This window comes from Phaethon aethereus (assembly GCF_964289735.1).
Source record: "Phaethon aethereus genome assembly, chromosome: 16".
Lineage (NCBI taxonomy): Eukaryota > Metazoa > Chordata > Aves > Phaethontiformes > Phaethontidae > Phaethon > Phaethon aethereus.
In genome coordinates, this window is record NC_138592.1 from 7,136,854 (window position 1) to 7,208,942 (window position 72,089).

The following is a 72,089-nucleotide window of genomic DNA, read 5'->3' on the forward strand; positions in this document are numbered from 1 at the left end:
TCTAATATAGGCTGGAGAACAAAAAATAAGATTGCCTCCATTTTTGTATGATTACGACTACAATTTTGTGCAAAGTAGGCATTTCGTATTTGCAAATTTCCAGCAGGAGTCGCACGTACAACCAGCCAACCTCACACACGAAATACTACCGTTACAGACGCATCACGTCCGGTGCACTGGCTTTCCGTTTTAACGCTTCGCACGCGAGTTCTGGTGTCTTTTGTTAGTAGACAGAAACATGTGGCTAAGCACAGACCTGCAGTTCCGAGCCCTTTGCCTGGGCGCGCTGTGAGGAGCGCGGCCGGCAGCGAGGCACCGCGGCCGCAGCCAGCCGCCCTCGGCGCAGCCGGAGCAGCCAGCGCCCTCGGCACTTCCTGGGGTGCCGGAGCTGCTGCGGACCAAGAGGAGCTGCTAGCTCCACGGGATTGACACGGCTCCTTCTCCCGGCTTTTGGACACAGATATAAATGTAGTGGTACGATCAGAAACCGAGCGAAAGCTGTTTTGGGGGAGGAACAGGCATGCTCTTGGTCTCTAGTTGCAGAAAGCAACTAAGACTTAAAAATTACCTACAGTTGTACAAGGAAACAAGCTCTGTTGCTACTTGCCACAGCTTCCTCTCGCTGAAGGAATCACAAAGTGTTTGTGCAGAGATTGACAGGGCTTTTAAGTTGAGGAAAATGTCTTTTAGAGCCCACATAGACATGTCAGCTGGCATCTTTCATCATGTAAATAAAAATCTTTATACCGTTAGGTCAATTGCTCTCAAAATAGGTGTTTATTACAATTGTGGACAGGCCTTCGCACATCACCAATTTATCTTTTTCTACCATAAAGACCAAAATAAAAGTTTTCTGCAATTGCTTGCAAATTAAAAAAATAACTTCAGAAACTATTAACTTATGCTTCTTTAGCTGTCACAAGCAAAGACCTCAAACAAGATCTCCCACAAGAAGAAATGAGAAAAAATACTTAATTTCTAAAAGTAATAGCAACCGGTAATTCCAATCACTGAGAAGATCTAATAACACAGCTTGGAGTATAAAAATTATAACCTCAAATTGCTGTTTAATCAAAGGAAACTTCTGTGTGTTATGATCTTGCAGTTGTGTATTAATAAGCCTTTGTATTGTATAGGCTGTGAGAAGTGAGGATTTCCATGGAAGATTGTAGCTTTTTAACATAGAAAGAGGTTTGTGTGGGGTTTTTTGTTGGTTGTGGTTTTTTTGGTTTGGTGTGGTTTTTTTTCCCCCCCATTAACAGACTTCTCACTGTCTCTGTGTTATGGGGCAGGACACAGAACAGGAGTAAATCTGCACCTTGAACCATGTGATGTGCCCACAAGCCCAAAGCTTTCAAAGTTTTAGAGTGTATTTTGTAGCAGAAATGCTCAGACGAAGCCAAGAAGTTCAGTTATGGACAAAATAGCCCATAAGCAGATAGGAAAGAGGCAAATTATTTCATTAAACAATTTTCAGAAATATTAGCCTAAAGAGTTCCATTTTGATAGTTAATAGAGTAGAATAAATAGAAAGCTTTTATCAATACATATTAAGAGAACCAGACACTTTCTGGAAAACGAATATGTTGTTTCATTTATTCATGTGTGCTCTACATATTTACAGTCTCTGCACAAAATACTGAAGACTGAAAATATTTCTGCAAGATACATGTGCTCTCTCTATCTCTCTCTATATAAAAGAGATTTCATGCCAACAGTCTTCAGATAAACACCTAATTGACTGACAGTTAGTAGGTGTCACCTTCTAATTTAAAAACCAATTTAAATTTAACCGTCATATTGTTGAAGAAAAGTGTTACCTTTCGTTCAATAATTACACTTAATTGGCTTGAAGATTTAAATGCTACATTGGCTACAAACATTTCAAGCTGTGCATAACGTGGAAGTCTCCTCAGAAGACTGCAGTTACTGTAGAGTTTGAGCCTCCTCCGAGCCTTATTATAGAAGAAAAAAAAAAAAAAAACACAACAGCCTTTTTTCTCCCCTTTGCCTTACTAGTTGATGCAAATAAATGGCTAGATCCCCAGGCTGGTGGGGGACACATACGACTAATTCAGCTTATTTTAATGAAATCATACCATTTCATATCTGCCAGAACAGTGAGAAGCTTGAAATTTTTAGCTAAATTTTGGTCTTGTGCAAGGTGGAGACCACATGCCAATCCACACCACATTAAAGAGGCTGCTCTGCAGAAGAAAACTGTGAATACACACCAGAAATAAAGTGCCTAAGGCAGGATATACTGATACACAATGTCACAGGGTATTTGGTAGGTCAAACAAAACCAACTGAATAGTACATATTTTCCAGAATTCGTGTCTTTGATGGTGATGATGGTATGTGTACACAAACCGAGGGTCCCATTCTCCTTTCACACCAAAATTCTGCTTTCACCAACAGTCTTTTAGCGTTTAATACTGCACGTTCTCTTCCCAGAACTGCAGTCTATCAAACCACCAGCCTACATTTACTTTAGGAGACCAAGGACATCCAGTATTTTGCAGTAGCTATTCAAAGCTTTCCAGGCTTGAGTTCTCAAAGGATAGTAACCCAAATGTTAACATCAACCCCCTGCTGTAAGAAAGGGAGAGACCACTACGGTTAGCTGGGCAGCAAAGTGCCTTCCAGTCCTTGTTCACTACACCCTGGGAATCCTCTACCAGAGCACTCGGATTTGCCTTTCAAAAAAGCATCCACTCCCTTCGCCTCTTGCTAGGGCAGAGTTTGCGACCAGAAGGACTATTATTCCTGCTTAGTTTTAGATGAGCTTCAGTCATCAGTTGAGCTAACCATAGTTGTTCTAAGCTTTTGAAGTCAGGGGCTATTTATATTATAGCTAATCCTTTGGCTTTGTTCTTTCCTATTCCAAGCCCCGCTTTGAACCCTTTTTACTTGTATGATTTGGGTTCACAAATTATTCCTTCAAAAGCTCTTTTATGTTATGATTTTCTTCATTCTAGGTTTGGAAAGGACCTTGCAGAATTCAGCCTCCATCATATAAACAAACAGAGATTTATTGCTCAAGAATTCTCTACAACCCAGTGATTTTATAGCAATTTTACAAACCTCTGGCTTTTTATGGGGTCTGCCCATCACGAGCACCGATTATGTCTTCCATCTAGCAGCCAGGTGAAGAGGAAACTTCCCAGAGATTTACCAGCGGTCTGCAAAATAATGCTACCTCACCGGGCATCAAATACTGCTACTGTGATTTGTGACTGTGGGCTTCAGTCAGTTTGCTCTGAACTACTGAAAAGGATTACTCCTGAAGTTCCGCAAAAATGCCTTCTGCTTCTAGGATACAATGCTACAGTTTGTCTTCAGTATGCTGCAGGAAAACAGGCAGCGTGAGGTTGAATATTTCCAGAACATGCTAACCTACAGACATCAGGTGCCCCAAAACTATGCTGGCTTCTCCAGGCTTGACAGTACTTCCAAACATGTAACAGATGAATTTAACAGCCATATAAATCCACTGTCAACAGCTACTTATGACAAAATGTTTATGATGCCCAACACAATAAAATTTCACTTTTCTGCTTCATATAACAACAAATGAACAAGGAATCCTTCTCCTGCTCTGCAGAAGTAGGAGTGATCCACCAATGCAAACTTACTGCTTGTGAAAGTCAGAGAGATCAGACTGATGCTGATTCTGAAGTTCCTTCTACAAAGCAGTCTCCCAATAACGATTAGGCAAGGCACCGAGACCCAGAGGTCTTAGCTGGGTAAAACCTGGTGGAAAAGGCTGAGTCCTACGTGCATGGGGAAAGGAAAATAAACGCCACGAAACAACCCCACTCAACGCTCCACATTTTATTTTTATATTTGCAGCAACCCAGTGAGTTTTGTAGATCATAACATTCCAGAAGTGAGTTATTTATGCCTGCTGTTAGTGTCAGATTACCAGATTTGGTGTTAGTGCTCAACATCCATTTGAGATTTTTAGATTATCAGCTTTCCAGCTCCTTTTGCCTGTTTTCTATACGGAAGATGAGGAATTAACTTGAAGATCGCTTTTGATTTGCTCAGGATAGAGACGGGTTCATACAAGAACAGAAAACAATTGCCTGTTTTTTCCTCTACAGTAGCGAACATTGTAGTTACTCAGCAATTTTACGACACCCACTACTTTCACTGCAACATTTCTGTGCACTGAGCTCTCTCATTGCCCAGCAAAGATAATGAAGTGGTCCCGGCTACCGACCAAAGGTCACGCAAAGATACAGCTTAACGCACACTTACTGTCTGCTGTTTTAGGGCCATTTTACAAAATTCTTATGGCTGGTAGTTAGTACCTTTCCCGGCAACTCTGCTTGAGTTGGAGGGAGATCTGAGGATTAAGAACTGTTCCTGCACGGTGTGCGTCTCGCACAAAAGAATGGATAAAACCTCAGGAAATAAATGGCTGCAAAAATCAATAGAGACAGATGTTCCACCAAAATGAAGTATTTTTCATTAAAATCAGAGCAGGCACATCAGGCCAGAGTAAAGACTTGAGCTGAAGTTAACAGAACCAATACAAGTCTGGGTCTGCCTGACAGTTACTATCAGAGTGCCAGAGAAAACAAAGGCGGCAGCAATACAAAAGAAAAACGCAGAACGTAGACAAAAATAGATACTGCTATAGAAGAGGGTAAAGTCTGTGCTATTAAAAAAAAAAAATGTTGAGACTAACAGGAAACCTTCTTCAGAAGGAGATTAAAACCTAATGTTTTACCTATACATTTGTAGTTGAGGGGGTGTTCCCCATCCAAAACATTTCTAATCAGGGCTAACAACCTCCTTCAGAGGAAGGTCAGCAAATGGGGGTTAACAGAGAAGTGACTCCAAAACACCCATGGATCTCTTCTTTATAGACAAAGAGCAAATGCCCTTTTCTTGCAGCAGGTTGCAACAGAAGTAAGGGACAAAGCTGAACGTAAAGCAGCTGCTCGAAGGCTGTGGTTGCACAGGTAGTGAAACCACACGGGTAGCTCCTCAGCGCCGGATGAAAGAGGTCTTGCTCCCCTTTTCTTTCTTCCTCACCTTTCTCCATAAAAACCCGCCCTCCCAGCCAAGGGCTGCTGCCTCTCCCACCTGCTGCTTGCCTCCCCTTCCCTGGGCTGACTCAGCTCAGCAATATTTCAAATAAAACCCACAAAGATTTATTGTAGGACCAGCAGAATGAGTTGGTGAGAAGGATGCTGGATTTCAGAGGGAACGGGGGGCAGAGGGAGGAGGATGGAAAGAAGCGCTGCCTCCGTCTTGGACAGCCGAGCTGGGCTGCCGCACACCGGCTTGTGCCACCAAAGCTGGAGAAGTAGGTCAGCGTCTGCCCTCACTGCAGAGGGGAAACGTGAAACGAAATTTGGTTCACGACAGGTTTTTTCCAGCCTGGAAACTCTAGCAGGAGCAATGAGATCAGGAAAAGTTGAACATCCTTAATTTCTCCTAAAATATTGGGATTCCCACCCCCCCCACCCCACCCCCTGCCACTCTACCCAGAAGGATCAAATTGGTCACTTGCTAATTAGGAGTGTGCTAACAGCTTATACTGTTCAAGATGAACAGAGGTTTTTCATTAATAAATCTTTCACTGTCAAGCATCATCTTCCTGCTTCCTTTTGTCATGGGAGGGAGGAAGTCTTTTGTAGCAGTGGAGAACCACTTTGTGAAAGCCTGGATTCAATGCATTTGAAGTTATGTCCCTGATTTCATTACAGTTAGATTTTATCCAGAGGCTAAATATCAAATATAACTCAAATCTTCTGAAAACCTTCTGAGGTAAAAGGAACACAGCTTTTGACTAGAAAGGAGAATTTTCATACCACTTCAGAATATTATTTTTTTATTTTAATGCATCAGGTGCACAGATATCACATTAAATTGCTCTTGGAGAGGTAAGAGGGGTAACAGGTGAAAATTGGTAATCCCATCAATTCACTAAACCCCAAAGTTGCCCTATTTTATGGCACTCATTAGCTATCAGCCACTCCAGAATGGCTTTACTTTGAGCAGGGTGATGAAATAATTAGCCACGCAGTTGATCATCTGCCCCTGGTGTTTCTTAAAGTGATAACCAAGGAACACAGAGATGCCAAGCAAAACTGTTTAAATTTTTGAAGAGAAGCCCAATTTTGAAGGAAAGCCTATTTTGTTTAATAGACTAAAAATAATATTGTTCATCTATATGAAAAAAGGAGACACTAAATATTTCCAAGGGCAGTGAGTCCTTGAGTGGCTGGTGCTTTTACAGACTGTGCAAGCTAATGTAGCTAGGAAATGGAATACCAGACTACATCTAGACAGAGACCAACCATGAACTGAATTTTGTGCATATAAAAGATTGTGCTGACCTGAAACAAAGCAAAACGCAAAAACATCACTAACCAGATAATGCAATCTTAATTTTTCAGACTTGGTTTTGACATGGATAAGCAACTAGAATATCATTTAGCCATGTCTTAAGAGATAAAAATTTACTTTTGCTTTGTGGTAACTTAGATGAGAATTTTCTTCCTTTTCTATGAGTCTAAGATTTTGTTTAGAACGCTTAAGAAACACAATTTCATGCTTAAGTCAGTCAGATCAACATGTTTCATTTAGGTTTCCTGCAAAACCATCAAGCTGTTCCAGTTTCACTTAAAAGGTTTAAGACCTGAGCCAGTAAGAAAATATGAAACCAGTTAAATTACCTTTTTTTCTTCAGCTCAGGGAAACTGACATTCCAGATTTGGCTCAAACTCTGTTTACATGAAAAAGGTAAAAGTTTTCGTTACAAATTTTCCAGGGGTACAGGAGGTCACATTCACTCCTCACTTTCACAGGAGCTCTAACCCTCCAGTCACCCTTTAGGCTGTCACTAGCACTGACACAGCTGCTTGAAAAAAAAAGTAAAAAATCACAGAATTTCCAAAAAATAATTTTGCTTAAGGTATTGTATTTCCATTGAAGTGGATGTTTCAAGGAGATCTTCAGTCTCAAAAAAAATTTCACACCTACAACCACCACAACTCTAACCATTTGTGCACCAAGTCAGGTGGGTATCAGAACTGCATGTTGTCCAAATTCCATGTTTTAAAACTGTCACCCCCGTCTCTGCTCTCTGAAGATCCACCAGACAGGCGTAACCTACAGTATTCCTAATGTAGGTTTCCAGTCAGGTGCTCTTCGTCAAAACTAATAGCTAATATTTAGTTATCGTCCTCTATTTTTCCCCTCCCATACTTAACATATACATCAGTACATAGCTACAAGTAGCTTCTGCTGAAGGCACAGGGCTGCTTTGCTTGTCCTCTGAGCAGAAAACCAAAATAAACTGCTGTTTTCAGGCAATTCTGCCCAAGGTCTGTCGGTGCTTTTTATGGGTTCAGGATTTGATTTGTGTAAGGAAGAACTTGTCCTTTTATTAGTCAACATGGCTTGCTTGACAAATTTGTCTAATGTGGCCATATTATATATTTTAACTTGCTGACATCTAACGATTGAGCAGAGGTCAACTTGGAAGCTCAAGGATTAACCAGCACTTGTTTCATATTTCATCTTTCAAAACCAATAGAAAATGGCATGCTCTTCCCAGCTGTCTGTCAGCAAAAGAAAGGATGCCTCATAAATAATAAGCAGTGTTTTCAGTTAAATGAAACTTCTCATAGAGGAAAATCTATGAAGGAAAACACATTAAATGGTGCTAATTTAAAACAAACTCAATCAAAATAAGAGAAATATTTATTCTTTCCGTGATCTGTGTTTATGGTAATTATATTTTAAATTAATTTAATTGCTCAAAACCAGGGAAGAAGAAAGTATGTGGAAGACTAAAATAATACCATAGGGTGATTACACTAGTTTATACACAGGGCAACCACAAGTAAAGACATACTTCTCAAACTGATTAATTCAGTTCAGTAATATTCTCTTTCCCATGCCTGCTCACTCACAAAACATACCTTTACTAAATTACTGAGAGACCACTGTGACAAATTTTGAAGACTCCATGCTGTGAGCTTATTTTGATATCAAAGTGGCTTCCTCATGCTGCACTCCTTCAAAGCGGTTCACCAGCACACTAAATAATGCCAGCATGGCAGAATTAAAACGGATGAAGTCCCCATAAAGGGAAGATGAAGGTACAGACAGAAAGAGTTCTCATTTTTCCTGTTTCCCATCGGCAAGAGACTAATTCTCTTTCATTTGCAGCAGAGTTAGTTTTCTTTCCTAGTTAAGGTGATTCTCAAAGTTTGGCAACAGCTCCCTATGTTTCCTGTTTTGACCCTACACCAAGATAATGGTAGGGTCTTCTCGAGAAGTACTATTTCTAGATATCCCCAGAATGACAGAAAGCTCTGGGACAGTGCAGGAGGACTACTAATCATACCACCAACTATTTCTTCACTGAAGTTGCCTGGGATCTGCTTTCACCTGACTCAGTGCTCAGCTTGAGTCACATCTCAAGCAAAATTCAGAGATTACAACAGGACAAAAAAAGCCTTTTTCCGTGTAGACCATTATTCTATAAAAAGCTGATAAGGACCACATATTGCTTAGTCTAGTGAAACACCTTCTTTTTTTGATGTATGGATAATGTATCCTAGCATATTGGGATAGAGCAAATCCTTTGCTTCTCCCTTAAATACCAACATGGTTGCCATCCTTCCTGTCTCTACCTTAAGTGTTCTCTGATTCCATTCAAAATTAAGGATTTGTTCTTGCTAGGACCACACTGGTCTGGAAACAGTATCTTATCTAGAAATTGTACTTTTACAGCACATTCTGTAGATTTTTTTTTTTCTTTAAATATCTCCTATCTTTATAAGCTAGCAAATGATGAGTCCTTCATTGCATCCATCTGGCAGCTAAATCAAAATGCTTTCTTTACTTTACAAGTTTTTGATGAAATGAATGTTACTTGCCTAAAATGCTTTGTTACTATATGAGGAACATGTTGTTTCTTTCAGATTAAACTGATTTCAAGCAGTTTTTCAAGCAGTTTCTATTCTTTATATGAAAATGAATTGTGCAATTACTGCTATTATCTCAGTCAGTACAGGAAGGGTAAATAATGTTGTATTGTCAGGTCCACCTTTCTGACCAACTGTCCGATAATTTATTCAGGAATATTTCCCTTCCACAGTGGGGTGGGTTTTTTGTTGTTGGTTTCCACACACCACACCCCCCGATAAGCATTTCAACCTCTATCATTTTTCCTAATTACGTTCAAGCTGCAATTAGCTAATTAGAAACAGTGCAGCCATTTCAAAATAATTGAATTTACAATTATTCCCTTATTCCTCTGATACTTTTAGAATGTTTTCACAATGTGTTCTCTATTAATACAGTAATAACCCATTTTACATGCAAGAAGCGGTGGTGGAACCATTATGAAATTAATTTATTTGATCAATGATCAGTCTGAGTTCATAAAGATTAAGATAACACAAGCTTGAGAAGGCAAAGGGCTTGGCTAGAATCAGAGATAGCCTCCAGGAGCAGACCTCATATTAGGGCTCTAGAGACTAGAGGAAAAACCGAACTGCGGGAGAGTAAGGGAAAAGGCGTCAAACACTGCAACAATTGCACTTAGATAATGTCTTGTATTTCTGTAGTGCTTCGCTCCCACAATCAGCTAAATGGTTTGGAAACTAAATTGAATGAATCCATAAAGTTTCCTAGGAATAAAGAGAGTTGCTATTCCACACATGGTGAAACCAGGGAACAAGAGGCCAATAATGGGATTCCAGTTCTCTGGCACCAACGGCCTCCCTAAGCCAAAGGGGATCCAGCTACCCCACAGGCTTCCAGCGCAGCCTCGATTCTCGTCTGATAGACCCCGTATCCACACAAGTGCCCTCTCACCTGTGCAGAGCAGTCCGAGCCGCACAAACAGCTCGTCTTCACCACTGCCATGGTGCCCGTGCGCCTCTGGGGCTGACCGACGATCGCACCAGACGCCAGTGAGAGGAGCAGGAATCCTCGGTCACCTTCTGGTCTCTTATCTGGCAGAGGACAGAGGCAGGCAGACACAAACCCGTGGAGCAGAATCAGAAAGGCAAGACCTCAGCAGATAACTGCAGCAGATCTTGAAAAATCACACCTATTTCTTAAAAGACTGTAACTTTCATCAGTCAATCTCAATATTTCTAACAACTGCTCAGATTCGCTGTTACAGCTACGATACTGCTGTCGAACTCCAGAAACAGAACTCTGAACACATTACTGCAATATCCATATGTTCTCCTGCATTTGCTTTCATGTTTTAAACATTAATGCCTGTATGGCATTCTATTGAATGAAGGAGAAGATCAAATATGAATCAGAATAAATCCTTTTTAATCTTTTCATGATTCTGCTATTGCATTTTAAAAAAATAACCACTGTGCTTTAATTGCCAATAAACAGTATCATCACAAAGATTAGAGGGCTTGATTACAGTCATCGATTAAATTAAATCATCTCATGTGTTATAATGGGGAAAACCTGCAATAACAGTTACAATAATGAAGTAAATCACATTTATTGAATTCAATCAAGCTACTGTGAATCTACATAGATTTAAATATGAGCATGAACCACAGTCAGTTTCAGGCATGTCTGTCTGCACTCAAGCCTTACAAACAGGTGTACTGGGAGATAATATTTCCCAAAGTTATCTGAAACATAGTCTGGATTTTATTGCATACTTTATCCCTGTTCTAAATTCTTATAATAAATGTCTATAAATTACAATGAACATTAAAAGTCTATTCTGAGCATCTACACTATCCTATTATTACACTAGCAGAGCATCTTACAGCCTTCTCTGTATTTATTCATGTAGATCCTAACAGGGAAGAACTCTTATCCCTTCACTTCACAGATGAAGGAATGCATGGTCCCAACAGCACCATGCTGGGACACACTCAGCTAAGAGTCCAGAAATAGGCTAGATGTTATCTGAGCACTTTGCTTTGATTCAGCCCAGATGAGATGATTTTAATCTGGACATAACACAGTCCTGAAATGACTACATGTCTCCAAAATCTGAACTAGTTTGCTTAGCACTAGCCTGGATTTATACCTAGAGAGTTCAGAGAATTCAACATTAGATAAAAGTTACATAGTGAAGGAAAATCACCTCGACATCCTAAGCTGACTTACTCCTCTGTTTGTACAAACAAAGCACGTTATGTTTATTGTTTTCTAAATTAAATCTAAGACACTTCACCCTAAGTGCCAAATTACACTACTAATGGAAATTTGACAAGTAAAAGCAACCCTGTCTTTTTCCAAAGCATCACAGGGCATTCAAGTGGATTATCATGTTCTCATTCTCACATATGATAACCCCTCCACCTGTTTCCTTTCCCCTTTGGTCTGAGATTGCTAACTTAAATAAAACTTTGATGTGTATTTTAGAAAAGATTTTATAAGACTTAATATTTCAACTCAGTACGCTATCTAGTAACAGGGTATTTAGTCATACTCCTTTGTTCCCAGTAATGCTGAGAAGAAAAGCTTGGAAGAGCTTCTTGTAAATGCTCATCCAGAGGTTACAATGAGTTTCAGGCAAGCAAAGATGAATCTATATTTACTCTGCTCTTGGCACTTGTCCATTAGCATAAAGTAGGAATCGCTGGTAACCTAAATGTGAGTAGACCATCAGACACATTACTTGCATACAGTGAAGAGGAAAAGCTGGTTATCTACCCATTAGATACGGACATCACATCCTTCAGCTACGTTATGCAAATTAGAGTCATTCTCCCCGTACAGACAGGGAGATTACGGAGACATTGTTTAAAATCCATGTAAATATGCAGTACTTCAGTTGCCGATTTTTTTCAGAGTTCCTGTATTGCATTTGGTTCAAAAGAAAAAAAAAATCCCAGGGGAAAAATTCAGAATAAATAAAATATTTATTTGGCTTTCTAGACAAACTAAAGCAAACATGAGCAAGAGGTGTTCGATAGCAGTGGATGAAAGCTGAAAGAAAGGGTGAGGTGAGAACAGCTCCCTTTCAAAGAGTGAGGTGGATGAGGGGGAAGAGGAGTTGAATAGAAAAAGATGGTGCACCAGAAGTGGTAAATACATTTATGCAGTATAAAATACTGAACAAAGCTATCATGTGACGTCAAGAAGTCATGATGTATAAGACCAAGAAACAGACACGACAAGAAAGCCATATCTCAGAGAAGCCTAGATCCAGTGGCCAGGAAAACACCTCTGAAGTCTGCTTCTGACATTAAACTTTGGAGTCTGGAAACAAACTTCATCAGCACTTGCGTGCCCGTGGCCTGTCGAAGCGGGGCCACACCACACTGCAAGGCATCGGTGTTCGTGCACGGGGAGCCAAGCTGCCTGCGAACACCGGACACCCCAAGGCTCTACACAAGGCATTTCGCCTACATACACGTGGTTTGATCAGAGTTCTGCAACCGGACATGTGGCACACACAGACAGCAGGGAGAAGTTACAGAACGTACTCACAACTTGATTTACATGACAATTCCTAAAATTTATACTGACCATAAGGGACAAATTGTACTTCTTCTAGTACAGTCCATAGCAGAGTTTTATTAGAGGTGCAGGGACTTGTGGGTATGTGCTTTGTTTGGAGTTTTTGAAGAATAAGTTTGACCCCAGCAGAGTCCCTCGGGCACTGAGACAACATGCGAGGCACCAGAGAAACGTTGTCCAGCAAGATTATAGGAAGCAGTTCCATGTTGAGGTATGCATTCATCTGTTCTCCAGCAGAAAGATATTATTTAAACATCATTGCCATCTCTATCTCAGCATGACATAAGCAATAAAAGGACTGAAGGACTGGGAAACCCATCGGTGGCATTCTTTAGATCAACTAATTCTTTCAGTATCAACATCTGCTAGCTTCTTTATTAGTCAACACAACAGTCAGCGACAGTGCTTTGGTCGGACACAGAATGCGATCGGCATGTCACCTGCTCAGGGAGAGTTTCAACCAATGCAAAAAAACCCCAAACATTGCAACGCTATGAAATGTTAAGTTCCATAAGTCCCATTTTAAAGGTTTAGGTGATTATCATCTTTAACGGTTGCTCTATGCACTAAATGGACATTTGCCTGGAATTAGAGATTTGAATCAGATCTGGCTTCTTTTGGGGATTAGACTGGGATATTTCTTAATACATTTTAGATAATAACACTTTGCATGTGCATGTGAACAAATATGATACATATATCTGTGAAAAGAGAATGCAAACAATGCTGTCTTATTCTAAAGCAAGAGAGAAATATGCGCAAAAGTATTTGCGCTAGTATAACTTGACATAGTTTCCCCAGCAGTAGTTAAGATTTTTTTTCCACTGCAATACTTTTTATAATGTAATCCCAGACACATACAGGTAAAAATAGCTCCCTTTGCAATAAAAAAAGCAAATAATAAACACATTAATCATTTTAACCATAATTAGAGACTCCACAGATCAAATCTGTAAGGATCGCATCCAAATGAAGATGTACAAAATAGTACAGTCATCTAATTGCTCCTGCTCTAGAAAAAAATGTAAAACCAGGAAAAACCACAAAAATAGTCTACCTCAAACAATCATGAGTCAGAGTTTACAGCAAAACATTGACAGCAGCAGGCACAATTGTGGAACTTACATAGAGAAAACAACAATATTCACAAAAAGATGATTTGTTGCAACTGTATCTTGAAGAAAAAGTCATTTGTTGTTTAAATCTAACCCCAAAGGAGTCTGCTTTTAGGTATTATGGTGTTTTGAAGAACCATCCTCAATGCTTAAAGACGACTATGTCTTTGTTGCTCGAAAGGGAAACTTTTGATATACAATATACACTGAAACTGCTGGCACAGAGCAGGAGAAAGCAGCATCTCACACTGACATATAAAGCTGGCCTATGCTACCTGTCAACCAAAGCATGGGCATATTTTCCATATTCTATCCCAGCAGCTTCCAAACGGATATTAGCAGCAAAACAGAAAAAAGTCTGAACTAAGCTCCTGAGCTATTAGTTTCAACAAGAACGAAACAACCATTAAAAAATTAACTGCTCTTTCTCTCACTAAAAATAAATGCTACAGGTAACAATAATCATAATTAATATAAAACATTCAGTTATGCAAATGTAACGAATTGCCTTAATTGTCTCTGTACCACTTACAGTTTCTGTATTTGTATCAATTGATCATACTTTTCACTCAATAATTGCCACTCTGGATCATTGCGCTGTGTACACATAACAGACAAAACCTGTTTTGATTGAAGATGCGAGCCTTGTAATCTGTGCTCGACCATACTGTCAGAATCTATTTCCTTTTTAAATAACCTGGAAAAAAAGTCTTGCTACCTGAAGGTGGCAAATCGATTATGTAAAAAAATTTCTGTGAAACTTTTATTTCAGCCTTTAGGCTGGGCACCTATAACATTTTGTTCTTCCCTTCCAAGGCTTTGAATATCCACCAATTTTAACATTTTATTTAAAAATCTAGAGGAGCAAAAAGAAAGGAAACATTCAGGGATACTATTAGCACACACAGAGCCACATGAAGCCCAGAATACTTTCTCCAACCGTTCCTAGCCAAGTTCTGTAATTTTTAGGATTGTACTCACAGTCATCTTACAGAAACCATTTTGTGAAATTACCTGTCCTAAGGAAAACAAGTCAGGGAAATCAAAAGGATGGCTGAAGCTGGGTGGTGGAGAACAGGGAAGGGGAACGAGCGCACTCGGCTTGGCAGGGAGCCGATACTGGAGGTGTAGTCTAGGCTTTTTTCCCCAGTTGAAAATGCCACGCAGCCAGTGAGGACAAACAAACCTCCAAGCTGGGAGGTTCATAAAGCAGAAAACTTAACGTATCTCCATCGCAGCGAGGTTAAGGACAGAAGAGCAAAAGGGTGCAGTATATGGATGTAGCTCTACTGAAGTCAGCGGCTGAGAAAGCAGCCAGCATATTCATTTTACATTATATTCTTGTATCTGAAACTCATCAAGTTGGGACAAAAGGACTAAAAATGTTACTTCACTCATTTCCCTTAGAGACCCAGGCCAGAAATCACAGCATAGAAAGCCTATGGAAAAACACACCTGCTTGATTACAGACTCAAATTTGCTGCTTTAGACACAGTTACACACGTGCTAAAGCTGAAAATGCATGCACAGCATCAGGGACTTCTTTGATATATAGAAGTAGAAACTATATGTTGTATAAACAAAATGCAGACTGAAGAGACTTGCACCTGGGCTTTAGTCTTGTTTAGGGGAGAGCTAAAACCGAAGAACCTAAAAATTAAATATCAATACCAATACAGCATTTAAATAAATCCAGTATCAAATCAATCTATGCGACTTCAGTTCTTACACAAACTATTTTTAAACAAATGAACACAAGAGCATAGGAGAATGAAAAATCCTCCATTATTCATTGAAGACTTTTAGTGCTTCATTAGTTTTGTTGCTGTAATCCGCTTCTGATTAGCCAGGTTGTTAAACAGCCATTGTCAAGTGCTGCTAAAGTACATGAATTTCTTTTCAAACTACAGCAGTGTCATTTGAATCTAGTTAGCAACATCTCATCAGGTGTTATGGCCATGCCTGCAGAGTATAAATTAACTGATTTCTTTAGCTTTTCCTTTTTTAATCATGTTTTCATGTGAATTTTCATTCTGACATAACATAGTAAAAAAAGCTGTTAGCATTTTAGATTGCTTAGCGAAACTACCTTGTCAGGTCAGGATGATAACGTAGGCCCCGGTGGATAACATGACAGCGAGTGAGAAGAAAGTGGAGGGGAGGGAAAGACACACATTCTGACCCAGCACCGTCTGCTGATGACCCGAAAGGACAAGCAGTAATGAAGCATTTACATGCAAAACTCCAGGTCCTAAAATTTAAATTCCACGAGCTTCCTCAGGTATAATATCTCCCTGCGGGACAGAAACCTTCAGCAACACAACAGAGACTGCTAATACTAGAAGCCAGCTCCACTAACCTTGAAGAGACATTAGCTTGCAATTTACCTTATCATTTATTCTTCTTGAATGTCCTGACTCCCCTAGAGTTCTTGCCCTCTCACTAAGAGCTGTGACTTTGAAAAGTTAAAACCTCACGTTTTAGACAAGTTTTGTTTGTCAAATAAGTCCAATTTTTCTAAAATACTGAAAATTTACAACTTAATCCCAAAGCCATCAGAATCTTTCTTCAACTTCAGTAAGGTTGCCAGTGTGAGGTGTGTCTGTAGCTGGAGCTGGGAGAGAAGATGTGGAATATATGGCTGATACTGTCAGCATGCAGCACCCAAAACAGTCCAGGGAAAGTTTGGAAGACAAACCTCCTCACTGAACTGCAATTAGGTAAATTGTCGGGTCTAAGCCTCGCTGGTAAAAGATCGCAGGGGTTACGGTGGGGAAGGGAGCTTAGCAGGCAACATCTCTATTAGAAACAGACTTTCTTCCAAGTTCATTACTAGACTATGCATTAACCCTTAGGAAACGGGTTAAAGCCTGTCTGTTCTGCGCTCTGAAAAAGCTGAGCTGCACCCCAGGAATTAAGGAAAGGGTCTGGTTTTGTTCGGTCATTTTGCTTTACCGTGGAAGAGACTTTAACGTTTTGAAAGAGAGACCATCCTTTCGTTTTCTGTGTGTTCAGCTATGAAAATTGAAAGGGACTGTTCCGGCCTGGTGCTTCAGGTGCTGTTGCAATACAAATAGTTAAAGTACATTCAATTTATTTTTTAAAAAATGTCAGTGTGCTACAAAGGTTAGATACAAAACTTCTGAATACTGACATAAAGGCCGTTCTCAATAGCTAAACATTTTAATATCACAAGGTTAAAAATGTAACTTCTTTTTTGACAAACAAAAATTTAGGCCAACTCCGTATACATTATTCAAATTAATGAAGAAATGCTCATCCACCTCAGAGGAGCTGGGTCCGTCCCACAGCGATCCTAAAGGGGTAATTTTGGCAGCTAGTCCCATAATCTGCCTGCTACACAAAGCACTCTTTTTCCCCCCCCACTTAATCTTGGTATCACCTTAACAACTGAACATTTATAATCTTTGGGAAACTCTGTCATGAGCCTTTTATAAAGATCTCTAAGAAGAATAATATAAAGTTCCCAAGATAAGGCTTTCTATGGCAAACTGTAAGCTTGATCTATTTTTAACCACAGAAAGAACCTCCTCATCCTCCATCTTTCATTTCAGACCTAGGGCTTTATGTGAGAATCTACCAGAGAATTTACAGAAAATTCCATAGGGAAAATAAAAAAGTTAAGTAGTCTCCTCTAAAAAGAAAAGAATAGTAGCCATCATTTCCTCAGCTGTAGGAGATCTGCAGAACTACATGATCATGAACATCCACCCATTTAATGACGAAGTGTCTACTCAACTAGTCTTTGGGGTATAAAATCATTGCAAGTAGGGACTTGTTATAATAAAGTATAAAATCAGGCATAACTTAAATGTGTTTTAGATATGCAATTACTTGTATTTTAAGATCTAAGTAGAAGTATTTTTAGTATTCAAGTGATTTTAAGAAATTAAAAAATAACTACTACAATGGGTGTGTAGGAAAAAAAAAAATCTACTTTCCTGGACTTTGTTTCTTTAAATCAAGGCTGACATTCTGCATACACTACTAACAAGTAAGAAATCTATGTTGACTGCAAAGAAGCTAATGGAAGTCTACAATGCCCTTTAATAATTTAAATTATATTCATATAATCTCAATTTCAATAGATTTTAATTGAAATACTCCTGATCTGTTAATCTGGCTGCCCTGTTTTCAACTTCTGTTTCAAAATTGGTCTCTATGATAAAGTCTTCAAAATGATTTTCCACAGAAAAGCAACTGAGGACAATTTATCAGAAATTGCATCTACCTATACAGGGCAACAGACGCCACAGGATTTTGTGAGACAAGCTTTCTGCCCTGCCTCCGAATCAGGTGATTTTTTTATTACGATGATTCTTCAAGAGCTGATTTTACACGATGCAGTCATCAGTGTTAATATATGCAGTTACAAAAGAGAGGTGATCATTTCAGGAAGTCTTTGGGTGAAAAAATTACCTTTGGAACAGCATCCTGGAATCTATTACCCAGAAAGTCTCACAATTAGGGTTGCAGATACATAACACTAGCTTTGATACAAAAGGAAAAATTTGAACTGAAAACGTATACATTATGTCAACTGTTTTTTAGCTTGTTCCGTGGAGGCTTCATTTTGGAACCAGTATAATTTAATAGATGAACAAAAGTAGTATAAACCATTTCATGAATTATTGAGACACATACTATAAACATGGCAGGCTTTGATTCTTCTGATATTACTTCTTTAACCCCCTTTAAAGAAAAGGCATGCATGTTTAAAAGATGCCACTGACAAGAAAAAAGGTAGACAGAAGCTTCATATATATGTCAGTCTTAAGAAAGCACAGAAAGTGGTTGATTCAGTGTGGAGGAAGGTTTTACTTCTTAAAGAAATGAACTGATAATAGAAACAAGTTCACAAGTTTACATTTTCTTTTACAGTTTCTCGGACAACAAAAATTTTTTTTTTTTTTTAACCAGCCTGTAGATCTGTCCATCCTAGAGCAAAGGTCAGGCACGTACATCCTGTGGACAAGGGCTAGCATCTATTTGCCTTTTTCTGCCCAATATCTCACCACAGACATTGCTGTTGTGTCATAAGAGAGGTGACCAGGGAAAGCAAACACATGGTTTCATGTTATGAGATCATAGGAAATATTCTGTACCATCTATTATGCACAATGGCACACCTGATCCCAGAGCCAACCTGTACATCTTCAAGCTTGGTTGATTTCAACACAGTCTTGCTAGAAAGAAAAAATGAAAGATTTTTGTTTTCTTATTGATCATTTTGAGATTTTTCATATACGTATGTTCAAGGCAGTGTCAATTAAACACATCACACTATAACCTGCCAGTTATTCTATCCTGCAAAAGACGTCTATTTATGGAACACTTTGATTTCATAACATGTTCAAATTGCATGGGACATGCTTTCAGAATCACTTGTGCGTAATCTAAAGCTTTGGAAATAAAAATATTGCCCTATCGTATTTTACTTAATACTGAAAATCCCATGATCCCATTTTCTCTGTCACCATAGCAAGATAAAAGAATTCTCATTGTGAAACACTCTTTCCTGAGGTACCCATTAAAGTGCAAGTCGCTGTATTTCATCAAACAAGTTCTGCATTCATCTCCCCAGAGCGGATCACAACTTCTTTGTGTCACTTTGAGTTTCAGGAAACAGAACTTGCAGGGAAAATGTTCATAAAGGCTCTTTTTAGCATTCCCTGACTAACAGCAGCATTAAGGCTGAGGGAAGATCAATGCTATTTTAGCACAATTTGCTAATTGGGGATGAGTAACAAGAATGAACAAAGGGAGATGAAGTGCTATCGTAGAAGATTTAGAGTAGATTTAGGCCTTTGTTAAAATATTGGATAGTTTAGAGGGAGTTTGGAAAATTAATCTGAGGAACCAAAGCAAATATTTAGCTGAAAAAAATCTGCAGCTTAGTGTTGTATGTCACATAATTTTCTGAATAGACACACCCAAGGCACGCTTCAAAGTCAGGTGCCTAAAATTAGATGGCGACCGATCGTATTAAGATATCTAACACTGCACTATCTCCACGGTTCAAAGTAGGATTCTCAATGTTATATTAAGAAGGACTACTAATTCTTGAAAATTTGGTTGAAATTCTTGGAGTGGGGGAACAGGATGAGAAGAGGACCAACATGCAAAATCTTTCAACTTCAACATCTCTAAAGCATTTATATGGTTGTGCAGCATCCATACGTGAACAGACTGCAAAGTTTGGTGGACAGGGAATGTTACATGTGGAAAGTGATGGTGCTGTAGCAGTTACCTCCCATCAGTTTGGCCACACCTACTAAACTCAAATTTCAAGTCCATCCTAGATTCAAAGCATTGTTTTTAAGTTGGTGAATTTTACTTTGTAGTTGGGGCAGGTCTATTAGATCTGTATTAGGGATATCCAAGAGCATGAGCTCCAAAAATACAGATTCAACTGCCTGCAAAATCTGAAAAAAAAAATTGTATTAACAGCTAAACTATTCTGGAGAATGGATAAAATAGCATACTAGGCTTTAGTATTTTCCTTGGAAGGCATAAGAAAAAAGTGTTCATTGAATTCATGTGACTACACATGGAGATTTAAAATAATAAAGGCAACTTTCCTACACCAGTGCAACTTATTGAAGCCTTCTTAATGGTCTGCACTGCAAGCACAAAGCATCAAACTACAGTAGATACCTCTAACAAGATTTGCAGTCATGTGTGATTGTCTATTGAAGTCTGTGCAACCTACTTGAGGTGTACAGAGATTAATTCATTCACTTTGTTTCGACCACTTCAGAGAGGCATATAGTAAAAGGGAAGACACTCTATAGTCAATGGAGAGAGAAAACATTTCAAGGGTGATTTGTCCAGATTCTTTTAGGATGAAAGTAATTGCCTTCTGGAGATGCCTCTGTCTCTTCACATACCAAAGAACTGACAACTAGTTTAAGGAAGACACACAACTTACAAGCATATGAAGTCTCCTTCATATTGCTTCAGAATCTGTCTATGGGTAGACTATATTTCCCAGCTTCCAGAGATGCAGAAAATTCGGATAAAGACTTTACTGTCCTCGAAACAAAATGTAACAGCATTACAGTCCAAAATTTTGGACCGATTTAACTGTTTAAGAGTAAGGAATTATACTTTTTCCATTAAACTGCATTTCCAAGCAGAATGTAAGACTACTAGTAACTGAACCTGCAATCTCTTCTACACCCTGCTTTCCCCTTCAGCCAGACAAAATGCTTACTGCCAGGACAGCATAGGCACCACTCTTAATTCTGGCAAAAGGAAAAAAAAAAGACTAGTCAGATGACTAAAGGCCACCTGAAGGTCTGTTTGCATATGCATGTTCATTACTAGAAACTCTGATCAATGGCTCATCCCTACTTTGAGGAGGAAGAGAATGTGTCCTAGTTTTTCCACTTAGGGACAGGGAATTCTTCACTAGAAGACACCTGCTATAACTGCATAGTTAAAACTATGATCCTCTATACAACCACCATTTACATTGTAATTTTCAATTTTTACGTCACCTCCCTTCTTAACAGCACCAGTTGACACTTCAGTTTTGCACCTGCAACCTACCTATGCTTCAGGATGTTTGTGCCCAACAGCTACCTGGTTTCACCTATAATCAAAGCAGTAAGAAGGACAAGAAATATATATTTGTGGGTAATTAAACAACAGGTACCACGATGGTGGCACAAAAATTATTAAAAAAAAAGTTGTGAGGCCTTTGTTAAAGAAGCACTTGTTATCTAGGTCAGGAAATATCTATTAAGTAAGAAAAAATAAGCTTGTCATTAAAAGCTGAAAGAGGTAATAACCGGAACTTCAAAGACTTATTGTTCAATTATGAAAGCAATATAGTTTCAGCTTAACATTTCCTTTTTGTATTTCTGTTGTCTGATGAAAATAGTTATGGAGAGAACAAACGTTTCAACTAAACCTTTTAATGTTACAATAGCATGAAGAAGGCCACCGCTTCAGAAGTCCTGCCCCTTTTTCCAGTAACACTGCTATAGGTCTTAAAACATACTGGTTACATTAAATACACAACCCAAAACTTCACCCACACAGGCCAAGATGATCAAAAGGCATCCTGCCTAGAAAACAGATAAAAATAGCCTGGAAGATATTACCCAGGAGTGCATTTAATGCACTCCAGCCACCGATGGATGTCTAGGGCTAGTCCGAAGTAAGCCCTCCCATATGTGCACCGTCACCCCCCCCCCAGCACTCACGGCCCTTCGCTCCCCTTTGGGAAGAAGTAAATGTGATTTTCTTCCACTGCTGTGCATTGCTTACCAGCGTAGACATACCCTTGAGGTTTGGGTCAAGACCCTAAATGCAAGGCTGTTGCTTTTTGGGGAAAATTTATCTGTTCATCTAGTATGTTTAAATGATTAAAGGAAAATCCTTCACATTATTATAGGTAGAACGGGACAAATACAACAAACTTAGTTCATTAAATTCTCATTTCATTCATTCTTCATCCATTTACAAGAACAAGGCTTTTCAGAACAAACCCGGTTATACAGCTTTAAAACTTCGCCAACTAAGATCACAAGCATTATTTACTACCTCTTATCTTGGGCTAATGCAATTTTTTTTTTTTAAAATGATCATACAAACTTCACACATTACTTTCATGCCTGATAATTTTGAAACATGCTGTAAAAATATTACAGTTTTCAGTACCTATGCAATATCAAAATTGTGCACACACAAACTGAATGCTGTGACTGAGAAACAGTGTTTATATCACTGTAACTTGCACTTAATCACACAGTGATAAATACAGCTCTTCCTTGTTTACAAGGTGAAATAGTGTTACTGACATATAGGAACTTTTTTCTTCCAATCAGAACTTGTTAAATTTACTTACTAGACTGATTTAAAAGATATAAGTTCAGCCAGACTATTGAATGATTAAGTTCTATAGAAAAAAATTATAAAAATATAAAAAAGCAAAATCTAAAATGGAGGAAAGTTTAGTCAGCTATCTCAGAGAAGATTTTTTTTTTCCTGAGGCCATTAGTAATATGCAGCACAAATGCTCTGTGTTCAAAGCATACATGCTCAGACTGTATAAACACCAGAAATCAAAACAGTTGAATTGTCAATGTTTTTTCCCTATAGGGTGGTAAAGATGAGGTGAATAGTCACTAATCTGAGAGTTTGAAACCAATAATACAAGAACTTTCATACAATATACTTTATTGCAAATCAAACGTTATTGCTTTTAGCAGAGTACCTATAGTATGCTTTTTTCCTCCATCACAAACTACATAACACCTAAAATTTAACCTCTTTCAGAATATAACCAGCATGAGAGAATACTGATAAATCTTTGGTTTGGTTCTGAGCCTATATCACAAGTGGAAAGGAAGGTGTCCTTTATTTTTTTAATTTTAGATTTTAAATCTTCATATAGAATTCCATTTCCAAGTCTCCATGAAACGAAACTCTCTATGATCCAAGCCTCTATGAAATTAGAACCCATTTAATTGCTAGAAGAGCTTATTGGGTTCATTTCCACTACACACTATGGCTCTGCCACCAAAGGATCCTAAGAGCACAACTGCCAAGGTCGGAGGTAGTAGTGCCAACAGGTGATCTGTCCTGGTAATTGAGAAACACAACTTGACTTTTCCCACAAACCTAAACCCAGAATAACTGCAGGAGCATCATACTATCAGCATATTCATGTTTCTAATGCTTACTAAGCTAAGACATATTTACGGCAAAATCAAAGTTTCTTCATGGGGACTGTAAGTTAGCCTTATTATTTCATATGAGCAAAGGCTGCTTTTTTTTAATGGATAAAAGCTCACCTGCTAGTGCCAGCTGAATAACTAGGGTCCTAATTATGTAGAGAGCCAGAAAAAGGTGTTTGCTGCTTAAAAAGTTTTTTTGATTCTTCTGCTTTTTGTTTATTCCTCAACTAAAATCCTGTTTGAAATGTGACAGTTCATAAACATTTTATTTGAATTTCCACAGAACTAAAGGCTTATATCTTCATGGGGTAGAATTATTTCTCTAAGTACACTGTTCTTTTCTGCAATATCTTTACAAATGAAATATGCAGAAGTTATTACTTTTCTTGAAAATGGTTCTAAAGAGAATAATTTTCATTGTACCATAAACTGAGAGCTGGTAACCCCTTGAAATGACTAGTTACATCTTTGCCATCTCATCATTCTTCCATTCCATGCCTGTATCTTGAACTCAATGATTAGTTGCCCACAACAACATAATTCTTGGCGGGCGCTGCTCCGAGCAGCCTCCCAGGGCAGGGTGGGTGAGCACCCAGGTTTAGAAGCACTGGGGAGGAAGAGGGGGCCCTGCCTCCCAGGTGTCAGACGCTCAGCTGGTGTCTGCAAGTCCAGCATCACAAATTGTGGGCGATCTGCGCACCGCATGAGGACACTATTCCGGTGTTTCAGTGCTAAAGCTGTATTCAACCCTAGATGTTAGTGATTTTGTAAGAAACGCCATTTGTTTGAGCTATCTATGGCCTTAGATGTTCCTGCTGCTGCCCTGATGTGTTTTTATTGTGAGAGATTTCACTAAGCCAACTGCGGGCTGTAATACATTCATACAACAGGCTGTACATCAAAAGTAACAGCAAAGTTATGGATGTAATTTGGAGTGAACTGTTACCCAGTCCCACTGTCTGGCAAGAGTTACCATTAAAGACTCACCAAGCAATCTAAAAATGTTAATACATATTGACGGCTTGCTCCAGACCTCTCAGCATCCTGTCATCATGAAGCATGACCACACCACGTCTATAACCTCTGGAAGGGGCTGTGTGCTTGAGCATCAGGTCACACTGGCAACCACAGGCATTGAGGTTACAGGATAGACATAGCCGAAAGGACTGGGGTGAAATTCTGCTCAGCGTGAGACGTTCCCCAGCTGTAGAAGAGAATCGGCCACCCACTAGCCTTGTCTGCCCAGGGCATTCCTCCCCAGGTAACGTGCCCACCTCAAGCCTGGGACTCTGCTCATTGCTTGCCCTTTCCTGCCACCTCTCCCACTGTAACGAGGGATTACCAAACCAGGTCACTTACAGAACTGGATGAAATCAAAGCTTTTTAAACTGAAAGAGAAACAAACATACAAACCCGTAACTCTCTTTCCCTTTCCAATTTCTAGGTGTTCTTTTCCAAAATACAGACATTTTCTGACAGGACAGTTGCAGGTACAAGCTTTACCTCAGTGCCTGAGGCTAATATTGCATTTCTGATGAAATACTGATCAGCCGTTCAGTGCTCTTCATCCAGGCAAACAGTATAATTTTCATCCAGCAGCAAGGTTTTATCTGCATTGTGCAGGACTCTAAACAGTGCTTCTTCATAACTGACCATTTACCCTGAAATTACTTCTCTTAACAATCTCTGAGTGCCTGTCAAGAGACTTATAAAGCACAATAACTTCTGTCTATGCAAGTTGAGCAAATACAAATTTCACCACTGCACACCTGAGCCCATTACTTTTCCCCCAAAAAATCTCAGAAAGCAGAACAGCTCAAGTGTTTTTTGTTTTGGTGGGGGGTTTTTTTGGTAGCTTTTTTGTTTCTTTTCTCTTTTTTTAGAATATAATAGAAACAAAAAAACCCATCTACTCCTCAACGGATAGACTTTGAAACCTCTTTCTTCCCCCCACAAATTAACTCTTTCACTTGCTGTACACACTTCTTCCTTGGTTGCTCCTGCACGTAGAGCTTAATAAGGGGCAACCAAGAAACAGAAAAACCAAACCCACAACAACAAGAAGTTATAGCAATGCAAAGGCAGGGACATGACCTGTGATTGTTATCAGAAAGAGGCACCCCTTAAAAGTCAGTCATGCTTCCTCCATTGCTGTCTCATTTTTAATACTCCTACCCTTCCAGCCTCGCATGCCCCCGGCTATTCACTAACCAGCCCTCGTACCTGCCGCTCTTTCCGAACAGACTTGGGGAGGACAATCCCGCTCTGCTCAGACAGTACTTTCTTTACAAGTTGTCATGGCCCTCATCCACCCCTTGGAGACTATGGTATTTCCTCCTCTTCTGCTGGCTCTGTCTCATTGCGATTTCCTTCCCCCACATGCGACTGCCTGCCATGCTACATCACCAACACGGCTTTTCTGTCACCTGGCTGCCTACCCCAGCTGCATCGCTCCTCCTGAACATTAATTACACTCCACTGAAACCTCTTGCCTCTCTACCAGTCTGACAATTTTATCATTTTTCTATTTCTTAGAGATTTTTTTCTTGCATTTTCACTACATTCTTTTTGTCATACTCTTTCGATCAGATTTTATTCAAATTCTTCCCTCCCATGCTTTTGCCTTCAGGAATCTTCCCTTCCACTACCTCCACCCCAGCTCTCATGTCCCTGTCCCCCAGACCCTGTTCCCTCTCCACTCGTCTTGCTGTTGGCTGCCCATTCATGTCTCATTCTAGAAAAGTACCATGGGAGGTTAGTTCACGCAGCTCCCACTGTTAGCTGAAAAAAACCTCAGAGCCAAGTTAGCACACCATCTGCAGGCAATACGTTAAGGAATGTAAATTCTTCTCCCTGGCAGAGAGCACAATCCTTCCTCTTTCTTCATGCCGTGCTCAGCTGGTTGCCAGTGCTTTAGAAGAGGAATGGAGGCCCATTAGAGGAAGTTTAGTAGTGTGGCCTGTAGCCATTTACACATACATCTAATATTAACAGAGATTTACCCATAGACGTGAATAGCTAGTATAATCTATTAATGCAGATGTATGTCAGCCCCAAGCTGATGTTTTTGTTTGTTTTTATTAACTGTAGATTTAATCCTCAGCAGGTTTAATATCTGCCACCATAAATCCTCCAGAGATTTCAGATGAGCAAAATGTAACCTACTTGATGGTTTGTATGGCTTTGATTAGTAAAAGTCAAGCAGTTTTGATCAGTAGCACTGAATCCTAATTACACAATTGCCCTGCTGAGCAATTTCTTGCAGTTACCAGTAAGGCTCATGGGCAAGGTATGGGTGGAGTAGTAGGAAGTGTAACAAGTAGTAACAGATATTACTTATTTCTTCACTTTATTCAAAGTGACACGTCATTGAGTTTGGGATGTTTTTTCCCTCCTCAGATAATCATAAGCACCAACACTCACTCTGCAACATCCTGCTTAGAAATTTTGAGTCACCTAAGCCCCAGTATACATTGCTCTTCACCAAGGATATAAACTCTTCAATTGCATCTTCCATTCACATCTCATTAGAGTAGACAAATGCAGCTTGTTTTCTCTCAATGTTTAGCTGTGTAGCTTCTGCAGAAAGCACTTGACAGCTGAACAAAGAAGTCATAGTCATACCTTGAGCTAAGACAATGACAGCAGAATTATGACCAGTTCCTTCATCTACCATTGCTTTTGCTGACAGTTTGATTTTTTCCAGCAGGATTTCTTTTTACTATTTTCTTGGGATAAATGCAAATGAACACACGCAAAATGAAAAAGAGAACATGGAGAGCTATCTTAATTAAACAAAAGGAAAAACCTCAGACAAGGTCATCTTGAATATGAATTTAAAAAAAAAAATCAATTTTGTACATTAACTTCACAATGCATTTGAAGCAGATATGTTTTCTAGTCTGCATGCATTTCAAATAGTTGTTCAAATGCTTCTATTTTCAGACAAAAGCAATGTTATTAAGCTTGCTCTGTTTCTTAGGATCTTTATGAAGATTACAAGATCCCAGGTTTTGATAGGTTTTTATTATGATCCTTATGACTTCATAATCTCATGAATCCTGATCTTTGGCAATCTGAATGCAACAGAGGCATCATACAAATGATTCCGAAAGAGCCTTTTTCTGTAGCTCGAAGTCAATGTCATAACATGAAAGTTCCAGCTCTGAGATAATCTGACTTACTGATAAAGTTTCAGGAAGACTTTTAGTGACTACAGGTTGAATCCTCAGATTGCTCTGGCCCCAAATTCTCTTCGCTACTCAGCAAAGCTGCTCTCCAAAACCATACGAAGGAGCTCTAGGGAATGTTTTCTAGGAATCACTGTTTTGCTCAAGTATTTTAAGTCACTTGACCTTCAGCATCACAGCTGCAGCCGGGGTGAGCTAGAGCATTTCCAGGAAATGCAATGCTTACTCAGCCATGCTGCTTGCAGCAAGTAAAATATTTATTTCTTAACAGCTAACATCCTCAGTGGCAATAATTATGCTGCCAAGATTACATTCTGTTGTTAAATTGTGTATTGGCTTAATTAAAAAGATATACTTTATTCTGAATTCTTCTTCAAGTTGCACTTTAAGTAAAAGCCAGAATAAAATAACTCCCCTTGCCAAGCTAGTGGCAGTTTCATGAAGAAAAGGCTGTTTTGCTGTGCTATGGTGAAAACAGTTTTCCTCTATGGTCTCACTGGGAAGATGCACAGATTAGGTACTAGTCAGTGCAGAAGGATAGCAGAACTATAAATATATATTCTATTAAATGTTCAGAAATCATATTAACAGAAGCCATGAATCACAGAAATATAAGGCTAGAGGAATAAGTAACAAGACAAATATTTACACAGAGAATCTCTGTTTTTTCCTGTTATGACCAGTCACAATTTCCTCAGCAACATTCCTTTCAAAGTGATTTGAAAGCAACTGAAAACATTACTGATGCTTGTTTTTGAAGAATAAGTTGCAAATATTCAAATTTGTTTTCTTTTGGACTAGTCATATCCTGCTTCTCTGACCCTCCCTCTGAACAAACGTTGAACTGGAAGTGTCTTTAAGGTAAAGTTCTTTATACTTTAGACAGTAAAAAAAAAAATTGTTGTCTTCAGTTATACTGTTGAAGTGTATACTCTGAAAACAGTGATATGAGAGAAGAACAATCATGTCAACAGATATATAGCAGAAAAACAGTCTAAAGGCCATCTAAAGAAAAAAAAAAACAAACCTCACATCTATAACTCATATTAACAAGATAACATTGTATCTGTCATCCAATTGATACCAGAAAAAACCATGGGAATTTACACATTGGGTCAATACCATATAGATAGAGCAAATAAGACAATGTATCTCCCCACTGCCTGTTTCTTAGTCACCCCTTGTGGACATAAAATCTTTTCCTATAGGTAGAGATAGGAAAAGTATATGGGATTGAAAAAAATTCCACTAATCCTTTTTAGGCAAACAGAGAACTTTAAACATCATGGACGCATGGGGTGGTTTTGTCACTTGCAGAAAAAACCCAAAAATCAAACTGACACCTATCCTGCCAGCTGAGTTCAGCCACAAATAAAGCTTCTGATTTTAGACTCAGAGGATTGAGTTGCAATATCTACTAAAGACTGTTTGTCTCAGGAAGTCATGTTACAGCCACATCCAATAGTTTTGTTCAAATTGTACTTATTTGAGAGAAAAAAACCCCCAGTACTTTATATAGGTGTTTTTTCCTCCCATGCAGTATGAAGATAAAGTTTTAAAAGAAGAATAAAAGTTTGCATAATAAAAATAATTTTTAAAAATTTAGTTTGATGTGTAGGGAAGTTCTTAGCTAACTATAAAAAAGAGTCTCCCTGAATTGTATAGCAAAAAAATTACTACTGTTCAATAAAAACCTAACAAATATGAAGATAACTTAGTTAAAATTCTGCCAATACCTTTCAAAGTACATTAAACCATGTGGTGAAGAATCAATAACTGTTATTTCTCTTGCTTTCAGTTTATGATGTTTAAAGATTCTGTCACAATGATGGCACCCTAAAGCAGCAACTTTCAATAAAGCAAACATATTTCCCTAGCAGGGTTTGGACTATACTCCCTTGGTACTTAAAAATGTTAGGGACTGTTTAGTTATTATTTATAAGAATTCTTTTGATATTGAGTAATTGACATTTTATGATATTACCCCTGAAGTACCAGGAAAATCTGAACGAGAAAGGGGGATGACTGATAACAAGTGTTGATAATTGTTGTTTCCAGTGTCCAGTGCTTTAGACCAGGTGTGACTGGAAATGCAGATGATTCAAAAAGTGGATGTAAGCAAATCATCCTCCTCAGCCATGCATGGATGAGCAGGAAGGCACAGATCTGCTCCATCAGCCCAGGAGAAGACCAAGGGGAACACAGTAAATGGTGAGACTGTAAACACTATGGTGAGGGCGGCGGGGGGGGAGGGAAAAATCCAGTGTAACTTTTCTTCTAAATCTATTGAGTCCTGACCAAGGAAGCATAAGTGGGAGAGCAAACGCTGGCAAGTGCTTAACTCGGGAGACATCTGTTCTAAGTATGCGGCAATGGCAGGCAAAACATCCTTGTTTAACAATTTCAGCTCTCTCCATCCATCATTTCATTCATCTGTCATACTGAATTATTCGTTATCTTCTACCCAGTTCACATGCTGTAGCTCCACTTATGCAAAGAGTTTATCGTTTACCAAGTTTCAGACCAAAAAACATTAGTGGAAATGAAGAAAATAACATTTCCATACAGAAACAATAAGCCTTTACCTGTAATACCAGTGGAAGAAAATTCACTTTGACAAGCTACTGCTTGAACTTTATGAGCATCTTAAAGCATCTTGTAATCAAGCCTACAGAGCACTGTCTGGCTATTAGCATGCTTCTGAAGCATACTTTTCTATTATTTTATTTCAAAGCTTTATTTCGGGACAGATTTGTCTTATGGTGTTGATGATAACAAAGACTATCAGGATATGGCCATTATAGCTCTTTGAAATCCACTCATGAGCAGCTTCAGAAAGTTGTTCAGCACTTCACAGCAATATTTTTTTAATTTCAGCACAAAGCAGAGACTTGTTGCTTCTTCCCCTGCTGCATGCATTCCTGTATCAGTGACGTTAGTTATGAACCACAAACTACACTGCCATTCAGGAAATCTCTTCATCATGGCGGGTCACTACATGCAGCAAAGACTAGGATTAAATAAGTTAAATAAGCGTGTATAGCTTTTGACGCATTACTCCTTATTTCTCCTACGTGCTACGCTGTACTTTCTTAACTCCCATCTAATTATGCTGGCACTAAAAAGTGGGAAATCTGCTGCATCTTATCCCCCCGTAAGGTAGGTAATTTCCTCAAGGCAATAGACTCCCAAGCAACTGGAAGAGACTGATCTGAGCTTACAGCAACCATAAAAGATGGGCTCAGGAGTCCAGAACTGCCTGACTCCTGTGAGTCCTTGCATTGCAACAAGAATTTTCTCTTGCTACATCTTTAGAAAGCAGTTGCTCTTTACACATCTGAGGAGAGATCCTGTCTGCACAACCATGCACACCAAGGAACAGCAGACAAGCTTTAATTTTGCTTCCTGACGCCTCAGTCTGACATGCCTGAAAGGAAGAATTGCATTAGATTCGTGTTCTTTGGTTCAGACTCAATTTGATTTCCACCAGAATGCCAATAAAGTGCAACTTCCAAACATTTCATTAGAGAGCTAACGTCAAAAGTTTATAGCTCCTGCGTATGTAAAACACTTTGGGATGCCATTTATCTGAAAGACAATCTATAGAGAGGGATAAGCTCTTTCTATGTCATGTTTTCCAGGAAGGTAGTATCGTTCCAGAGACAGGATTGCTTTGGAGGCTAATTATGCATTCCTGATGCAGGTTTAATAACAGCAGCATTTCAGAATACAGCAGCAGAGGCAAGCATAGCTAGGATGAAGGGTCTGTCAGTGTTTTATGATAAAAAATTATCTGCATAGGGTTACAGCATGGTCTGGGCAAAGCACTGTGGTGTGAGAGAGGACAAGTCAGAGCCAGAACAAAAATCATTTGACAGATATTAAAAAAGTAAACCTATTTATCAAAGAGAGATTAGGATACCAAAACCAGTGTTTTATATTTATTTTGTTGCTTTATTTGAGAAAGAGTTCTCTCATTCTGCATGGAATTGGTGCACTTGAATTATCTGGTTCCTTGCTATGTGGTTAAATTGGATGTCCAGCCAGAATCACAATTTGTAAAAGAAAATCATTTGAGCACATTAAAAGTCCAGAAGAAAGGACTCATTTTTGTAATCAAGGCACAGGTGTGTACTTCTGATCTAGGCTGAACTGAAAGCCTGAACACCCGGTCCTTACAAAGAGCAGAAAATATCTTCTAACTCCAGAGGAGGCTAAAAAAATCCTTAGCTGGAACAGGGGTGGAGATGTACCTGGAGCTGAGCAGTCCTGCCATAAAAGGTGGAAATCAGCTCCTCTGCATTTCCTCCCACCTTGAAAAGCCCATTTCTGGAAAGAAGCCTTCGTCTTGGCTCCAGAGGGTATTAGGACGAAGTTGAAAGTATGCAGCTAGTTTATTTTAAGCACAAATATTCAGAAGTACAATAAACTGAAGCTTCTGGATACTTCATCTGTTAAAGAATAATTGCTCCCTGGAAGCTTAAAACCTAACTTGCTCACACATTGCAGGAGGGAGAACTAGCAATCTGATGTTTCAGCAAGTTGACTGCAAAACCTTTTGAGTTTTGTTGTACTATACCCCGCAAACACCCTTAGTTTAAAGTGTCTTCTAGAGTTTAAAAAGAAATCTACCTGTTTTCTCTCAAAAGCAAAACATTCACTTTATTCCACTATGCAGAGAGAAGTTCAGAAAACTCTTGTGGGTCAAGTGTCAGCTCTCTTCAGCTTTTCTTCTCTTGCTTTAAGTTCTCCAAACAGTGATCAATATTTGCTGTAAAGCCCAGTCCAGAGTAGGTGAGTTAAAGATGGAGTTTCATTAATTGAATCCCTCTGTGTCCCTTCCTGCTTATTTGTTCAGATCAAATCTTTGAAGTTAGCTGAGCCTTAAGTTTTGCATGTGTTTGTCTTAAGGATCACATAACTTTGTGTTCCCCACAGAAATACGAATGGCATTCCTAATTAGCACAGCAAGTAATCACATTAAGTCAGAAGATGCCTCTTACTCATCTGTTTACAGCTCATCTTTGATGACCCAGCTTGAACAGCAGCACAGATTATCAGGAAACCCTTCAAGGTTCAGAGGGGAAAAAGCCTGGGACAGTGCACTTGATCAATGTCACTGCGAGTGTCAAGAGATGGTCATTATTGCCCTGTAGATTTATTGCTTAGGTCAAAGCAAATTACTTTCCCTCTTCCTAAGCTTTTTCCTGGGTACGTTTTTAATCTCTACCCTTCTCTCATTCTACTGCCTGCCTCTGCTATTTTGCAGATTGATTTTTGGGCTCACACAGGGGACAAGAGTGTCTCTTCGGTCAATGAAAAGCCCGAAATTTTGGCAAAATCTACTAGAAGTCAGGATAAAGGTATCTTCTGTTCTGTGAAATTATTCCGCATTCTCCATGGGCACACAAACTCATACCTAAAAATAAAGGGAAGAGCCATTTGTTTTGCTTGCACTGGTTCAGTGGCACAGCTGTGATTAGTTTCAGGTGATAAAGCCTGTCTGAAACAGCAGCTTTTTTTTTATTTATGTAAGCACAGTACCACATTGCCTGGAAAAAACATGCAGCAAAAATGCAAGACAAGGGTTTTTATAAGGCATTTATACCAAAATATAACTAAACCGTACACTTCCAATGCACATCTTCAAGTGCTTCACGGAAAAAAATTGCACATAGCTAATGCGTTAAACACCAGTCATCTCTTTGCAAAAGCCTACTGCTGCTACTGCACTGCAAAATCCAGGCTGAAGGAAAAAGTCTGTCTTGTTTTCGGGTTCAAAGAAACAACCCTCCCACCGCCCCGCTTTACTTTTATAAATATACTTGTAGATATTCATGGAATGAAGAAATCTGGAGAGTATTACAATAGCAAAAGAGAGCGAGCCTTTCAAAACAAAGGTATGTTTTGTTAAACCTGAGGAAACAGAATACATAAACACACATCTGAGTGTTTTCTTACTCCTTTTGTGAATTTTCTACAATTATTCAAATAAATAAATCCTATTACTTGTCGCAGCGTAGGCTTTTCCGCCCCACACCGACATCTAGGAGCACTCATACAGCAGATAGTCCTGCCTATAAATCTCCAACTTAACCTGCAACACCACTGCTGCCACGTTCCAGTTTCTCTTCTAGAAATGAGATTGTACAAAGTCTCTATTGAATTTGGTGGGGGGAGAGAGAGACCTATTAGAAAAAAAAAGGTGAAACATCAAAACTAAGTGTCAGTTTAAGGAATGGATTAAAGGATGACAGAGAAGTGCTTAAAGGCATACAGTCTGTACTTTGAAACAAACAATAACATCACCCGTCAGGCTTGCAGAAATCACGGGGACTAGAACAGTGTACCTGTATTTCTGACTTTGTCAATGATGTGTTGTAAATGTACTGAAATTTTTCGCCTTGTAAGAATGTCTTTATATGTCAGGCAGACAACACAAAATGTAAAGAAACCTGGTAAGAATATTGAATCCTGTAACTCCCACCATGAGAACAAAGTTAACCCATATTTCAGAGAGTTTTTCTACTAAGTTATGATGAACATAAAAACCTTCCAGGTGTTTTTCTTTCTCCAAAACTTGGAGGTTTACAACTTGTTTCCATTAATGGTTTATGGAGATACTGTAAACATAGAAGAACTCTGAAAAACAACCTTTCAGAACCACTACAAGGTCTTTTCTACAAAGAGCAAGTTTTACATACAGAACATGAAATTTCTGTGTATTCAATTTGAGCAGTAACAGAAAACCAAACATAGATGATGGTAGACAATAAACTCAAATTGTAAAGGCAAGACAGATGCTCTATTAACTCACAATACCCTCTGTAGGCTTATAATATAGAAGTACATTTTATAAATACAATATCGAAACTGAAAGGAGAAGGAATTTCATCTTCATTACAAAGGCAAAGTATTCGCACCACCCGCCTGCGTCTGTCTTAGGGCGCTACCTCTCCGGGCAGCGTACCTACACAGTGGTGCAGAGCACCAGACCTGACCGGTGTGCTTTGCGTCCTCCTCCACACACATGGCCGTCGCACCGCCGACTTCAGAGCCGCTTATTCCGTGGGGAAGGGGAGTGCCTCCGGTTGTACACTGTGGTTATCATGGTTTCCCAGTCTTATTGATTCAAACAGAATCAATAGCACAAAGCATGTGCAAACGACGAGAAACAAAGTAATGGCAGAAGAGTACCTGGGTCCTTATTTGCCCAGATATTGGTAATGATATCCTGGTCTCAAGGATTCTATACATTTACATTAAGAGCTAGCATTGCAAGTCTGCTCTATCATATAAGTAGGGGTTTTTAATAAAAAAAACCCCTGAACTAGATTTGATTCACTATATATTCCAAATTTACAGTGTTCCAGCTTTTCAGAAGTTGTGGTGCACCATATTTGTAATTCACTGGTGACTTGCATCGACTCTTCAGTAAGACTGAATTGATACACATACTCTTTACCTTTTGGTGAGTTTTTGGCAGAGGTTTATAGCTCACTAAAGTAAAATTTAAGGCAAAACCATAAGATGTAGATTTATTTAAAATGCCAATGGAGTGCAAACTGGCATGAAAGAGGTCTAAGCCTAGAAACTTTAATAGTGTCCTGCTGATGTTGAAGAATAAACATGTCGTGTATAATATTATGCATTTATTCTATGGGCAGGTTGGCTGCATTACTAAATGCAAAATGCTAATTTTCAGGCACTTATGTGTTGACAATCACAAAACTACAAAAAAGCACAGTAGGATTTCTCTGCTATTCTAATATATGGTAAAATATGATGGAGTTATTTGAATTGCACAGGAGGCTGGGGAGCAATAAAATTGGCTTGCAACTAGATTGTATAATGAAGTCCATGGAGGTTGGATAGACATTCAGAAAACTAGTTTTACATTAAAAAAATTAATTAGGAAGGCAAGGCCTTAATTCTAGCAATAACTTTCAGATTTTAGAATATGTTATTTCGCATAATAAGAGTCAACTTTTCTAAAGAGCTTCACTAGAAAGTAAAAAAGCACATCTTTGATAAGGAAAGAGTTCACTTCTTTTTCGACACATAGAAAAATGAGACATTAGAAATAAAAGAGGAGAATTATACTTCATAATGCCTTTTACAATTGCACAGCGTCAGGAAAACATACTTTTGGTCATCGCAACTTTTCTATTTTATTGCAGTGCTTACAAAATGCCATGAACAAATTGATTTCTAATCATCAGAGTAGGAAGATTCTGGAACAGCTTCCTGACAGACTTAGTGGGGATAGGAAACCCAACTGAGTTTTTAAAACTGATCATAATATTTTTATGAACAAGATTATATGATAGAGAAAGTTATAATCATTCTTCTTCTGATTATGCAGAAGGCTGCTTTTGGTGCAATGTGCCCAAGTTATTTCCCCCCCCTTTCTAGGTCCAGTTTTACAAAAACTTATTATGCCTATCTTATTAATTTATCCGAGCAGACAGCACAATGGAATACAAAAAGCAAAAAGGCAACTATCAGTGCACACACCTGCACACCCACCAACCCACAAGCCATCTGCATTTCTGAAATGGCAGCTTCACTGCCAGAAATACCTGGGAACAGGAACCGACCTGAAACTCTACACAAACAATACAATTTGAGCAGCTCAAGCAACAGTACTCCCACCATGAATGGGAAAGTCTTGGAGCTTAACATACACAGCTGAGATTTGGTTTTGGTACGGTATCAAGAGAAAGGGAAACTCTACAGAACTAGATGAAAAGCACCCCCAGGGCTTGCTGCATATTTTGGCTCCAGCCACCTCAGGTTTATAGTTATTTCTCCAACTTACTGTTTCCTAAGCCCATTCCGTTGCGATACCATTTCCTCATCCACAAAAAAATAAAAGAGAAATAAATAAAGGAGGAGGACACTATCAGTGTTCCTTCCCTCCCTCAAACTCACAGTTTTGCCCCCAGCCAGCAGAGCACTGTGCCCTTCCAACAGATGCGGGTATGCAGAGAGCAAAAGAGGGGCCACAGCCCCCTAAAGGCATTTTGGGCAAGTCATCCAGGTTCCCCTAATCACTCCTGATGCAGCACAGTCCCTCTTCACAATCCGATAATCACAAGCTAGCCCTGAGTATTATGTTTCTCAGCCCATCCAGAATACTTCCAGGTGACTTCATTAAGCAGACATCATTAAATAGCACTTTAATTACCAGCCTGATTAAGACAACAGCATGCCTGGCTTTCAAGCCAGAGAATTGTAAATAAAAGCAAAGAAACACTTAGCATTGGCAATGCTTACAGCTGCTTTTGTTCTCAGCCCATTAATCACTGTCTCAGGTTAGGGAGTTTAAGAGCAATTTGGCAATACTATAACTTCAATAAAGCTTAAGAAAAAAATAACTGTTTCTTTTTTAAAATGTATAGATATGCCTTCAGCTATACTTCAGAAGTGGTTTAGAATTCATTTCTAAGCCAGAAACTGTAACAATACATCTTATTATTAAATGTGAAACACAGGGATACTGCTGCCAAATAAATCTCCAGTAGTACAAAGTCCTCCAGGACTGACTTCTGTTCCACCTCCGATTTTTTTTCATCGCATGCTGCCTAAGGCCCAATTCCTGCAGTAACTTTGCCCACCTCCAGAGCCTCTCTCCCCCGCCTCCTCCCTTCCACTCCTATTGTTAGGTTATTGGTTAAATCATTTTTGTCAAAATAATTGGACTTTCCAGAGCTTGATGCACAGATTTAAGGTGAAAGGGACATATTTACTTTCGCACACAGAGCCAGTGAATCAATTTCCCTCCTGGCAGCCTCCCTCTAATAAAAATATTTTTCTCTCTTTTTACTTAAAAGCTCATAAATACCTCTTTGTTGGAGAAAGTCTCTAACCTTTGTGCCTCACTGCTGCACCTTTGTGAATGACAAAATGAACTCACCAAAGGTATAGACTTCGGAAAGTTGAATGGTGTATTTAAACAAGTTTGCCTTCAGCACTCCCTTCCCTATTTTGCCTTCTGCAGAGCTTACCCATGGCTCTTGCGTCTGCACCCATTCCTTGTGCCCGGAGCATTTTTCAATGGAGGTGAAAATACTAGAAACAAAAGGTTTTTTCTTTCTCCCAAACACAGAACACAAATATCTGCTAATGCCAACGTGTATTATTTTGTGCTTCTTGATTGTTGGAAAGTTTGTGATCGATGTTATCAGGACTGGGTGGATATCTGGAAATGCAAAGCATTTCTACTACACCTGTTGCACTGCAGAATGTCCTAGTGAAAAGATAGTGAATGGATTAAACACACTTCTTCCACCTTTTTTTCCTTGGCACCATTTTTTCATTTCAGAGTTGTAATGATGGAAGTATAACATGCTTATTTTTTTCTAAGATATTACAACATTTCAACAATGTAAAGTTATTTAACATTAATTTTGTATGGTGACCAAAAAAAAAAAAAAAGCTTTTTTCTGAGATGACTAAAGATGCTTTACCCTTACATTTTTCATAAGGAGAAGGGAGAGCAAGAGCAAGTAGATAGCTGTGGGTTACAAGGAACTCGCGTCTTGGAGTCCGCTAAAGTGAACCCCCATGTGGACACATACTTGCCTGGATAATTAATCACCTAAATGCACCTTTGGCCCTACTTCACCCTTCCTCCTAAAAGCCCACATTTGCACACAGAGACACTTGCAAATCCATCTTGCCTCGCAGTAAGTGTCAAGTGTCACAGGCTCCACTGTAAAAGCATCTCCTCCTTAGCTCACATGACATGGGTTCCAATTTTAGCTTTAGAAGACCCTTCATTTTTAAAAATTCCCTTGGAGATCTCCAAAACTAAGCTGGAAAAAGCCCAGAGAAACTTGTTCATACTTTGAGGTTAGTCCTTCCTTTTGCACGTGAGGGTGGGCTGGAGACCTCCGGAGGTACCGTCTGACCTGACCGCTTTTACGTTCAGTCCCTGCCGTAGATGTCCAAGGGGACTCTCCAACAGAGGAGCAACAGGCACCACCTGGCACCGACTGCATTTGCATCAATGTTCCAAAATAAATGAGTATTTGTGAAGTAATTGCAATCGGACTAGTGTGCTGGGAATGTGAATGCTACTGTATTACCTGGGAATCACTGGCTATGAATTTCCTTTGGAAAGTGATACTTCTCATTCTTGTAAAAGCTAAGTAATCCTCACTTTTACATGGAAATATGAGTAAATGATTCTGCAAGTAACTATATAACAGATCTATAACAAATTACTAATAGATTTTTTTTACTGCTCTGACAAACCCGGCAGATCAACTGCTAATAAAGCAAGTTTTTCTCTCCCAGATATTTGATTTTGTGCGTGCACACAGACATATATCTTTATTTCAGCTTGCAAATATTGAGCACTTCATTTTTCTATGTGAGTGTCTCAGCATGTTGCTAGAACAATAAATATCTTATTCAGAAGATTTGTCCATGCAGGTGGGTTTTTTCCACAAACAACAGAGATGCATTCCCACAAAAAACCAAATTATATTCATTCTGTTCCCCTAGCAGGTCATTTTTAGAAGACAGTTCATCTTCGGTGCTAAGGCTATGCCTGAAAGTCCCTGCTCTCCCTTCACTGATTAAAATCTAGTGTTGCAATTAAGTTTAGTTTTCACTTCCAATAGGGTGTATAAAATGAAGAAAGGTTGTAGCACTCTCAGTTTGGGGCTTTTTTTTGTACAAGAGTGGAACATTTTCAATAACGCTCTGCAGTGCCCCTTTCTGCAGCAATGCTGAACAAAGAACTTCAGCTGCCAGCAGGGTGGCTTACTGATACATGTAGGTCCCTTTAGCTTCACTAATTGTTCAATTATTAGACTTGTTTCACTTATTAGAGTTCATAACTCAAAATTAGAGACCAACTCCTCACGCCTGAAACATCTCTAGAAATGAAAGGAGGATGTAACATAGTTTCTTTCTTTGCATGCCACAGTCTTCCAGAAAATTGCATTTTTCTCTGCCAAAACTTTTCTACTCTTTGATGATTCTCAGACAGAGATGTTTCTCAAGATAGCCCCTTGCTGAAATTATTATTTTTTGTATTTTTGATGGGGGAACACAATCCTTCATTCTTTTTCTATTTAAAGATCAATAGCTTGATGGTGGGTAGCTCTAAAGTGATACTTGCTGGAACAGTACCACAAGCAGTTGAGAATTGTAAGTGAAATAAAAGCTCAAAAAATAACTGGTGTAAACAAATGAGAACAATTTGTACAATTAGCAAAGAGAAGAGAGAGATTGCACAGTGTCTCATGAGTTTTCCCTAAATAAATCCAAAGTGAAGAACAAAAATTACACTTGGTGACAGGGAGGTATCATTAAAATGAAGCTGAAAAAAGGGTTGAGGATCAGGCCTAAATTTAAGTTATTTATGTTACGGTATCATCTGCCATACCCTTCTCATGCTACAAGGTAGCTGCCAACTAGTACTTCTACAACACCAAGAAAGGTGGAGATGGTGGGGAAACAGTAATAGGAAGTGATTTTAAGGTTATCTGCCAAAAAACCCCAGAAGCCCCAAATTAACTGAGATTAAGCCATTAACCTCGCTAAGATGCAGTTTTTATTTACACTGCACAGAGGTCAAGGGTGTAATAACCAATTTATTAGGATGGATTTGCAATCCTTTTGTAAGTCTGTGTCATAGCCTTAGTGCTAAGTAGATGTACAAGTTCAGAGTGTTAATTATTCATTCAGCAGAAGCAGAAACAAAACCTAATTTGGAATGAGAAGCATCACTCCTGTCAGCGACCTTTTCTGGTTTAATTACAAGTCCCTGCCTTGGCTTCTTCATGGAGTTCCTGCTATATTTTTTATATATTTAACTCCAAGCTCTTTAAAATGTTTGTTGTCATAGATAGTTTATGTTAAAAAAATAATACCCTTCACAAGAACAGATTCTAACTCCTATACCCTCCTTGTTTTTTCTAAACAGAGTACATAGGAAATAGCTCATTGGCATTTTTATCTCTAAAGGTGCAATGCCATTTGGCCCCTGCTGGACTTCCTTTTCTGTAAGTGGAAGTTTTAAAGCTTAAGAAGGGTAATCTAGAGCAGAAAAGCATCAAGATGTTAATCTACTAGATGTTTTTCCTATATTCTGTCCTGTATTTTCCACATCCACTGTGTGTGTAGCAAAATCTCACACAAAATCTCTTGATATTGCGGGGTAATATTTTTTATCAATTATATCTTGGTTCTTTATACATATTGAAGCACATCAAAACACATACTAAATTGAAAGGGCTGAAACACATTAGAAAATTTCCGCTAAGTCATTATGCTTTTTAAAACAAATTTTAATAAAACCAAACAATCAAATCCTCAAAAAAGTGCCTTAAATATGAAGAAATGAAAGAATTGAAAGTAGTTTGATAAATGCTCCCAAATGTTCTCAAAAAAATTTTATTTGCAAGATTTTTGTGAATTTTTCATTTGTTTCAGAGAAAAAAAATAGTTTGGATTATCCAGTGGAAAAAAATACAAATCGTTTTTCAACAGTAACCAGTTTTTAAAAAGTAAATAAAGAAAAAATGTGACATGTTAAATTTCTGATCAGCAATACCATAGCATGTCTGACTAGATCTATGATATTATAATTCTTTAAATTAATTCACAAAATTAACTGTGATTATGCACTACAGAATGAAATTTTGAGTTACAGAGTAGAATCAATTCAGTGCAAGGCTAGATCTTCAAAAAAGGTTGGTACGCAGACCCCTGCAGAAAGTTTGGAGCTTTACAGTAAATGTTTGCCAACAGAAGACTTTGGATAATATCATACATCCATTTTAATATCTCCTTCTTCATAATAAACTGACTGTGAAACTGCAGCACAACAGCCATTGGCCACGAGTACTGCTGTGAACCTGAAGTGATCAGCGTGGATATTATGATTAAGAATAAGTATAAGAGCAAATTATGAAAATAACATCTAGATTTAAAGCCAGCAGTCCCACTTAGACAGCTTTTAGTATTACTCCAGGTCTGCATATTTGAAAATTATTATATAAATGATATACTAGTGGGAATATGAAAAATATTTATTGGTGCTTGGTATTAAGTAAAAAATTTTTTCAGTAACTAAATCCCTCAGGCTGAGTATTCATTGGAATGATATATCTCATTGCTCAGCCAACATATGATACAAACTGAAGCTATTTTTTCTCTTTAAAGCAAAATGTTTGTAAAAACAATACTGCACTATTTCCTCCAAAATCTGAACTAAATAAACACCTAGTTCAAAAAATCCCATCTTTGGCATTTTGTCATTGTTGTACATTCTTTAATGGTATTTGAAGATCTTCCTTCAGTAGATGGAAATAAACGTGTTCTTTTCCAACTTTTTAATTATTTTTTTAGCCAGTAGAGGCTTCTGGCTTTTAGACAGCTACTCAGTAATTAGCGACAGGCTTGCTATCACCTCCTGTGCCAAGGCAGCAGTGCGAGATGCTCCATCACCTGCAGCACCTGTACAGTAACCTCACTGGACAGAAGTGCATCAAGATGGGGACCAGCCAGGCATGGTCAGATTTGGATGGACTGGTTTGGGAGTGGGGAGGCACCCTCAGAGTCCCTGGACTTGTGAAATGTGGTCGTCGTAAGCAATGCTGGTTACTGACTTCACACACAACGTTGCATCATCAAGGAAAGTATTAGAATTTTACTGAAACTTTCAGCATGGGGATTCTGCCCACTACATGGCATGTGCCAGATCAGTTATCAGCATCGTATTATTTGGCACGTCAATGTGGAGGTAAAATTTATTGCACTGGCTATGAATTTCGATATTTTGATAATATTCTTGAGTTCTTAATGCTTCCATGTAGTTGAGGAAAGAGGAAATACCAGTCAGCTGAAATGGAAGTTACAGCTACTAACAACCATATATTTTACCAGGATGACATCATATTTTTTCACAGTGACATTTCCTCTTCTTCCTGCTAAGCAGCCTAACTTCCATTTTTTTGCTGTACCTCAGACAATTACGTAATATTTTCAAATTCCAGCACTGTATATAAGAATGGTGAAACTACCAGCAGGTGCAGGAAGCACTCAGCACCGTGTGAGAGCAGCTTTCTCCTACACGTAATTAATATACATTGGCACTGAAGAAGAGCCAGAGCATGCAACAGAAAAATTGGGATGAACTCTTTACTGGACTAAATGCACCCAATGTTATTAACAGAGACAGTGATTTCAGCAGCCACGGTATGACCCAAAACAGGTACCCCAGCAGCTCAAATTTTTCTAAAGATGTAACCACTTAAGTCCAGCTTTGTAACAGTGCTATGATATGCCAGGGACAGATCAGAGAGGTTTAAACCAAGTCACCAGCCTACTCTGACGGAGACCTCCAAAAGGAGGTCTTACCCACACATATGGGTACCTGTCCCTGAGAGTTGCTCCACAGTCAGGTCTGTCCCACAGGGCAGCTTCTCAGCAGGTAATGGCAGAATAACAGAAAGTCTGACCACACACTACCACAAATGTACCAAATAGCAGTTTCAGAAAAACTGAATGATGCACCAGTATTGTGGAGTAACCAGTCCCATTCCCGTGCAATCTCCCTGCACCCCTGACTGATTAGGAACCATAAGAAGTGGATGCACTTTTAACCTTGTTGACATATTTGGTGTAAGCGAAATCAAAATGGCTACAAAAAACAGCTACCTTCAAAGCCAGAAGGAAAAAATATGTGTCTGGAGACATGGGAGGAAAAAAGCCCAGCCTCTCACAAATATTTGCTAATAATGCCAATGGCTTTGTGCTCCCTTGATGAGCTTAAAAAACACAAGTAAACTCAGAACATCATCAACCCTAGCTAGACTAAATCAATACTCGTAAATATTCTCAGAAGGTTACTTTCCCACTCCCACTATCAGAAAAAAAAGCATGCATTTGACAAAAAGGCAAGAATATCAAGCTAAATGGCATTTTTACCGAACTATATTCACACTTAAAACACTGGGGATGAAATGCTTAGTGTTTCAGACACAGGAGGTGGAAGCACAAGTATCAGCTGGTTCCAGAATTGTTTCTTGCCTGGAGCAAGGTAACTGCTTCTCCAAGCATGGAAGCGGAGGCATCAGGTGGAGGGACTGGCGTGCTTTCTAGCCCCATTTGGCATGGATTCAGCTGGCTTAGTCCACCTGGCTCAGGAAAGCCAAGGTGTCCGGGTGGAGTTTTTACTTCCATGCCCAAGAAGGGGACAATGGACAAAACCAGCTCTTGCAGGTGAATTTGTGTGGCAGTTGCCTGGCAACTCACAGCAGGAAAGAATTTAAATCCATTAGCAGCCCATTTTAGAGCAGATGAAACTATGCCAGGAGTTTTTATCTGCGGGAACAATGGAAAATAGCTTCTTTGTAAAAACAGTATGTGAAGAATAGATCTAAAGCATGCCTCTGTCCAAAGGGAGCCATGATGGGACTTAACGTATGCAACAGAGTATGAAACTCAAACACTAATATGAACTCACTGACATTTGAGTACAGGTTCAGAATTCCCCAAGTCAAGCAAATAAAGTGTTGTTCAAATACCACATAAATTTTTTAATTAAAAAGACCAGTGTAACCAAAGGAGGAAAAAGGCTATTGATAAAGCAAAGGTAGGTTGTGGCAGGGCACAAGACTTCTGAGTGGACACTCTTCCATACTGACATCACTAGGCAGCAAATAAGTGAAAACGAACCTTCTTTACACTCCAAAAGTCTATATAGAATCATTACCTGTAGGACTGAGCTAGAGATGGTAAATATTTTCGGTGATAATATTTTAAATAAGAATTCAATTTCTGAGAAACAAAAAACCAACACTAAAAACATTGTTGTTGGGGTTCTTTTGCCTCGTTTGTATTTTCTACTGGAGAGGAAAATAATACCAATGACATACAAAAAGGAACAAAATAAAGGAAAGGTTTAATTTCAGGGCTATTTTAACCCAAGTCAGAATATTTCTTTTCACTGAATTGATCTGGACAGCTTTGTTTTCAATCTGCTTTAATTGAAAATATGAAAATGAAATATTACATTCTTCTCATAAATAATTCCAAATTCCTCGTCCACAAAAGATTGGAAGGTTTCAGCGTTTCTTCTTCCAACTGTGTACAAAACAAATATTTCTATGATGTAAATGTCAAGTTTCATTTAAATCAAAATATATCCTGAACAGCTGCAAAACCATTACAGAAAATTTCAAAGTAGCAGACTCATGATTTTAGCTTTTTCCTAACTCACCACTGATTTTCTGTATAGATTTTGGCATATCACCAAGGGGCTGAATTTTAAAATGCAACTTTAAGGTGGCTGTCATTAGGCATGCAAGATTTAAATTTTAACCAGTGGCTGGTGAGTCACCAATTCTTAAACTGGAATCTCTCTCCCTGCAAAGTTTCATAAGCACTATATGTCATTGAAAAGTGACGAACTCCAATGTCCTTCAGTTAGCAGCTGCTTTTGATATTGTACTTACTGAACACTGCGCTTTAGTTTACCCATTGGGATTCTCAGGTGTAATTAACTATAAATTATCAGTGAATAAAAGATGCTGTATAAATGCAAAATAATTCATAAAAATAACTCCCAATGACCTTTCTTGGAACCAAGACATGTCCTCCATGAAGAGCACCTTTCAGAAATACGAGGCTGTGGGAAGCCTTATGCTAGAATGGTGTAACAGTTGACATTAATTTGTCTGGCAGTAGGATGAAACACCATGTCATCTACCACATTCAAATGAGAATTTAAAAAATCTCATAGGGCCTATATAATATTCAGTAGTTTTCTGAAGGAGGGAAGCAAGTTAAGGTCTGTCTTGAATAAAGTGCAAATTACATACCTGGTTCTAGTTCTGCAGCAGTCAGGAAGATGGCACACTAGGAACAACAGTCCGGCAGAATTCTAGGAAAAATATTTTAAACTTAAAAGAGATCATGGTGTCATACATTTATTTTGCAAAATAAAGTGGAAATACAATATACAAGCCAAGAAAAAAATAAATGAGCAGATGTATTTATATTTTAAAATGTCTTATGGAGTAGTGGCCTTTTCCTGAACTCTGCAAAAGCATGAGATTATAAATACAATACTCCAATAAGAATTTGCCAAGATAATTTTTTCCCTTATGCCCTTGATATTCTTCGTTACCGTCTTCCAAACAAGCAGGGTTCAGCCACAGATTGCTAGTACAGGTTAATTAAGATTGCACATCAATCAAGGGAGGACAAAAAGGAGAAAAATAGACAAGAATAGCCAGAAACATTCTAGTTATGATACTGATAGGACCCACTATGATCAGAAATTAGTTGATCTAATACAAATATGACTTTTCATAGAAGTGAATTACATCAAAATGCTGGGCTGAGCAAGTGAATTCTGTCAGACAAGGCAAATGACAAACATGGTGGGACTGCAGGTGTGGGGTAGAAGCAGCATCACAACGATGCCAGTTAGTAACACAACACTTCTCTTCCAAGGCAAATCCAAAGAGAAGACACTTGCCACTCAGCAGCATTTTCTCTCCTGAGAATGTGATCATTTGTTTTGACACAAAATGGGGTTTTTATAGGGTTCATTCCAATGGGGAACAGAGATGGAATTTTAGGCACATATGTGAAAGTCAAGACAAATAGTGAAGATCAAAATAGGGAGAATGATGTCTTAAATTCAGCCTCCTTTGAGTATATGAAAGTTCAGGAAGGAAGTTGGAGATGTGTCAGTGTAAAGGACATTTCTAGCAAAACACCGTGACTGCAAAAGCAGCCAGGAAGCCTTCCTTCACCAACCACAGCAAAAAACCACTCTACAGACCGTATCGCACCTTTCTGGCTCTTCCTAGCTAGTCGAAGTTTGTAGTTAGAGGGGGAACTGTTGTATTAGGGAATTCCCAAACCTTGCTAGTTCCTTGTTAGCATAAACACTCCTGGATCATTGTTGCCAAGGTGGAACTGTAATGAGAGAGAAACCTTTAACTTCTGCCTTTAGCCATATTTGAAATCATTCTTTCACACAAACAAGCAACAACCTTACTTTAGCCCCGATTCCCATTTGGGTTGAAAAGGGAAGACTTCTATGCATCTTTCAAAAACCAAAAGCACTGGTTGCCTATGAGCAAAGAAAAGTAAAACCTATCTGGTATTTTTCAAACTACTAATAAACCCACCACTGTGAATATTAAAATCCTAATCTGTCCCAAAATGCCACTTGTTCTTTACCTAAGATCTCCCCTGTTTGGTTTTGAGACGTCCAAGACAGCTTTTTAATTTAAACAAATTTAGTTCTGCATCCTTCACTTAAAATCAATCACTCAATCATCATGAACTAGGTGCCTTTAAAATGTTTATGCTTTATTACGCTCATCTCTATAATGCAGGTTGAGATGCAGGACTCTCAACGTGCTGGCACTGCACAAGCAGAACAGGACAGACCTGCTGCTACCATGGCTCCGGGCAAGGAACCGGCCTGCAGCAAAGGCAGCACAACTACATGGTAAACGGCCTCTCACTGCTCTCCCCTAGATCTTTGTCTTCTTTGTTAAAATATTATGAAAATCTGGGGATATTCCAGACAACAGAGTAGCCCACAGGCAGCCTCCAGGAAGCTGCTGTAAATCTGAACACTGTTTTAAATCAGAAAACTGCTGGGGGTGCTCCTATCTACGACAAAAGCTGTTTTAACCTCTGGAGCATCACAGAATCTCCTCCAGATCCTTAACACCACACACTTCTAGGTATGTCTTTGGAACAATCTTATAGTATAACCACAATTAATCATATTAACATTTGTATGTAAAGCTTAAGTTAAGAATAACTGTTCATGAAAAATGATGTCACCAGATTTGGGTTACTGTGGAAAAGATTCCAACAATGCTAATGTGGCAGAGAGGTAATTTTTGTTTTGCCTGTCCAAAAACATTCCAGAGCTTTACATTTTTGGGAGGCTGGTCTCCAGCAAAATACCAAAATAATTTGTACCATAGCATTTGAAGAGATTGTGAGTTTTAAATGCACAGTCACGATTACTGGTATCTACTGGGCTAATTCATTTTGATGGCAACATGTGGCAAGAAGCTGTTTTCAAGAGAGCAAAATAAGAACAGTATACAACCTCCTATTTTAAAATCAGTCTGCAAAAGGCTTGTAAAATACACCCATCTCCATGCTCCTTGAAAATGTACTAAAGAAGAATCAAGACAGAATAAAAATCTAGGTTATTGCAGAGAGAAGGATGCACGGCCGTGACGACAGAGCATGGAGAGGACTTGGTATTTTCTCAGATGGGACACTGAACGTTCCAGGGAAAATAAACAAACTACCAAAGTTCTTATTACAGACTCGTAAATGTACCAATAGCTCAGGAAATTAAGCTACGGATAAGTAGCAGATCAATTCCTTGAAAGATAATTAAGAGAACTGGCCACGTTCATCTTGTGCTCTCACTGCTGGTTACCAAAATATTTGTTTATAAATAAATGCTTTGTTCTCTAATTAATTTGGCTGCTTGGGCACACTGCATGATTTTATTAGAGGAACGCACTGGCATTTATTTAGCAAATCCCCATTTTATGAGTTTTACACCCACATCTACATATCTACGCTAGCTAAAACTTTTGGCCAAAGAGTAAACTTTTTGAGAAAAAACATTTTAAGAATTGCAAATAGGAAGGAAGCTTTTTCATTCATGGCAACATTTAGATGACAATCAAGAAGCTATATATTTCTAGGGTTGTCGTTATTTATAAGAGATATCTGCAAAAAGGAAACAGTTAGAAGAAAGTCAACTTCCTCAGAACAGATCCCATTATTTGTCAGGTGCCTATCAACTCTTGTTAATTCTTAGCTGCTTTTCTCCAATTTAGAACCACTACCTGTTTACACCACTAGCTCACTAACATGTGAAAGAATCTCTTTGGATTTTTTTATTTTCAAAACAGTCTCTGTTTGGATGCAAAATTCAATATCCCCTGTTATTTTTCAAGGGCATCTCTGTATCAACTTATGAGGACTCCAGAGAAAATTTACTACACTGGATGGTGACTGAAACCTGCAAAAAAAACCTCTAAAAAAGGAAAAGATTTAGCACTCTATCAGATTGAGAGATATTTTTTTTTTAGAAGTTCTCACTACACAAAGATTTATTGTATAATCCAGTATTATTGGAAAGTAAAATCCATAAGGTCAATAACAAAATCTGAAAATCAGCAGTGAAATGTATTTACATAACGTGGAAAATAGCTGCACTAGAGTGAGATTAGAAGCATATATAAACACCTAAGTACATACTTAGATAGTCTCATGTATTATACAGTGTCTTTCTGCAGAAGTTTCATGCACATTAGAATATTGGAAACATAACTTTGTACTTTGTGTTCTGGAGGAAGTAGGAGTTAAGCTTGTATCACAGAAGAATAATCTAGCGGATGCATCCAAGAGAGTGAGATGGCAGGTTGGTGATAAGAGACACGGAGGTGAGGATGTGCCAGGAGACTGCTCTCCCACTGGAACCCTAAACCTTAAAACAGGTTTCCTTGCAGGTACTTCCATTGGCATACTTGTTAAATAAAGCCCATTAATGGGGCTAAACCTAAACAAGAAGATAAGGATCCCTGGACTGGAATCACTATTCCAGTGAAGCTGTCAAGTGTTAGACTGCAAATCTGTGACTGCATTGCTAGTATTAATTTTCCGTATAATGATAGCTAAAGTTTTCTGGTACTGTAGCCTGATGGCCCAAATTTTCATGGTTGGAAATGCCACTAGACTGTGCTTCAACCTGTCGTGGACTTGGATCGCAGAGACATCACAGACCCCAACAGGAGGTTTATAATTCAGATATCGCAGAAATACTAAATCCCACAGTATAAATCAGTGGATAGATTACAATTGCCTAAATGCTGCTTTCAAATTTCCAGTAAGCAGAAGAACAGTTTCCTTTCCCTGAATTTTCAAGTCAAACAGAAGCACTTGACACACAGAGGGAGTATGTCAAGTCCACAGACAACTCGTTCTGAAATTCCCAAGTATATTGCCATTGTATAATAACCATCATGTTCTTACACAGCACTCTGCATACCTTAAGAAATTAAGGGCATGGGTCAGGCACACAGCTTTGCTTTATGCCAAAATGGGATTCTGAGACAATGTATTCAGCACATAGTGCATCTTTTTAATGTGCAGAAAGATATATTTGCAGATTAATAACTTCTATCACTTTCACCCTATTTATTTATATATATATAAAAATATATATATTTCATGTATATTGAAATATATATATATTTCACCCTATTTATGCCTATATATTCAGGAGGTGACAGTTTAGCTCTGCCTTCTAATTAGAAGACATTCAATACTGTCTTCCAACATTGCTTTATTATGGTCTAGATGTAATTCATTTTTCTTTGGGGCAAGCAGGAACATGGCATTTTGGGGGAGTAATAGACAAAACTTACAGACTGAAGAAACTATCGTGGAGAACAGCTCAGGACATCCGAGTGAAGTGCAGTGCAGTGGCAGCTAGCATGAGCTAGAGAAGCCCTCAATCAGCGGAAGTCCAGCATGATCCCTGTCCCTAGTCCCTCTGACTGCAGAAGGCAGAGGTATCTGCAGATCTGAAAATAGACCCAAGACCCCCGAGGTGCAGCTGCAGTCTTGGCTCTACTGCTGACTCTTGGGTCCCTTGAAGCTCCCATTGCTGACTTATTCTCCCATTCCATAAGAATAATGGGTTCAAAACTGTTTCCTCTAATGAGAAGTATTTCATTAAAGATTTGCACTTTAAATACGCAGAAGCCCAGTACCTGCACTATGACCAACTTTGCTATTCCAGCCTTTCAATCCAAACAAAGGAGATTACAACCCTATGCCTTATATGAAGAGTGGAGACAGGGAGTTAAACTGCTTATATCCTGGCAATTTTTGGAAAAATCTTCAATGAGAATGTGAGAGAAAAGCCAAACAGAAAGAAGAGTAAATCATAGGTGACAACAGTTTGTGTTCCCCATAAACATCACCACTAAGAAACCCAGTCCATAGAACAAAACAGCACAGCAGCACAAACAAAATAATATTCTAAGTTCTCCACGCAAGTTTACTTTGAAACCTGAAGGAGTTCAAGGTAAACAGTATTCCAACAGAGACAATACACACAATATCTGGCTGTTAATGAAGCTGAATAAAGAAAGTGCATGTTTCAGCTGTCCCGACAAGGCCTGTTACTGACCATGGAGAACCCCAGAGTCCTTGAAAAGTCTCCTAACAACATATCCGTAGTTTCTTTAAAAAGATTTTGTGAAGTCTTGAAGCATATTAGCAATCCACCGAAGCTTGTGCTAAATGGGTCACCATTTCATTAATCTCTTTCAAGAGGCTGACAAATGTACCCTGCGGGGACTTGAACCACACAGCGTGGCCCAAAGTTCCAGCTCATCTATGAATGAGTTTCAACCGCTGCCCACAGTAGAACAACTTTTTTGGTTCAGAATTCAAGTTAAAGTTCCTTTATGCAGTATGAACACCAGAAGTTGGATTCACAAAAGTAACTTTTCAGTCTTGTGTTGCACCAGGAGAAGTCACTCTATTTTAGCAAGAAACCATGGCAGTGTTTGCAGAATCTGCATGCAATTCTGGAATCAGCTGCAACATCCAGCAGCATCATAGGTATGAAATTAATGAGAGCTCAGAGTTACAAATGCTCTGCTCGTTTGCTGTCTTTATTGTCTGCCACCCATGGTTCCTCTAGAAAAGAAACTGCCTTTCTTGCACTCTGCAGCCTCCCATCTGCTTCATCATAACTTCCAATTAGCAAGAGTTCGTACCTAAAAATGATATTGTTCATGGGAGAATCCTCGCTTTATAGCTATTCAAAATTAACCCACTCTTCTCTAAAAGATTCCTACTATTAAAACTTAAAAAACCAGTTTCTTATTCTAAGTTCATAAATACATTGCTTTTTCAAGAATGAGCATCTACTGAAACCAATGAGAATTGGCTGATACCTTATGTACACAGAAGCCAGAACATATATTACACTCTAAAATAAATGCTTAAGAAAGTGATTCTAGGTGTTGAAAACCCTAATCTTCTGATTTGCAGACCATACTGATAGTAAATGAGCTTTTCTGTAGCTTTAATTTACTTCCTAAACCCTAAGCAAAAAAAAAATCTAACAACACTAAGCAAAAGGAAGAAACACACAATTCACCTATGCTAGGAACATGTTCATCTGATCACATAGCATCCGATATAGTGTGCAACAATTTGGTAAAAACTGTGTGTACCACAACGCGTATCACCACATCAAAATGATCTGTGAGAAAAATAAAGTAAAAATAAGACATGAAAAATATAGTTTCAACTATTCTTTGTTCTTTTTATCTATACACACAATAACTCTAAATAAGGGTCCATCCAGGTCAGTAAAACATAAAAGTCCTTTCTTTGCAGTGGTTTTTTTGGTGCTTGTTGGAAATGGCGCTTTTTCCTGCCTCCATTTCGAAGAATTTCCCCCGTACAGAGAAAAAGGTGTATATACTACTGAAGTACCACTTCATCCTTTACAAGATGTGTTACAGAAGCAGCATTAAAAGAGGATGTGACCATTGAATAACGCTTATACGATGCAACAGATTTACATTTCACTTTTTGAGGATTCCCTACTGCAACAAAAGTTCACTATTATGTATTTAAAAAATTACTGTCAGACTAAAAGCTGTCAATCCTCCAACAGGCAGTTAGGCCTGAAAAGTTTCAGGTTGGCCCTATTATACACATATATATGGTTTTGCCTACTGCTATGTGTAAGGCAAGTAGTTCTTCCAGGATTTGCATAAATTTTATGACTTTTATTTTTTTGATTGAGAATTACTGTCATTCCAGCTGGAGACTGAGTGTAGCAGAAGTCAAAGGAAATGTGAGATGGGGACAAACGCGTCACTTCAGCAGCCTTAGGACAAAAGTTCTGTCAAGTATTTTTTGATGCTTGCGCTTCACTTTTCCTTCCCCTTTCTAATCTTTTGATTACCATAAAAGTGATGGCAAAAGCAAGACCACACATTAGATTGCCAAACTGAGAGTAAAATCTTACCCTCAGGAGCTTACTGAGGAATAAAAATGACTGCGTTATTATATGAAAGTTTTTATTATTTACTGTGTCATGGGGATACTAATAAGAATAAATTCCTATGTTAGTTAAATATGCAGTAGCCTGTCATCCAACCAATTGGTAAAAAATCCAGGTCAGCACCTGGAAAATTATCAGCAAGAACAGTGAAAACAAAAACACTTTTTTGGGGGTCTGTAAAATTAGAAGTCCTCTCATGAAGCCTATTGCAGTTAGCATCGCTTATGCTCATATCAATTTAAACAGGAATACCCATAGACAGAACTTCCCTGGAACCCACCATGGAAAAAGTATTAAGCATTAATGTGTGCAAAGTTTATATATGATGTTTTCATCAATTATTGTAAAGAGGCCAGTGATGAGGTGATGTGATAAAGAGGAAGCTGTTGTTTTGGGTTTTTTTAATCCCCATTGTGTAAATGTGGAGGTCAAAAGATGATTGCCTTAAGGGTCAGGAAAAGATATTTACATCTGTGTTCACCTGTGCCTTAAAATTAGATTCATCCTAACTCTGTCTCATCACAGTGGGTAACAGCAAAGGGGCACAGTGCCTCAGAGTTACTGGAAATTCTGGAAATATTTTGAAGTTATTTTGTGGCGGAATACAACGGAGTTGACTTCTCAATGAAATAATCTAAAATAATAGAAGAGATGTAAAAAGAACTGATAGTGTGGGGAAAGGTGTTTAGTTTATAGTTAAACTTTCTGTCCAAATGTCATCATTTTTACAACAAATTCTGTGGCAGAACAGAACCTGGCTGCAATCAGATACAATTCATGCCATCATTCAGGAGAGCTATAGAAAGCTTCTATAGATATGGCTAATGTCAATTAAATAAATATCTTGTCTTAAATGAGAAACTGAGGGATTTTATAAAATAAGGACCATGCTGAGTTTAAGCCTCAGGCTACTTTTAAACATGAGAAGCTGCAGCTGAGTGATGGGTAGGACAAGCATATCCAGGATTCCCCGGATGCTTTCTTTCTACCTAGCAAACCTAGTCTGGAGACAATGCATGGTCACGTTGCCTCTGTGTTATAAGTTCTCCAGAAATCCTGGCTGTGTGTATTGCTCACATATGACAAATCCAGCTACTCAGCAGAAGCTGGGCTTACTGAAAAGGTAATGTATGTAGTCTCATAATTAAATGAAAAAACACATAATCAAACAACACATTTGGGCTCGTTGAACTCGACTGGATTTGGTTTTGTTGCACAAGTACAAAACATTGTCCAGCAAAGCATGAGGAGCACCAGATTTACCATATGGCACAGTTGCTATTAATAGATGAGTCCTGAGAACAACGGAATAACTGAACGGGGTGGGTTACCTGTGCAGCATTTGCAGATAAATTTCCTCCCAGGAAAGATCAGACAGAGATATGACATTCTAATCAGCACATGTGGAAGTGCAGGACCATAATCCAAGAACTGTATCCACATTACAGCTGTGGAAAATGCTGTAACAGTACATACATTTCAAAATAGTAATGTCTTCTGTAATCAATGTTTTATAGACACCCTGTGTATTAAAAAAAAGACAGACCATCAGGCAAGGTAAAGCTCTCATTTCTTTATTCCCAGTTGTTTTGTTCCAGCACAGAGAGAGATGTGTCTGGAATGCAGATGTGGCTTGTTCTGCTGGGGCGAGGGTGGTTTGTCTCTCATTATTACTTGGAGGAGAGAATGGTGTTTCTGTATTCCTGACTTATATAAAGCAATATAAGAAAAATAATCTTTCAGCTGAATGAAATAAATACAATTAAACACAGTTAGGATTATATCCCACTAACTATCTGGTTATACTTGTGAATATGATTTTTCATCACACTGTGGCGCATCTGCTCTCTATGAAGCTGCCTCCTCAAAACCTCAAAATTTTTCTTTCAACAAAAGCATGGGGAAATAGCAGCTTAACCTGGACTCACTAAAAATCTCAGTTTAATAAAAGATTTTTGCATGTATGTAAGAAAAAAAGGTGCTATTTATAGGTTGCATCTGCTCAAAGCAGACAATAAAGTGATATGATTTGCCTGTTTCTGCAGCTTTGGAAATCACTGGCTGCAGGGGAATTTTCAAATTCCTTCCCTCCTTTGTTAAATTCTTTAGGAAAATATATTTTCCCACAGGAGAGCACATGATCCTTTTTCATTTGAGGAAATGAAGTCAATTTAAACATAGCTATTTCTTATACTGAAACACTTACTATTATACAGTATAAGAGTTCAATAACACCCACCTCCCTCATATTTGGGTATATAAATCTGAACTTATATTAGAGAAGATTAATAAATTACATAATTTACAGAAGTTTTTACTTTGAAGAGAAAAGCTAAAAATAAGAGTTCGCTTTTGCTATCTAGGCTGTTTAACATATTCTATAAAATGTTCTCTTTCAAATACACTTGGACGATTAGAGTTTTCATTCATATATGAAGTTTTCCAGCCTTAGAGATCACAATAATTTTACTGACATATAATCACAAAGGACTTTACCAAGTGAAGACTCAACCGCTTGTGACTTTACCAGGATTTATGAAATTCTAGGAGGCAGTAGCAAATACCCATAGGAAGTCAACGAACAGGATATTTAAGGCTAAAATCTCACCAAACACAGCAAGGAGAAGTTTTTGAGAAAAATGCATTAAAGATGCATGATCAATGCACTAGAGATACTCTAGAGCGTACTAACTACTCTGTCACTGCCCACTACCTTATGAAGTAACGTTTTCTTAATATTCATCTGTCCCACTTCAAGAGTATATATCCTTGAGAGAGAACTTTATTAATACCTATACAAATAAATAAATGTATGTCACCATATGAAACAATGAATTGCTGGTGAACAAATGGGCTGGGCCAAAACTAACTTACCTGATTCGTTTCACTGGAAATTTGTATAGGTAGCTTTTTGATATTTAATGTGTTGAGATAATTAAAGGAATTTTAGTTGTAAATACAGTTCTAATTTTTAAATGATGAAAATTGGCAGGAGATTGAGAAATTATCCTTCTCTTAATTAGCCACTGGCTCATACTATTAATGGCTGAGGCCAAAGATCAAATTCAGAGCTTCATATGCATAAGTTGCACATTTTTAATTAAATTTGTATTAATTCACCTAAATATATATCTCTCTATCTCTAATCCCACACTGATGGTAACTGGAAATGCCAAATATTTGAGTATACAGTGGTTAGACACTTAATCATTAGCTGCAAAGTCTGCAAACATCATAATATTGTAACAGTTGGTGATTTTTTTAATTGTTGGTGTTTAATAACACATATATGGCTTTTCTCCTTTTCAGTTCTGAAGGGATAACAAAGCTTTAGCTCTAGTGCACTAAAATTAACAGCAGACCACTTGTTTTACAGGGTTAGCAATACAGACTCCCTTTAGATATTTTCAAGTGCATCTTGATTCACTGACTGACAAAGGAAGAATCACTTTTAGTTGGTGTCCAGGCTCCTTTTATCATAAAGTAATTGCAAATAACAGAAGGAGAAATTCTACAAAGGTTATGTCATTCATTTACCCCAACCTGACACCTAGTGAATAGACTTTTTGCGGACAATATCCATACCTGACTAGAATATATGACTTCTCTATGCAAGCAATTTTCTATGGAATTGGATGGACAGGAGGGAGTCTAGGGATAGATTTTTATATTTCTTCAAGTGTCTCATGTAATCATTGCTGCACATGTGGTGGTGGTTACTCAGGGGAGGATTTTGTCATATTCATAGAGACGAAACTCATTTTTCATTGGCTGTCTGCGCTAATTTAGTTTGGTATCCTTCTAGGAGAGTCTGAATTGTGTTTGAAAGTAATACAGAAATGCATCTGTCCTTTTTCCTCTGTATTAAAAAACATCTTTACTGTCTAGCTATCTGCCATGAGAAGTACCATAGTAACTCTGATCATAGAATCACAGAATCATTAAGGTTGGAAAAGACCTCTAAGATCATCAAGTCCAACCATCAACCTAACACCACCATGCCCACTAAACCATGTCCTGAAGTGCCATGTCCACACATTTTTTGAATACTTCCAGTGATGGCAACTCCACCACCTCCCTGGGCAGCCTGTTCCTCTCAGTAAAGAAATTTTTCCTAATATCCAATCTAAACGTCTCCTGGTGCAACTTGAGGCCATTTCCTCTCGTTCTATTGCTAGTTGGTTGGGAGAAGAGACCAACACCCACCTTGCCACAACCCCCTTTCAGGTAGTTGTAGAGAGCGATAAGGTCTCCCCTCAGCCTCCTCTTCTCCAGACTGAACAACCCCAGTTCCCTCAGCCGCTCCTCGTAAAACTTGTGCTCCAGACCCCTCACCAGCTTCGTTGCCCTTCTCTGGACACGCCCAAGCACCTCAACGTCCTCCTTGTAGTGAGGGGCCCAATACTGAACACAGTATTCAAGGTGCGGCCTCACCAGTGCCCAGTACAGAGGCACAATCACTTCCCTAGTCCTGCTGGCCACACTATCTCTGGTACAGGCCAGGATGCTGTTGGCCTTCTTGGCCACCTGGGCACACTGCTGGCTCATGTCCAGCTGACTGTCAACCAGCACCCCAGGTCCTTTTCCACCAGGAAGCTCTCCAGCCACTCTTCTCCAAGCCTGAAATGTTCCATGGGGCTGTTGTGACCAAAGTGCAGGACCCAGCACTTGGCCTTATTAAACCTCATACAATTGACCTCAGCCCATTGATCCAGCCTGTCCAGATCCCGCTGCAGAGCCCTCCTACCCTCCAGCAGATCAACACTCCTGCCCAACTTGGCGTTGTCTACAAACTTACTGAGGGAGCACTCAATCCCCTCATCCAGATCATCAATAAAGATATGATGTTGCCTCATCTGGAATGACATTGCAGGCCACAGGCTTTACCAGAAACTAAGTCAGCCTCTGAAACAAAAGTCCAGCCTCTGTTTATAAAATAGTGAGTACTCATTAAGGATAGATTCTTAAATTACCAATGGTATAACCTTGTTATGCTTTCCAACTTTTCTTCTATGGTAGATTGGGAGGGCACAGGGCATCACCTCCTTATTTCACACCTTCCTCTGTACAGCGTTAGATCACTTTTCTTTTTGTTGCTCCGTTCTTTTTGGTCTTTTTTTGGTTTGGGTTTTTTTTTAGTTGCTGATTATTTCCTTTCAATATTCTAAGACGCATATATTTGCATATCACCTTGGAATTATTGTGTCTTCCAGTGAAGTCGAAAATAGCAAAAGAACAGTGAAGAAGTCATCTCATTTGTCCTCTAAGGAACACAGCAGATAGCCAGATCATCTGGTAAGAGAGCAAAAGGCAAAATACATCCTGACCCACCACATCTTTCCAGAATAAGTTTGTTCTACTATTGCTCGGTGCAATTAGCCTTGAAGGAGGGAAGCAGTGAAAGCCATGAGAACTGAATGAGGCTGATCGTGAATAGGTTAATTTACACAACATTCACATTTATTACTTCTTGAGCCAGACAACTTATTTGGCTTTGATTTTAACTTTATATTCTCTGTATCGTCTATGCATGAAATGACAAAGTGGGAGTTTCAGACTCTTGTTTCCCTGACCAGTAGTAAGAATTTTTAAAAGGTCAGGGAAAATGCCATCTGTTTCATCAGATGAACTGTAACTTGTTTGTTTTTTTTTTTTTCGAACACAAGCAAAACAAAAAAGTTGGGAAAATACCGGCATTTACTCCTTATAGCAATTATTTGCACAGTTATTTTCAATCCACGAACCTTTTTCCTGTTGTCAGTGTTTGCTATTCTCTGCCTCGATGTGTGGAGACAATACCTAGAGTTTTCACACCTTAACCTTTCCTACTCATGATATTAAAATAATATCCTTGCATTTCTACTCTATACAACATTTACAGATTTGATAAAAATGACATTTCAATTACATTCCACCTGCCTGTCATAAACCTGCAGTTAAATTGTAGCATTACTACAATTTGACTACACATCATCTAGGATCTAGAGCTATGGTGTCTCTCTTGAAATTAGTCATGTTACATCAAAGAGCAAGTATGGAAACATCAGCAGGAGATTTCAGATTAATCAGTGTAAAAAGAACAGCCCAGTTTTTACAGCTACATGGTCACTGCCTTATACTCTTTATATGCTACAAAGACTTGCTAGAGCAAAAATCTGGAAAGGTTCAGGTCCGTGTTGAGCACAGCCTGGTTGTTGCACAGGGAATTCACCCTCCTGTTTTGTTGTGTCTTTCCTCTCTGAACTCATATGGATACTGCATGTGGGAAAGAGGGTATATTACTGTTAATCACTTTCTGCTATTGTGTCCCTTTAATCAAACTTGAGATGCTGATGGGAAATACCTCTGGGCCATATCTGTCTCCAAAAGCTGCATATACGTATCTTCAGAACAGGGTAAGCTACTGAAACACCACTTTGTTTGGGGATGGAGGTCAAAATAAGACTTCATTTCCTCTCTAAAGGGAACCCACCATCCTTAATAAATACCCTCTTTATAATACATTTAAATAAGCTTCCTTTATTTTGTGAAGTCTCAAGCCTAGGTAAGAATGAGCAAATACAGACATTTAACCACATGAAAACCATAAAAAGAATGCAGAAAAAGAGGGAGGAGGAGGGAGAGGAAGAAAAGTATTATTGTTGATACTATATACAGTTTTTCTTGCTTTGTATTCTGGGCTATGCTTAGATCAGCAAGTTGGAAGACTGCTGTGCTGTCTCCTTCCACCGTATAAACGTAGATTCCATTAAAGCTAACTTCACACACACACACACACAAAGTAGTTGCAATCCTAAGATACACAGGCTTGCCTGGTCACATTATGGCTTATATTATTTGTACATAAACTGCTGTAAGAAGAGAGCAAGTGTGGTTTGTTGAACAAGTCCTGTGTTGCATCTGGTGGGATTCAGCGGTGCCCAAGTGTATTGTACATGAGGAAGTTCAGACAGATGCACCCAGAAAGCAACAGACTGTTGCACAAATATTATCAGCATGACTTCTGGGGTTCTACTTCTGCTATATTTTGAGCACCCTGCATACTAGCCAGCAGGAATAATCAACTGGCCTCTTACAACTCACTAAGTTTAAAAAATCTAAAAAAAAAAAGGAAACAAATTTTGTTCTCCGTATCTAGAATCTCTCATATAAATTGGGCATGGAAATCGTATTTTATATATTACAAAGCAGCAGAAACATGAAGGCTGGAACACACATTTGGGGAACGGACACTTCAGAAAAATTAAGTTTCGTAATAAATAGAAAAATTGCTTAGCTAGGCTCTACATGTTACAACTACCAAGAGTGAATTATGTAGCTGTCTCTATGACTGGTCTTTTGTCTCCCTTATTGGTTTATTAGATTAGCACTTGATCCTGTCATAGCCCAGCTTTGAAAGTATAGTAGCTTAAACTGGCGCTGATTCAAAGAAATGTTTTGAGAAAATGAATAGGTACCAAAGATAATAAAATTAGATGTCAGTACATTAAACTTTTTTTTCCCCATGACTGGCCGTCACAAAATATCATAAAATCTGTCATAATAAAGGGCATACTGTTATAAATAGGCTGATGAGGCATGAAAGATCATATATGATTTATTTTACTATTATTAAACTAAGTGGATGAGTAGTTTGTTCAGAGATGCAAAACTTTTTGTTGTTACAGACTTCTGTTTTCCTCAATTATTTTCCATAACTGAACAAAGTCAGGGTGAGATTTTTATATCCAGAAGCAGATCACTTCAATCCCACATGACTAGAAACTCGTATTTCACTAATTATAGGAATTTGAAAGATAACCTAATAAATATCATGACCTAAAAACTTTTTGCCATCTAATGAAGAGAGCTGGAAAGAGACTGTGGCATTAACTGTGTTCATGACTTCCTGTGATCTCTGGGAACACAGGATGGAGAATGACCATACAGCAGCATGCGCTTAGGGAAGGCATATTACAAAAAAGGCTGTAGCCATACTTTAATGTCACTTGTCCCTCTCTCTTGTTTTTGACAGTCATCAGTTTAAGGAACACCTGAGCTGGAGTTTGTATCCAGGCCGTTGTTTTTAATTGCTACTAATGCACAAGTTACTGTGGATCTGTACCATTTGCTTTTTAACAGAGCGATAATCTTCAACCCATGGCCCACCATGGCAACGAGCTCCACAGATACAATAATGTGCTGGCTTAGAGGGCTGGGGCAGGGTAGGAACACACTTATTTAGTTTAAATATGCTACATAGGGAAGAGAGAAAGTAAAAAAAAAAACAAACCACACACCACCACACTGATTTTTATAATTCACGTATTTAAGGATTTAAGGTATATGTCATTTCTCTCTTCCCTTGGGTGAAGCATCTGGCAAAATTATTGTTCATCCTCTTGGAGGATGTAACTTCAAAAACAATGGAACAGGTGAATTGTAACCCTTGGAAACCTGCACACTGCTTAATAGAGGCATTAATTGTTTCTGGCTGCTTTGCAATGCCATCATCTCCATCTGTCAACGACATGGTATCAATAGCACAAATACTCATTTCTCTGTGTGTGGGATATAGGAAAATTTGTGTTTATTTTGAGAAAGAAATAAACTAGTCGTATGCCTAAAATTAAGTGAATTTGTTTTCTACTACAATGATTTAATATGTGGTTTCATGCTAGAGACAAATAAAAAGCTGCAGCTGTTGGATCACTGTTGAGGGCATTTGGACAGTTTAAAGATGCATTAAATCTTCTAAACACCTGTAACCAAATGAGTGATGTAAATTAGGCTCAATTTCATTTACTTATGTGGTAAAGTTAGGTATATTTTGAATTTTTTTTTTTATTAAGATACTAAACAGATTGTCAGAGATTTACTTAGTGATGCACTGGTTTGTGTTATTTTTCTCAAAATTAATTCACCACCTGTTTCTTGGCTTTGCTGTGCGTATGCCAGTGTCTGAAAGATCCTTCACTGAAAAATAGGCCTGCCCATAAATAATATACAGTAGTTTACAAACATTCATGACAGAAAACTCCCTTTTAAAAGTAGATTTGTATCAGCTCTTCACTTCAGAAATGTTAATTGTTGTATTCCAAAAGTAGTAAAGAATTCATCCATGTTAATATTGAATATCACCATGAAATCTCTCTAATAAAGGATTTATCTTGGTATTACTAGTAGCAATCTAAACCAAGGCAGACAGTGCAAATTGTTTCTGCTTCTTGATTAACAGAGGATTACATGCCATAGGGAAGGAACACAGCAAGAGCTACTTCCGGAACATTGCTTAGCAGAACAAGTTGCAAAAAAATATAAAGTTACTTTTACAGCATACTTTCTACAACTGGAAAGGCAGAAACATGAAAAAAATTGCTGGTGTCCCTCAACCTTTTGGAAGCTTGGAAAGCTGCGCTAGTGCACTCAGGGCTTCAGAAAGGACATTCAGAGCTAATTTGTATCGGTATTTCATATTTTTCAGTTTTTATAGAAACAATTAATTAATGAATTATGAAATGCTTAGATATCATTTACCTGACTCAAACATCACAAACTGTCACCATGCAGCGTGTCACAGACAGGCAAAACATATGGATTTGAAAGAGCTGATGAATAATTTCCTTTGATGGAATTTCTTGACAAGCGAATAAACAATAGCTAGAAAAAACACCACAACAGAGGAAATCTCACTCCTCATCTGCTACATTCTACATCTCATTTCTCAAAATATACTCCATAATCTTTCACACGATCAACTTGCCAGATGGATAGTGCTATTTGAGAGATTGTATTCCACTGTGTTAGACTGTAATAAATTATTTCAGAAGACTAAAGCAGAAACTTGAACTCACCACGATGATGGCTACTGCTGAACAGGCAGCAACACATCAGGGTGCAATAGCGAATGTTAACAGAACACATTTGATGGCAGGACTCGAGAGAAAATACTGACTAGGACATCATGGAGCTCTTTTGTCTACTTTACACAGGTGCTTCGAGTTAAACAGCCTAGTGAGCAAAAGAATCAGTGTGGAGAGAAAAACATACTTCTGGCTTAGTCGATATGACCTGTAAAGGCTGCCAATTTCCACCCCGATAGATTGCATTTGCCTGCCAATGGATTAATACAGCTGTAGCCCAGTATTTCTTCTCCCCTTCCTACATTTCTGCCTTCTCATCCTAATTCCTTCCAATTACTGCTGGTACAAGCCTGTCTTCATTTGGCATTACGCTCTGCTTTTGCTATGGCTCCAGTGAACTAAAACACAATCCCACTAGACCCAAATCATGACTTGGAAGGGAAATGCTGCAGCACCTTACTAAACAGAACTCAAGTTCTGCTTTTATCAAGTATCTATTTTAGTGTGAACTCTTTTAATCTAAGATGAGACATGCTTTTATTCTATATATTTCATCCACAACATAAAGTTGGGAGGGGGAAGGTTGTTCCTGGATGATTTGTGAAATGCTGAATTAAGAATCTACATTAAAGTTAAGGTTATGGTAATAACTCAGAGATTATTATCATTGGTAGCAGCTGCAAGAATAAAAAAGTGGGTAAAGTGAGGAAATAAAAAGGTTTAGCACAGTTTTTCAATATATTCAATTGCCATAAGAACTCAAAAACCCTACAGCTTTGAGCTAGACAACCTTATGGGGATTTTGTTATAAAAGACACTAAACAAAATGTTAATTTATCCAGGTAGATTTTTCATATTAAAAAAAACTTTTCTAGCTCTTTCTCATTTTCTTGAATTTAACATCTTGCAGTTTATGTGCTTCCTTATGAACCATACCTTAGCATAGATAATATGAAGAGAGTGGTAAAATGTCTACATGTCTCTATCCCACTGAGTTTTAGATTGGACTTAAACTAAAAATATTTTTCATGGAAAAAATAAAAATGTTCTTTTTAGCCAGGTGAAAATGTGTCGATTTTTTTCAACATGTTCTGTGTCCCTTCAATGTCCCACTTTCACTTGAAGTGAAAGTAATAGGGGCATCACCTCCAGATGGGAGTAAAAACCCTGCATCCACCCTCCTGCACTAAGTGCTTCTCTCAGTGATGATCCTCAGAGTAGGGTTTGAGTGGAGGGGTTTATGAAATGCTGATTGCTTTTGATAGCATTGCACAGAAACTTGTGACAAAAAAATATACTGATAAAACCCTCATTCATCTGAAAATATGTGCATCTATATTTTACTGAAAGACAACAGCAGATATTAGTTAAGGTTGTGTTAATACACATTTTTACTATACGTTAAAATGTCAATGAAAAGTAAGAGAAGCCTGGTAATGATTTATGGTTTATGCTTGATAGGAGCATGAGTTAAAGCCTGAAACTTTAACTTCTTTTTAAACTCAGGTTCACCGAATCAAACTAGAAGGTTATGGTATATATGGAAAAAATTATTGATTCTTTCTCTCCTCCATAGATAAACACAGAAATAGCTTAAGCATTCTGAGAGTAACTCCTTCATAGATTATACTATTTACCTCATAGGAATGAGTATGAAATATGTCTCATAAAAATTTAGAAAGTGCTTTCAGATACAATCTTCAAATACAGAAAAGTAGTTTCAGAGAAGAAAATAATACATTGTTCTTCATATTCACTCTGGTTGGAGCAAGAGGTAAAAGGCTTATGTAACTGTAATGGATTTTTTGGTTGGAACTTAGCAAAACATTTTAAAAGATAATGAGACACTGTAGTTCAGGTAGGTTGGTCTGGGATCCTCCATTTTTGTGGATGGATGCCCTGTTGGGTACAATGCAGGAATAGTTGTTTCTTCTTTGGGTTTAAAGGTTGGTGGAATAGGTCATCTGTTAAGGCTGTTTCAGAGCTTTTTTTCTTGCAGTTTTCCTACAGTTCTCAGTTAACCATTGATTGAACAGTGCTCAAACAGAAAAAGCAATTGCTACCCCTTTATTAAGGATTATTATCAGTGAGGTTAGATATAAAACAATACAGCCAACATTATTGTATAAAGTCTCCACACAAATTTCCCTAAACCCCAAATAAGCTGAAACCAAAATCTTGTGGTTAAGGGATACGAGGATCCCTCAACTCCAGCCCATCACTCACTACACATCTCAAGTCTTGTTGCTAGGAAAAAAAAAATAAATTCATTTTCTTTTCAATCCATGAAAAATCCCCAAGAAACTTTCACCTGAAATGCCAGTGGGAACAGCAGGTGTTTACCATTTCTGGAAATGATGGCATCTGCTTATAATTTCCAGTGATTTGACTTTTTTGTTTGAGAACATTATTCTAATGGATTTTTTGCAAAAGCGTAAACTATATTGTAGTTTGTGTTTCAGTTGCTAACTAATGACAATACGCTAATTAGAGATGCCAGCAATTGTGTGCAGAGATGTGACTTGCAATCCTGATCTTTTTACTTTAAATGTTCATTTCTTTGTCATATGTAAAACATTTTATTATGGCTAATATAAACTTAAATTAATTCAAGAAAAATGAAAGTTATTTGTTTGAGGAAGCCAGGGAACATTGTAACCTTGATGCAGCCAAGTGTGGAGGGCAGAAAACCAATTAGCCCATATACATAAGCTTAGAAGCAAGGCTGTAGTATGGAAAAATTAATGGGTTGTTCAGCTTGTTCTAGCCATTCTTGCAGATTTAAAGCTGAAAATTAAGGCTGAATATGCATCTTTTCCCTCCAAGTAAATTAGAAGATCATTTGATTCCCCACTTGGTTTTGAGGTGATAAATAAGTAGTGTTTTGGAGGCCCTATTAAGGCAGGGAAACAATAGGTTAGTGTCTAGACAGTTTAAGAAATAGTCTTTTCTAAGCTTCAGTAAGGAATATGTGAGTGAGTTTTTACAAACACCTCTATACCATCCAGTAGGATTTTTCATTTATCCTGACAATAAGTAGAACAGTGATCTTCAGATTAATGAATGCTACTGAAATAGATGTGATATATAAAATTGTATCTAATACTATGCAAGTAATTTTTAACTCACTTAAACTGAATTCTTAATTAAATTATTTAAATTCCATATTTTCATACCTAAAAATAAACAGCTCTGGAAATGCATTAACGTATGACATCCCAACGCAAGTGCAAACTGAAACACACAAAATATGTTTAAAAAAAAAAATCAATGTACCTCTCACCATTTGAATTGACAAGCATGCAAAGATTTTGGAGAAACAACAGCAAAGTATCATATCAAGAAATAAAAGTCAAAGTAAATAAACAGCAAATCAGAGTACTAATAAGCAACTTCCCCTCTTTCTGGTTTGTTTTTTACATTAAATTCTATCCATGTTTCACTTTACAGTCTATCAGTCCTTTTGGGATGCAACCTTGCTTTTCCACTGCTGCATCTCATCCCAGTTTTGGGTCGTTTGGGGTTTTTTTTGTGATCCCTACAAAGATAATTCCTGTGTTAACCTAGTCCAGCATTTCGATACTGAATATCTTGGTCTAGAAGAGAGTCTTAAATTCTTAAAGAAGAAATGGTGCATATGTTAGGCTAAAAAAAAAAAAGAGTCTTTAATTTCCCGTGCATTCCGAGATGAGAATGGATGATCTGTGGGGTATTCACAAAGCCTGTTTACAGACAAGGGAAAATCACTTCTCCGAGGTCCCTGCAGAAGCCTAGAGTTTAGTCCTACTGTGCAGATGTATTCCTGTGTTCTCATTCATATCAGACTTCCCTCCCCCTCTTTTATTGGTACAGACTACCATTCTGTTTATCAACAAACTTATGAAGAAGCCTTCTTTTAAAACCTGGAAGCATAAATCCCAGCTGTTATCTTTTTTCTCCCCAGTCCATCCTCGTGTTTTATTATCACAGTTGGAGTAAGCGTATCTCAGCAATTACAACACTTCCACAGGCAGTTCTCAGGCCACTTCAGCTGACACTTTGAAATATTAGCAGGGAAGTAATGCAGGTGCAGGCACTGGCAAATGTCCAGCAGCAAGTTAACAACCAGTTCAGAATTTTAAAGGGGAGTTTGTATTATATCCTATTAAACAGTTGAAATTAGAGATGGAAATCCAATTCATTTTGTCTAGGAATCACTTCACCACTGAAGCACTGCAGTTCACTCAAGTGAGGATCAGCATATGCTCGGACTTCCGCATAACATTTTTAACATCTCGTTGCAGCAAAGGCTGATCATATGAGAATTAAGGCTATAAAATATGAGCTATAGCTCTTTTCATAGAAATACTTGGATAGAGGAGAAAAATCATAGGCTATATTGATTGTGAAGACATTAGGGATAGTGATGTAAGAAAAAAGGCTCCTTCCAATAAAGAACTATCTTACATACACAGTGCCTTCTGGCTACAGTGTTCCCGCAAGTTAAAGATGACGAATTACCATTGCTAGGGAACATGTAGATTTAATATATTCCTCCCTCTCTTTTCTCTTTCATTCAGTGTCTGCAGTGCATAGTGTATTACAGCAAAGATGGACTGCTGCCAACAAACAGGAGCTTGAAACAATCGCACCATACCAGGCAAAATTGGGGTCTTTGAAAACATGCTCTCCGAGATTAGAAATGTCCTGAGATTGCGTGTGTACATGTGTAGGTGTGTATCAGAGAGACAGAGACCAGAAGTGTGAAAACTACCTTGACACTGAGAACTTGAATTCAAGTAATTCAGAATATAGGAAAAATACTGTGACTGATATTCCCCAGGGTAAGGTTTTCAAAAGCACATCAGTGACAGCAGAACCTGCCTTATTTATCAGAGTAACACAAGTCACCTGTACACACAGATAAATCCATGGCATGTCAAATAGTAAACTAGTTGAGAAAAATAGTTCTTGAATACTCTCTAAAAGAATACCACCAACCATATTTAGTTCTAAAACTAATAATTTTACATGTTTGCCTGCATACTGTCCGAATTTTTTGCAAGAGTTGTGTACACAGTGCTTCCTGCCTAAAAAAACATCATATTACAAAGATATGGAGAACATTTCTTACTATGTTTAAGTTCAGTTACATAGACTGTTACATAAATTAGCACAGTACGTAATGTAGAGTAGAATCCCTGAAAACCTCCCAACTTCTGTACTTCTGTCTTATATTATGCAGCCTTTTTTTTTTTTACTTCAGTTATCAACATTTCCACAGCATCTAAAGGCATCCACAAAGCTGTACAGAATTAATAAGCAACACAGACTGGTTTTCATCTAAAAGGCCAGTAAGAAAAGAGAGTATTTCAGACTCTTCAAAAGAGAACAACATCAGGAGCTGCAGAACCTGAATATTTGTTAGAAGACTACACTGGTAAATTATAACTTGTTATTCAAAGAAAAAAAACCCAAAACAATCTGTTTTCTAAAATGGTAGCAGAACAAGAGCATACAGAGAACAAACCATATGCTGATTTTTTTTTTTAAAAAAGGGCATTTTTGACTGACAAGGTTCTCAAAATATTTAAAGATTAAGGTATGTTAATAAAAATAGTATTTTTCCTTCATCTCTAGATGTAAGACAGAAGTAGAGTCCCTTCAGTCAAATGACAAAATAATGCAGAATAACTGTTTTCCATTTTTTTAAAACATTCTTGAGATTTCTGATTAAAAAATTCTCAAGTGTTGAATTTTCCTTTTTTCTCCAAGTAGTGTTGGTTTCGGTGTAGAATGATAATTTTTGATTCATGTACTGAGAATAGCAAAATGAAAATGCAGTATTACCAGAGACTATGAATTACATTGATTGCTAAGACCACCATGATCTTTCTAATGTACTTCACCTACATTTTTGACTGCTTATGTCATATGACAGATAATCATTTAAATGAAAGTCAATACAACTCAGCATCATTAAGTGACTGAACAGAAATAACACTGTTTTAAAATTATGCTATGAAAAGAAGTTCAAGTAGCAAAATACTGGACATATTTGTATCTACTAAGATATGTAAGCTAAGGAAAACCAGGATAGTTTAAGACAGTCCACATACAGATATTTTTTCACTGAAAAGAAATGAGGTTTAAATAAGAACTTTGATAGCTTTTGCGGCTAAACTTATTAAAATTGGAACAAAAAGGCAAACGACTTCTGTAATATTAAATTGTGTCACGTCAGAGTTTTTTTAAAAAGAAGCATCAATTGTTTTGTCATTTTGAGATTGCTTTAGTTTTTAAATAAAAATTGCAAAATGAAAACAAAAATCATCTTTCCCCAAAAGTTTTATCTCATGGATCATGAGATTTTAACTTTCCTCATAAAAGCAGCTGATTGCTCTCTCCACAGTGCTGAGAATCTGGTATCTGCCCACCTACATAAAAGTGTTCATTTGGCTTGATGAGTATTAAGAGTTCATTTTCTGCCCTTTGACACAAATTGGGCATTTTAGTAATTTACTGTGGGCGGGCTCTATTCGATGTCTAACCTCAGTGTTTTATCATTGCTCCCTTTGTTTCTCAGTAAGCAGAAACAAAAGTGCTTTTCTTGCTCTGACTCCAGGCAAAATATAAACTAAGATGTATTAATAGTTACTGATGATAGTCCTGACAGGTACATCCCAGCCCATAGCTGCCACTAAGCTATTCACATCAGCTTTCACTGTATATTTGTTTTGAGGATCAAATTATTTTAACATATTGAAAATTTACATTATCAAAATGAAAAATTAAATATGCACAAAGGTAATAAATGGAGATATTGAGGATAATTTCTGTACTTGGGCTGCATGGTACCAATTATTATTAAATTGACTTCATAATTTAAAACTTTCTAGAAGGGTGGGAAAAACTACAGTGAAGAAACTCACTCAAGGCACATAAAAATAACAATGTTGGATGTTCAAGCTTAGCCATCTTAAGGTGAATTAATTAGGGAGCAATATCACCTAACCTACAGCTGAAACTGAGCACCACACTGCAGCATCCAGATTCATGCCTAAGTTTTTAAAATCAAATCTTGAAAACACTTTAAGTACTATCTGATAAGAAAATCTCCCTTGATTTTATGAGAAGGAACTGACCCCACTTTACATCCTCCCTGAATGACCCAGCTAGAAGCATTAAGTAAATCATCCCGGCTGCAAATGTCACATCAGCATTCAGATATGTATTTTGCAGACATTTACTGAAATGAGAGGGAAACACCATCAACTGTAACATGTCAACACAATCCCAGGAAGTGTAAAAATAGTTTGGTACAGAGAGAGAGACTAGAAAATGTCCAGATTAATTGCAAAGAGATTGAGAAGATTTAATATATGGGAAAAAAACTAAACAACAAGGCTCCATATTAAATAGGAATAGCTCACTGTGAGAATGGTATCTCCAAGTACAAGCTTTCAAATACACTGGGAAGTGAGCAATCTGACTCTGCATTTCAGTTTCTTCGAATAAAGAACTGTCCCTGAAATCAGCATATTTAACAACCTGCAAATACATCCTGTGATATACACATATACAGTTATACCTACACTTTTCAAACCCACAGACACTGATTTAACCCTGCAATGCCAGTTAACAGGTTCTGCATAGCCTAGCTAGCATATGCAGCTTTGGAAATTGAAAAGATGTATTCATTTTTATCAAATGAAATCTAAAGGAAACCTGCGGAAACCCCCTAAAACTAAACTAAATGCATAGAGGACTTGTATAAAAATATATGGAACAATAGATGAAAACTTCATATTTTATAAATTGACCTCATATTAGACTTAAACATATTCAGAAAAAAAATCGCGAAGCATCTGACATATTTCAAAACCATGAATAGTTCTGTGCTCTTCTTGTCTGAAGTAATACATGCAAGTTTAGTTTAAAAAGTAAAAAGATTCCCACATGTTTCAAATGTTTATTTTTTCATGAATGTAGGCCCCAAAAAATGAAGATTCGGTGACCCAGGGTAACCACTGTTGTTTTCAATTGCCCTTTCTTCATCAACTCAAGAACACTCAAACCTTCAAGCAGGTTTCTAAGTCTTTTGGGACACAAGAGAGAAATTCACAACCTTGCAGCTGCTACCTAGATGCAGTTTGTCAAGAGCATATTAAAAAACTATATTCACCTCATAATTAGATATATCATTAAACATACACAATTTTTAATGTAACCACTGGCCCATTACAAAAATATCTGGTCCCACAGCATCTATTCAACATGCCTCTTATGACACAGGTGGTAAGGGAACTCTAATTGGAGACATTCATTGACATTACCACCTCTTCATCAGTCCCAGGAGGGATTTGCTAAACTCATGTTAACTAACTGAACACAATCTCTAATATTTAAGCAAGTTAGCAGCAGTAAATCTTGTGTCACACGGCTTCCCACTGCTAAGCAGAGCATAAAATTACCGAGCACCTGTCAACTTCTCCACTGCAGCCATAAACTTTATTTTCCTCGCTGTTGCTGAGCAAAAGCCACATTTAGTTTTATAAATCCACTGTCATACCACTGCTAAGAACACAGCTGTTTGATGTAGTAGTCTGAAGTACAACTGAAATTTTTTATTTCTCTAATTTTCTCAAGATCATATTTATCTGACAGGCTGTATCTTTAAAAAAAACCCTATGGATAATTTTATGCCTTCACATTGCTTTTTGGACCACTTGGACATAGCATAGATGTAGACACAATTACTTTTAAATTGTGTGTTCTGATATGAAGAATTTGATTACACAGTAGATGCATTCATACAAGCTGCCTGCACCTTTTCAGGGGATACGTGGAAATTTGGTAATGATATTAAAATATCTCTTTAACAACAACAAAATTAAATCGATGTCTTCCTTATATTTAAATATCAATCAAACATGAATTTAAAATAACTGCAGTTACATCTTTTCTTTACACAAGTTGAAATGATTCGTTCATTTTATAAACGTTGTTTAATTCATAATCTAAGTCACTGTTGGAAGTAACACTCCAGTGCCCTACGAGCAGGCAGCAGGAGAGGCTCAGGTGGTCCCTGTGCTGCTTGCCTACCCCACAGGAAGCCTGCGTCTATCCGCTGAAGGAATTTCACACAAAGTTGGCCTAGAGCCACTACAGGGAACCAAGTTTGTTTTTTTTTTCCTGGCCAGGGATACACCTGAAGCAGCAACCCAGTGAAGCTGTCACACAGGCTCATTGGGACTAGTGAAACGCTTCAGTGTTAAGCTTAGATCTTATAATTCATAAATATACATAATGATGACATTCCCCCTCCATCCTCCTTTCCCCAGACTGATTGCTGAAGAAAAAAAAAAGAAAAAAACCAACCGCCAAACTGTGTTGAGGTAGGCTCGGGATGTTCTCTCCTCCCTCAAAAATTAAATAGCCACCGTAAGACTCAAAGTGTTTGGCTTAAATGAAATAGGTAGCATTTTTTCTCTAAGGGTATCTGAGCTACTTAGGAATGTGATCTTTTTAGGTTTTATGAACCCATTATATTTTCCTTAAAAAAAACCTCAAAAAACAATCCAAAGACCCAACCAAACAGACCAAAAAAAACAACACAAAAAAACCCATTA